Genomic DNA, 57,507 nt, shown 5'->3' on the forward strand with positions numbered 1-57,507 from the left:
CCCTAGCACAGTGGGGTCCTGGTCCATGACTTGGGCTCCTAGCTGCTACTGCAACACAAATAATAAATAGTAATAAAACACTGACTCCCCCAGCAGCAAAGAGATCTGCAGCATAAATAGCACTATGGACTCGTTCCCCATGAGAAACAGAAGGAAATGGAAGAAAATTCAAGTTGGCCTCATGGCAAAGGTGAACCAGGGCAGGAGCAAAGCAAAGTTACTGCCCAGCTTCAAAGGGAGAGTCACAAAAACTGGAGAGAAAACAAATGGAATGTTATCAAAAGCTACTTGAGAATGTCCCGTTGAAAGAGCATTAAATACCCACCCCCAAAGCAGTGAAATATGCTGGGAAAATTCTCTTCAATTGCTAAGAAAAGGGAAAATGAGTCATTCCTCTAAAACGAGCATGTGTGTGCTCACGTATGTGAGAGAAGGGGTGTGCGCAGGCAGCTTATTTCTTATGAGATCACCAAAATTTCTGATCTTGGTTTCTTGAGCAGCACCACCATCCCTCAGCCCCCACACCTTCTCTCCGGTACCTCATCGGTCCTGAAACACACACACACACACATCATCCTATGGAACAGGGTCAGTCAGAAGCACTTGAAGGGCAGGGGGGTCATCCCATCTCAAATCCGCATTCTGTCCTTTTAAAAGCATCAGTAGGAGAGAGCATTGGTCAGCAGTACCCCGACTGGAGCTCCCCCGCCAGGCCGGAGGAGAAGTGTAACAGGGCAGGGGAAGAGAAAGACAGAAAGAGATGGGTTTGGTACAAGGACAGAGAAGGTGACTCAGAGAGAGAAGGAGCGTGCAGGATTTTACAACTGCTGCAGTGGGGAAGGTCTCTGCTCCAGTGAGCCAGACAGACAACTTGGCAGCTGCAGTGCTGAGGGCAGTCCCAGGCTGTGGGGCATGGTCACTTTAAGGTGTCGTCGGCATTTTTGAACATGAGGATGGCGTTGTAGATCTTGAGTGCTGGGCCTAGTTTGACGCTCATAATCTTGACGATGTCGGCCTGTGTCAGCAGAAGGAACGCCTCCCCGTCAATCATCTGCAGGAGAGATGTGGGTGGGTCCAGCATGTACACCATGCTCACGGGAAATCTGGATTCCAGAGCTGCCCATCCCCACTCCCACCCCTCAGGGCTGTGTGCTCAAACAAGAAGCATGCCCTTCAAAGCCCTTCATGCCCTTCAAAGGTGGCTCTTGGGATGGACTAGCTAGGGATGTTACAAGCACGGGACATATGATCTTGCCTCTTCTCAGTGAAAAGCCCAGCCTCCTCCCCAGCCACATCACACTAGGAGGCTGGTAAGTGGCAATGGAAAATGGTGCCACAGAAGGTAAAAATGCAGCCATCTACTAGACAGGGTGGGGTGCTTCTAGCAACCGAAGCATCCAGAGTCAACCGGCCCCAGCAGCTCTGCACAAGTGTCTGAGTAATTCTCTCTGCCAACGAGTCTGGGTCAGACGTGCTCCGTGTGTGGGTCAAAATCTTTGCAACCACTGGAGCTGCAAACACAGCCTGGGATGTGGGACTCCAGCTGGGCACGTAATCCCCAGTAACAGAGATCCAGCAACAGGAACTGAGGGAGGGGGTGGTGGACCTGGGACTAAGCAGACCCATCGGCCTTTTGGGAGAAGGCTGCAGCACTGCCTACAGAGCAGCTCTGCTTCTGCTCCCCCACAGACCCCTTGGAGCTCTCCTACCCCAAGACCCCATTCACAGGGGACTAGACTTGCCCCATACGTGGAGTGTCACCAGATCTATCTATTGACTATATCTGAATAGATCCATGAGGTGCCTTATGTGCACGATAGTCAGACAGACGTCTGAGGTCACTATCAGTGGGTTCTGCTGTAATCGGCCGCTGGTGCTATCCCAAACAAATGCTCTTAAGGACTGTTGCTTTAATAGCAACAGGGCAGAGTCCCAAAGGCTGGTGGCAGGAAACCATGTAGGCAGCCTGTTCTCCCACCCCCCTCCAACTGCAAATGGGCTTCCTTTGTTCCCCTCACCGACGCACTGAGCCCCATTCCCCTTACCTCATCTTTGAAGAGTTTGGCTTGGTCCTCGCAACCTGTTAGCGTCTGAACAAAGCTAAAGACCTTCGGAAGAGACAAGGAGGGAAACACAGAACCAGGGAATTAGCTTGCCTGAAATTCCACCAGCAGAGCTCCCTTTTCAGGGTCTAAGAGGACATGCCACAGAGCTAGGAGTCTCCAGAATTCTGCATGCCCTGCTCCAGCCAAGATCTGCTGCTTTCTGTATAACCCATGGGTCGAACGGGATGCAAAGAACCTTTTATTCTAGCATACTTGAGTGGAGATGCCTGCTGTCCACAGAAAAGCAACACAGGACAGCAGGTACCTCACAAATACACTCACGAAACAATGGGCCCTGGAGCATTTGGGGCCAAGGCCTTAGATCTCTGACAACAGAGCGCAATGCGAGGCAGCATGGCGAGAGTGTCCGAGAGTGGCTGGGTGGAGGAGTACGGCAGTGTTTATCAAAAGCAGCAGGCGTTAATAAGGAGCTCAGATAGAACTGTGTGTAGGAAGGGGTTGGGATTGACTCTTGGCTCTTTCTCTGCTGATTTGAGGTTTATGTTTCGACTTTAAGTTGTCACTTACCAAAAAGAAAAAGAAAAAAAGAAAAAAACAAACTGATTTATTGGAAAATGTGTAATAAAATAAATAAGTAAATAGCTGGCTGCTGGCCATGTCCTTGCACAGCCTCAAGCGACAGGTTCTAGCCAAGCTGAAAACTGCTCATCACATGAGAAGAGCGGTACCTCTCAATCAGACCAGTGGCTGGGATGAGTGGGGGCAGCGAGACTGAGTCTGTGAGATGAGTGGTTCACAGGGAGCAGAGAGCTGGGAGGAATCGGAGGCTGCGGAACCTGTACAACTCCCACTGGCAACCCTCCCTGATTCCCTCCTGGGGGAAAAGGACACCCTCGCCGTCTCCTAACCCTGACACGAACCACAGCGCGTGAGCATGCCAGGGAGGGCCTGTGCACACAATGAGCCATGTGCACTGGGGGATCTGCACATCTGCCTTTGGAAATCTGACCCTATATTTCTTTCATGTTGTTCTACATTTTTCTCTGCTTTATCAGTCCTCCCTGAAACCCCCTCACCTCATCAATGGTCCACTTGGCCACAGTAGCTGCTGTGATGCCAGCCACCCCTGGCAGGAGTTTGCAGTGTTGCTCCCAACAGAGGGACAGGGAGCGGTCAGGGTGAGCAGATAAGGCCGACATGAAGAGGGACTGGTGCATATTGTCCGAGGAAATAGCTGGCAAAGAAATTCAAAATGTTACACAAGGTGGAGGGCCAAGGAAATCCAGCCTCATCCTGAAGGTCCTACAATGCCTGAAAGAAGTGCTGAGGAGGCATCGGGGCTGAAGGCAGAAGCTGGAGGGGTTTCAGGTATCAGATAAGAACAGTTTGTGCTGTGCTAACTATTGCTAAACAGACGGCATTCTTCTCCGATACAGCAGAACCTCAACCGTGTCAGAATAAAGAGATATGATCAAGATTTCTATTGTGATGGTGTCTTTTTTATTAGAGAGACAAAGTGGATCAGATAATATCTTTTATTGGGCCAACTTCTGTTGGTGAAAGAAACAAATTTTTGAGCTTACACAGAGCTCTTCTTCAGGTCTGGGAAAGGTACTCCAGGCCTGAAGAAGAGCTCTGTGTAAGCTCAAAAATTTGTTTCTTTCACCAACAGAAGTTGGTCCAATAAAAGATATTACCTGACCCACTTTGTCTTTCTAATATCCTGAGACCAGTATGGCTACAGTAGCACTGGAAATCTATCATGACATGATTGAGGTTACGCTGTATCAGAGAGAAAAAACTCTATTTAGCAATAGTTAATGCAGAACAAACTGCTCTTATTCAACTTGATCATGTCCCTCTATTACAAGAGGTACATATATTTTACAAGTACATATGTAAGGACAATTTATCTCTCTCTCTCTCTCTCCTTACTTGGGTTACCATTAGTTAAACTGAGAAGAATTTAAAGATCTGATTTACCTTTTGCATTTTACTTACAGTAGATTTGGGCTGTGACACTAGACTGGTCAGTTTCACTTTCTGTTTATAGCTGGTGTCACTTTCTGCTTTTCCTGCACTAGACCCTGGCTGTTGTGTTGTAGGTTCCCAGCATGAGGCAGGGGTATGTTTACATTCAAAAAGTTGGTTTCGTGAACTTTTTTTTTGTTAATTATGAAAACCCTTCTGTTCAACAGTCCGTTTTGCAAACACCCACCCACCAACTTTCATTTCAAACCAAAGCTGAATTTCATGCCGAACTCTGTCCCTTTAAGTTTTTACCAAGGTTGGTCTCTTCCCTCACTAAACGAGTTTACTAAGGACTTTCCTGAGTTCAGTGATCTCATTTGTTTCACTCATTCAGAATTCTGGAGGAGGGCTCTAGGCATGGCCATTGTCAGATCAGCTCTTGCTGTAAAAGCTGCTATTGTCCCCTAGTGGCCACTCAGCAGCTCATTCTGCTCACAGTGATAATGCACAAAGGGATGGCATGGAATTAGCTTGCAGGTTGTGGCATGAAAGATTAAAAAAACATTCCACTACATTTGGATATATTGGTCAGATGCTGAAATATCGGCAAACCCTCTGGTGGTAAGAGGGGGGACTGCAGGGCAGAAAGAGGGAAAGAAAAGAGCTGGACTGGGAATATATTCAAAGATGCCAGTAAGCATTCATGTCAGCCAACTACAGTGAAGGGGCACTGCTACAAGGTGCGGGGTTGCATTTTACAATCAGTATACATGCAGAAGGAGCCACATTCTTCATTGGTAGAAATCAGGGTAGCCCCACTGAAGTCATGGACAGCTATGTCCATTTACATCACCTGCGGACCTGGCCCCACATCCTGATCTTCACTTTGGTCTCTATTTCCAATCCCAGGGCCGTCCAGCCAAGGCACACCAGCCATTCCAAGGCCACCCCCACGGGTTCAGCACAGGATCCTTCCCAGTCTCTCCTGCTGACTTGGAATGAACATACTGCCTGGGCAAGTGCCTGGTTGGCAGCCCTGCAGAGCGAAGCTTTCTGCATCCACAGAACAGGGATAGCAGGAGCAGCCCCAGTGGCAGCGTCTCCAGACTGCTTTGCCAATGTGCCTTGCTCAGTCCCGCCGCCTGGGCTCTAGCCATGAGGGTGGCTCATTCTTTGGCCTCTCAGCTGAGACTGCCAACAGAGCTGGATTTTTTGTTGGTGGTGATGCAACCTGCCCACCAGGAAATGGACCAGTGCTCACCAACTCATTGCACAGAGGCCACCAAAGAGCCTTCAGTGTTGAGGCTTGCTGCTGACCTGGGCCAATCTGGTGATATTGGGGTCAAAATCTTTCTAACCCCTTCCCAAGCCCTGAGGCCACCCTGACCCTCCCCACTCCATGAAAAGACAGCAGCATGGGGAAAAGCTGCTTACTTTGGAAGTCTTCCTGCTGGATCTTCCGATACTTTGGAGGTCGCCCTCTAGAAAGATGAGAGAGGATTTATTTGCAAGCTGTCTGCTTTACCATTTCAGAGGTGCTGCAGGAACCAGCGTGTGTTCATTAACTGAACCACCTGTCGGCACAGCGAGGACAGCACCGTCAAATGACCGACCACAGTACAAATCCCTTAGCAGGTATCGAACCAAGGACTTCTAAGGCTATGTCTACACTTGTGATTATAACGGTTATATGTGCATTGTTGTGCCATAACCCGCTATTGTCCACATCTGAAGCAGGTTCCTGAAGGACAGTGTAGTGCAGGAAAGCTAACACGAATGGGGAGTCTGGGTATGTACATGACAGTGCTGTGGCATGGCCCCAGACCTGTTCTACAGCCCAGTGTGCACATGGACAAGGGGTGTGTACCAGGTCCACCAGCCCCATTCCCACCATGGATTGATACCTTTGCTGCTTCACCCTTTCCCAAATCTAAAGATCCCTAACTCCGTTGCCAGCGGTAGTAGCAACCTGCGCTGAGCTCTTAAGATGAGTTCTCCCTCAAATTGTATTAATTAGCACCGGCAACCATGGCTTATGCTCCAAGAGCTGCAATATGGTCTGCAGAGCACACGCGGGTGCTGATCAATGTGTGGTCAGAGTACACCGCCCTCCACGACTTCACCCGGATCAGCAGGAACACACACCTCTACTGGAAGGTTTCACGGAGGCGGCATTCACCAAACTCCATCCCAGTGCCAGGAGCACATGAAGCCCCTCAGGCTCCTGTACTGAAGGGTGAAGGACTCCAACAATTGCTCCAGGAGAGGCCCTAACACATGACTCTGCTATGATGAGCTGGCCCGGGTGCTCTCCGGGTCTGTGAGAAGTGAGCCTGAACTGAATCATGACCCCTCCTCAGCTTTGCTGGCCTCAGACAATGGGAAGCTGATGAGGGGCAAGGCAATGAGGCAGCAGGGACCACGGGGGAAGTCCCGGAGACCTGGAGGAACAGGAGTGTGGGATTCTGCACCTTGACCCCTGAGCAGCCTGAGGGGGACCCCGAGCCATGAAAGGAACCAGAATCTGAGACTGGTAAATTACAATAAATCCCCAGGTTTCAGAGTAACAGCCGTGTTAGTCTGTATTCGCAAAAAGAAAAGGAGTGCTTGTGGCACCTTAGAGACTAACAAATTTATTTGAGCATAAGCTTTCGTGAGCTACAGCTCACTTCATTGGATGCATACTGTGGAAACTGCAGAAGACATTATATACACAGAGACCATGAAACAATACCTCCTCCCACCCCACTCTCCTGCTGGTAATAGCTATCCAACTATACTCTCAGCCCAGCAGAAGCAGCTGTCCTATCTCGGGGCCTCTCCTTCTGCCCCTCCACCCCCACGAACATGATACAGTTCTGTGGTGACCTAGAATCCTATTTTCGACGTCTCCGACTCAAGGAATATTTCCAAAATACCTCTGAACAACATACTAATCCACAGAGGCCTCCCTACCAACATTACAAAAAGAAGGATTCTAGGTGGACTCCTCCTGAAGGTCGAAACAGCAGACTGGACTTCTACATAGAATGCTTCCGCCGACATGCACGGGCTGAAATTGTGGAAAAGCAGCATCACTTGCCCCATAACCTCAGCTGTGCAGAACACAATGCCATCCACAGCCTCAGAAACAACTCTGACATCATAATCAAAAAGGCTGACAAAGGAGGTGCTGTTGTCATCATGATAGGTCGGAATATGAGCAAGAGGCTGCTCGGCAGCTCTCCAGCACCACTTTCTACAAGCCATTACCCTCTGATCCCACTGAGAGTTACCAAAAGCAACTACAGCATTTGCTCAAGAAACTTCCTGAAAAAGCACAAGATCAAATCCGCACAGACACACCCCTGGAACCCCGACCTGGGATATTCTACCCAAGATCCATAAACCTGGAAATCCTGGGCACCCCATCATCTCAGGCATTGGCACCCTGACAGCAGGATTGTCTGGCTATGTAGACTCCCTCCTCAGGCCCTACGCTACCAGCACTCCCAGCTACCTTCGAGACACCACTGACTTCCTGAGGAAACTACAATCCATCGGTGATCTTCCTGATAACACCATCCTGGCCACTATGGATGATGGCCTCTACACCAACATTCCACACAAAGATGGACTACAAGCCGTCAAGAACACTATCCCCGATAATGTCACGGCTAACCTGATGGCTGAACTTTGTGACTTTGTCCTTATCCATAACTATTTTACATTTGGGGACAATGTATACCTTCAGATCAGCGGCACTGCTATGGGTACCTGTATGGCCCCACAGTATGCCAACATTTTTATGGCTGATTTAGAACAATGCTTCCTCAACTCTCGTCCCCTAACGCCCCTATTCTACTTGCGCTATATTGATGACATCTTCATCATCTGGACCCATGGAAAAGAAGCCCTTGAGGAATTCCACCATGATTTCAACAATTTCCATCCCACCATCAACCTCAGCCTGGTCCAGTCCACACAAGAGATCCACTTCCTGGACACGACAGTTTATTGCTAATAAACAATGGTCACATAAACACCACCCTATACCGGAAACCTACTGACCGCTATTCCTACCTACATGCCTCCAGCTTTCACCCTGACCACACCACACGATCCATCGTCTGCAGCCAAGCTCTGCGATACAACCCCATTTGCTCCAACCCCTCAGACAGAGACAAACACCTACAAGATCTCTATCAAGCATTCTTACAACTACAATACCCACCTGCAGAAGTGAAGAAACAGATTGATAGAGCCAGAAGAGTTCCCAGAAGTCACCTACTACAGGACAGGCCTAACAAAGAAAATAACAGAATACCATTAGCCGTCACCTTCAGCCCTCAACTAAAACCCCTCCAACGCATTATTAAGGATCTACAACCTATCCTGAAGGATGACTCAACACTCTCACAAATCTTGGGAGACAGGCCAGTCCTTGCCTACAGACAGCCCCCCAACCTGAAGCAAATACTCACCAACAACCACATACCACACAACAGAACCACTAACCCAGGAACCTATCCTTGCAACAAAGCCCGTTGCCAACTCTGCCCACATATCTATTCAGGGGACACCATCACAGGGCCTAATAACATCAGCCACACTATCAGAGGCTCGTTCACCTGCACATCCACCAATGTGATATATGCCATCATGTGCCAGCAATGCCCCTCTGCCATGTACACTGGTCAAACTGGACAGTCTCTACGCAAAAGAATAAATGGACACAAATCAGATGTCAAGAATTATAACATTCATAAACCAGTCGGAGAACACTTCAATCTCTCTGGTCAAGCAATTACAGACATGAAAGTCGCTATCTTACAACAAAAAAACTTCAAATCCAGACTCCAGTGAGAAACTGCTGAATTGGAATTAATTTGCAAATTGGATAATATTAATTTAGGCTTAAACAGAGACTGGGAGTGGCTAAGTCATTATGAAAGGTAGCCTATTTCCCCTTGTTTTTTCCTAACACCCCCCCCTCAGACATTCTGGTTAAACTTGGATTTATGCTGGAAATGGCCCACCTTGATTATCATACACATTGTAAGGACAGTGGTCGGTTTGGATGAGCTATTGCCAGCAGGAGAGTGAGTTTGTGTGTGGTGGGGGGGAGGGTGAGAAAACCTGGATTTGTGCTGGAAATGGCCCACCTTGATTATCATGCACATTGTAGGGAGAGTGGTCACTTTGGATAAGCTATTACCAGCAGGAGAGTGAGTTTGTGTGTGTGGGTTTTGGGGTGGGGGGGTGAGAAAACCTGGATTTGTGCTGGAAATGGCCCACCTTGATTATCATACACATTGTAAAGAGAGTGGTCACTTTGGATAGGCTATTACCAGCAGGAGAGTGAGTTTGGGGGGTGGGGGGCGGAGGGTGAGAAAACCTGGATTTGTGCTGGAAATGGCCCAACTTGATTGTCATACACATTGTAAGGAGAGTGATCACTTTAGATAAGCTATTACCAGCAGGAGAGCGGGGTGGGAGGAGGTATTGTTTCATGGTCTCTGTGTATATAATAAAAAGAAAAGGAGTACTTGTGGCTTGATGCATACTGTGGATACATCCGATGAAGTGAGCTGTAGCTCACGAAAGCTCATGCTCAAATAAATTGGTTAGTCTCTAAGGTGCCACAAGTACTCCTTTTCTTTTTGCGAATACAGACTAACACGGCTGTTACTCTGAAACCTGTGTATATAATGTCTTCATCGGATGCATACTGTGGAAACTGCAGAAGTGAGCTGTAGCTCACGAAAGCTCATGCTCAGATAAATTGGTTAGTCTCTAAGGTGCCACAAGTACTCCTTTTCTTTTTGCGAATAAATCCCCACGCTCCCTGGAAATATCCCCTCTTGCTCCAGAAACACATGCCTGAAGGCGGCCCCTCATCTGTCCTGCTGCACCCCATATGGCTCCTGAACGAGGCAGAGCTGCAAATCAATGATTTTACTGAAATGCCATGAACCAGTTAAAGCATGTAGTGGGAGCTATAACAGATTATTAACAAGCAGTCACTGTGCCCCGTGTCTGTGCATTTCTCAGTCAGCACTCTGAACAGCGATAGTCCCTGGGCCACGTGGACTGAGGGGGAAGGGAACAGAACAGTTTTATGACATTTATGATTGCTCAAAGACCTCCAAAACACCCCTCCCTCTCTCTTTCCTTCTTGCAAATGGGTGTCGTGCAGAAGGGGGTGGGGTGGTTGGTGGCTTGGGTGGTGGCCCGCCTAGGTCCAGGAAGGGAAAAGGAACCATTTTTCTGACCGAGGAAAGTCAAAGCGGTCCATTCTCCCTGTGTCCATTGCAAATATTTATTACTGTCCCCAGGTCTCTCCTCATGCAAAAAGAAAAGGAGTACTTGTGGCACCTTAGCGACTAACCAATTTATTTAGTCTCTAAGGTGCCACAAGTACTCCTTTTCTTTTTGCGAATACAGACTAACACGGCTGTTACTCTAACTCCTCATGCAAAGTCTCTCTGAAGTAGCCAGGAGAAGCACGAGTGGGTGAAGCATCTGCTCTTGTGGTTCCACAAACACAGCGTCCTATCCCTCAGCAGTGGAGAGGCAACTGGCATGCAGTGTTAATCCAAAAGTTTAGGGAAGAATATACACTTGCGACTGTTTCCCTGCGCCTTTCAATGGTGTTTGCTGGACACAGGGGCCGGACTTGCTGGCAAGGTGAGAAGGTTAGGGGTTGGATGGATGTTTTCTGTGGTTCTCTGTTCCTCTTCCATGGGAGCTCAATCTGCTAGCTGAGAATGCAGTCAGTCAATTGCCTCCCAGGCCTTTAAGCATAATTCAGAAAAATTCTGGTGTAGCAGAAATTCAAGGTGGTTCTTCAGATTTAGTGGCAGGACAAATGTGCTTGGTCCACCTTCGGAGCTCACCAGACTCCTCCACTCAGCATTATGTAGAGGGGTGACCATTAACAGAAGCATCTCTCTGTCACAGATGGCCAGGTTTCCTCCACGAGACTGAAAAGCCCCTTCTCTCTTTTCCATTCCAGTGTCTTGAATGCTGCTAAATTCTCCAGATGATGGCCAGCCATTAAAGAGGAAAAGAGGTAACTAGGAATGTAACCCCTGAAAGGAACCGAACCCCACCCCAACCAGCCCATTGTTGCACTGTCAATTTGAACAACAGTACTGCAGGTAATCTTAACATTTCTGCCCTCAGCTCCTTCCTCGTGGGCTGCAAACGCTGTCTGACGGAAGGAGGCTGTGACAGTAGCGTTCCTGGGATCCTTACAAGTATCAATATTGTGGCCTTCGGCAGCAGAGCTACAATATGTGGGGGGATTCTGGAGGCTCCTTCAAAAGGAGAAATGAAATGGGACGCTGTCCTTGTCTTTGATGTGCCAGGACATTCTATAGGGAGCCCGTTCCAGCAGGAGGAGCAGAGGCAGGGAGAGAAGGACCCTGGAGGACCTGCTCATTGGCACTGACAGAAGGTGTCAGCAGCACTTCGAGTTCTTTGTGCAAGGGAGGAGCAGGCTCTTAGGCGGGAGGAGGCACAGACAAATCAGTTCACGGAGGGGGAGCAATGCCCAGGGAGAATGGGACCACGCACTCATACAGCCACGGGTACAACTGGTGGGGGAAAGCTTTTGGGGCCTGCCACCCTGGCTGCTGCTCCTCTCAGGAACAGGCAGCACTCCTCCTCCATCTGCCACCCAGGCTGCTGCTGAGGTGGTGAATCCCAGCTGCCCCTGACAGGGAGGAGTGTGCTGGACGTGGGGCACAACATCCTCCACTGACACCCAAACCCTCTCACAGGGGAACCCCGAGAGCAAGCAGGAGGGGAACCATGAGCCTGATCCAGTCCCTGTAGCCCAGCCTGCATTCAGTCCCCCAACCCCATGCAGGAGACGTCCCTGTTTGTCCCCCCACACGATATTGTGCAGCCGTTCCCTCCTTGTCAGGGGGAGGGGAAAGAGACTCCCATAGACACTGATGTTTGCCCCCTTGCAGGAGATTTTACCTATTTCTGGTTCATTTGTTACTGTTACAAACTGTTTTAACCCTACATTCGATGTATGTTTGCAAGCAAAAGTTACTGTTCACATCACTCATGTGTGCACCTTGCTTTCCGAGTATGATCAAACATGATATTTCCCACACGTTAGGGATGGGTCAGCAGGATTCACAGCACATGACTGGTGACTTCTTTAAGTGTGTGGTGCCAAAGAAATACAATGAATGCTGTCCCCGCCACTCTTTCCCCCCGCCCCCCACAGCCATGTATTTCCTAATGTTAAAACAAAAAACAACCACAACACAGTTCAAGGGCAATGACCTAAGCTGTGAAATAACTGTTGCTGTCCAAAGCACCGGAATGAAAACCAGAAAATAAATTAACAGCCATAAAAGGTGTTTTAGTTAATGATTTAATAGACAATACAAAAGGAAATGAACAGTGAAGATACATGACACTGAACAGAGCTTTTACCACCCTCCATCCCCACCCTCCAACAAATCGTCACCACTGGCAGCCATGTGTGTACTCATGCATAGCACTGGATAAGTACTGTGAGCAATGGTGTCAGAAAACATTGTGAAGAAGAAATGTGTGAAGCCCCTCCCAAAACCCATACAGAACTGTTTTCAAACGACTTTAACCATGCTTAATTACTCCCCATTAAGCACCGGGACATAGAACAAAACATTGCTCAATGATTACATTCTCTGCAGCACAAAACCACAGCCAGAGGTGTTAACCTTGAGCGCCCTCACCCAATTTTCTGCTTTCAGTTAGTCACTATCAGCTGCAGGGGATCCCAATCCACCAAGGTATGTCAAAATACCAGTATGTGGCAATGCTCTACTGAGCTTTTCCAGCAGCGCCATAGCATCACAATAGTGTCCCTCGGCCCAGTCCCAAGTCACCTTCTGGCTCTATGCTGATCCACAATGTACGAGCAAACAGCATCATGAATTTTCTTTGCCCGCCAGGAACTAGGAGCAGTGTGCACATAGGTGGGTGCCAGCTGCCTGTACAGGCTTTGTGAGCCAGATCTGTCCTGTGCCCACTTGTTCTGGAAGTATTCCCCTTTGGCCTCACATGTTATGCTAGGCACAGCACTCTACAATAATGCAAACTGTGTTGGCTTCATTGGCATCCAGACAGGTTTGCAGGCATCACCAACGAGCTTTCTGCTGCCCAAGGGTGCACTCCACCATCATTCTGCAGCTACTCAGTCTACAGTTGAATTTCCTTTTTCTTGGATTGGAAACGTTGGGGTACAGCTTCCTGAGCCACATTAGAAGCAAGTACATGAGGAATGGGGGGCAAGAAGCACATTGTTTCAGGGGAATAGAGTCCCTTCTTCTCCCCATGGTACAATTCCGATCTCCAGAGCATCCTTGTGTCGTGAACCTTTCCCGTGAGTCCAAGGTTGGTCTTCCACTAAGCCTTGGAGAATTGTGAATAGTAACCTTTATGGTTCACGTATTCACTGACCCTTTTTGGTGGTCAAAGGATTGGGATGTGTTCCATTAATGGCCCCTGCACATTTCAGAAACCTCCTCCTCTGAAATCCCACTATAATTTCAGGGACTTTGGTTATGGCAACTGCCTGTGTGTAGATTATAGTATTGCTATCTTGGCAAACCTGTAAAATCACCACCCTGACAGGTGACTTCCCAACTCCAGACTCTTTTACAACTGAACGATAGCTGGCAGGTGTCGTCAGCTTACAAAAGGGCAATAGCCACCCGGTTCTGTACTGGTATGGTTTTCTGAAAATGAGAGATCTGGCAGTGGAAGGTGGGTGTGAGCTGCTTGTACAACTCCATGAAGCTCTGCTTCTTCATTCGGAAGTTCTGCAGCCACTGGTCATCATCCCAGGTTTCCAAAACAATGTGGTCCCACCACATTGTGCTGGTTCTCCGGGACCAGAAGCAGTAGCCCACTCATGGGCATTCCATTGCTATCCTGCCATTCAATACAACTATTCTATGGGACCAAGTGGATTTTCCTTCACCCTCTCGGTCACCTATGTATCTATCTATCGTCTTCAATTTTTCTGGACACATTCTGTCCAATAGCCAGTACTGGACTACATGAACTTTTGTCAGCAGGAGCAGAACAATATCTTCATAGACTTCCTTCATTTCTTCAGTGCAGTTAGGCAGAAGGGAGAGATAACTGGGAGCTGCTGATGCCAAACGTGTGAAGGTAGCATACAGTACCAGCAAGGCAGTTTCCCAAAATGTCTCCTGTCCTTCACCCCTGCAATAGTAGTGCTATCATCGCATACTGAAAAAGGGCCATGTGGATGCCAGTATATGCCTGTGCACAGAATACACTCACGCTCGGCACAGCACATGTGGTCACTCGGCACGGGTACATGTGCTAGCGGTACCTGGACTATGATCCAGGGAGGCATGCAAATGTAGACATAGCCTAACTCCAAAGCATAGTTTTCTCCCCCCTGAGCTAAAGGACTAACTCCATTAGTCAGGAGCAGCATTACAATAGCTCCCTCAAGCCCCACCTGAGGGGAGGATCCCACAGTCCGTACAAACACACTGCGGGAGGGAGTCCCTGCCCAAAAAAGTTGCCAGTCAAAGCAGATGAAACAGACAAAGAGCAGGAGGAGAAACTGAAGCACATAGAGGTGCCCAAAGTCACCAGCAAAGCCAGGGATAGAACCCATCACTCAGCCCAGTGCCTTGTCCAGTGGGCTGTGCTGCCTCTCATAAGAGCAACATAAGAATATCAGAATGGTCATACTGGGTCAGACCATCTAGCCCAGTATTCTGTCTTTCAACAGTGGCCAATGCCAGGTGCCCCAGAGGGAATGAACAAAACAGGTAATCATCAAGTGCTCCATTCCCTGTTGCCCATTCCCAGCTTCTGGCAAACAGAGGCTAGGGATACCATCCCTGCTCATCCTGGCTAATAACCACTGATGGACCGATCCTCCATGAATGTATCTAGTTCTTTTTTGAACTCTCTTATAGTCTTGGCCTTCACAACATCCTCTGGCAAAGAGTTCCACAGGTTGACTGTGTATTGTGTGAAGAAATACTTCCTTTTATTTGTTTTAAACCTGCTGCCTATTCATTTCATTTGGTGACCCCTGGTTCGTGTGTTATGAGAAAAAGTAAATAATACTTCCTCATTTACTTTCTCCACATCAGTCATGATTTTATAGACCTCTATCATATCCCCCCTTGGTCATCTCTTTTCCAAGCTGAAAAGTCCCAGTCTTGTTAATCTCTCCTCATATGGCAGCCGTTCCATACGCCTAATCATTTTTGTTGCCCTTTTCCGAACCTTTTCCAATTCCAATATATCTTTTTAGAAATGGGGCAACCACACCTGCACGCAGTATTCAAGATGTGGGTGTACCATGGATTTACATAGAGGTAATATGATATTTTATGCCTTATTATCTATCCCTTTCTTAATGATTCCTAACATTCTGTTCGCTTTTTTGACTGCCGCTGCACATTGAGTAAATGTTTTCAGAGAACTATCCACAATGACTCCAAGATCTCTTTCTTGAGTGGTAACAGCTAATTTAGACCCCATCATTTTATATGTATAGTTGGGATTATGCTTTCCAATGTGCATTACTTTGCATTTATCAACATGGAATTTCATCTGCCATTTTGTTGCCCAATCACCCAGTTTTGAGAGATCCTTTTGTAGCTCTTCACAGTCTGCCTGGGATTTAACTATCTTGAGTAATTCTGTATCATCCGCAACTTTTGCCACCTCACTGTTTACCCCTTTTTCCAGATCATTTATGAATATGTTGAATGGGACTAGTCCCAGAACAGACCCCTGGGGGACACCACTATTTACCCCTCCATTCTGAAAACTGACCATTTATTCTCACCCTTTGTTTCCTATCTTTTAACCAGTTACCAATCCACGAGAGGACCTTCCCTCTTATCCCATGACAGTTTACTTTGCTTAAGAGCCTTTGGTGAGGGACCTTGTCAAAGGCTTTCTGAAAATCTAAGTACACTATATCCACTGTATCCCCCTTGTCCACATGCTTGTTGACCCCTTCAATGAATTCCAGTAGATTGGGGAGGCATGATTTCCCTTTACAAAAACCATGTTGACTCTTCCCCAACAAGTTGACTCTTCTCCAACAAGTTATATTCATCTATGTGTCTGAAAATTTTGTTCTTTATTATAGTTTCAACTAGTTTGTCCAATACTGAAGTCTAGCTTACTAGCCTGTTATTGCTGGGATCGCCTCTGGAGCCCTTTTTAAAAATTGGTATCACATTAGCTATCCTCCAGTCATTTGGTACAGACGCTAATTTAAATGATAGGTTACAAACAACAGTTAATAGTTCTGCAATTTCACATTTCAGTTCCTTCAGAACTCTTGGGTGAATACCATCTGGTCCTGGTGACTTATTACTGTTTAATTTATCAATTTGTTCCAAAACCTCCTCTAATGACACCTTAATCTGGGACAGTTCCTCAGATTTGTCACCTAAAAAGAATGGCTCAGGTCTGGGAATCTCCCTCACATCCTCAACTGTGAAGACGGATGCAAAGAATTCATTTAGTCTCTCTGCAATGGCCTTATCATCCTTGCGTGCTCGCTCCTTTAGCATCTCGATCGTCCAGTGGCTCCGCTGGTTGTTTAGCAGACTTCCTGCTTCTGATGTACTTAAAAACATTTTTGCTATTACTTTTTGAGTCTTCAGCTGTTCTTCAAATTCTTTTTTGGCCTTCCTAATTATATTTTTACACTTCGTTTGCCAGAGTTTATGCTCCTTTCTATTTTCCTCACTAGAATTTAACTTCCACTTTTTAAAGGTTGCCTTTTTGCCTCCCACTGCTTCTTTTACTTTGTTGTTTAGCCACAGTGGCTCTTTTTTGGTTCTCTTACTATGTATTTTTAATTTGGGGTATACATTTAAGTTGAGCCTCTATTATGGTGTCTTTAAAAGGTATCCATGCAGCTTGCAGGGATTTTACTTTTGGTGCTGTACCTTTTAATTTCTGTTTCACTAACCTCCTCATTTTTGTGTAGTTCCCCTTTCTGAAATTAAATGCTACATATTGGGTCGCTGTGGGTTTTTTCCCCACCACAGGGATGTTAAATTTAACTATATTATGGTCACTATTACTAAGCAGTCCAGCTATATTCACCACTTGGACCTGATCCTGTGCTCCACTTAGGACTAAATCAAGAATTGCCAGTCCTCTTGTGGGTTCCAGGACTAGCTGCTCCAAGAAGCAGTCATTTAAGGTGTCAAGAAACTTTATCTCTGCATCCCATCCTGAAGTGACATGTACCCAGTCAATATGGGGATAGCTGAAATCCCCCATTATTACTGAGTTTTTTGTTTTAATAGCCTCTCTAAACTCCCTGAGCATTTCACAGTTACTATCACCATCCTGGTCAAGTGTTTGGTAATATATCCCTACTGCTATATTCTTATTATTCGAGCATGGAATTATTATCCACAGAGATTCTATGGTACAGTTTGGTTCAGGCAGGTGGCCATTCTCTGTTGGCCAGCCACAGAGCAGGACAAAGTCTCACTAAACCAGGGGGTCACACAGATGCTCCTCTGTGCGAGGCTGTCTGTTCCGCTGGGCCAGGCTTCTTTTCTGCGCTCTCCCTACCTTCCGTGGTGTCGGGATTTCTTTCGCTGAGAGAAGCCGATCAGGTTCCTCTTGCGGGCCGAGGCCTCAGTGTCTGAGAGATCGGCCTTGAGCCTCCCCTGGTTCTTCTCTGCCAAGGGGCACCCTGAGAGGCAGTAGTGAGCCGTGAATCTCCCTGTCACGTGTCCGGAGCCGTCACAGCCTGGTGTTGGACACTTCCTGGAGAACAGAGGGTAAGTGGGGAGTTACACTCAGAAGAGGCACTTTAAATGGGGACCAGCCCTGGAGAGAGATGGGCAGAGCACAAGACAGGAGCCCTGCTGCTCCCCATGCTGCTCGTTAGCCCATCTCTGCCCCACCAAACAGCCTCAGCCCTGGGCACTCAGAGAGTGCTTGATGGATAAGAAGGGCAAAGTTCCCTGCACAAATCCCTCAGGACTCCAGTCACATGGGCATGCTGCTTAACTGACAGGTCCCCTGTAGCCTGCACAGGCTGAAATAACCCCCATGCCTCATTAACAGCATCACACTTCCCATGGGAATACCCTGGCACTGCACGGCACTCGCTGAGCAGGTCACAGGCACCAGGGGGTCATACCATCTCTACTCCTCCCCACTACCCAGACAACTCCTTAGGCTCCAAAGCCAGTGGAGTGAGCAGGGGCGAGGTCTCAGGGGATCAGCTAATGGGCTGGGGCTAGGGAAATCCTCAGGGGCTGGAAGATCTGAGTTCCTCATGACTTGTGGCTTTGCAGCATACCTCTCCCGCTGCTCTGGTTCTATGCTGCAGTGCAGGGGTTTGGCTGCAGTGCAGGGGCCGGGCTCCCACCATTCCTGATTCAATGGGAGCCTCTTAGAAGTCCCAGGAGAATGGGCCAGAAAACCATTTGAAAGGGCATAAGGAAGTTTATTGCTACATCTCAATAAACCTACAGTGCTTTATAGTGCTCACTGATTTCAGCTTCTGCAACAGAGGGCTAAGCTCCCCAGTAATGCCCTGCCTCATCAGCCAGGCTACAGATATGATGTGGTACCTAAAGCTGCCTGGCAGGGTGCAGGACCACGAGGCTGCCACTGGTGGGATTCCCGGTGCACACGGGGCTTTTCCAGCCCCACTAGGCTTCTCCACTGTATGTGGGCTTCCAGCAGCAGACGGGGGCAGGTCCAGCACATGGAATACACACCCCGGGGGGTTAATTTAGCACATGCTACCCCTGCTCCCTGCAGCTACGGGGTCTGTCTGCTCTTGTTTCTCTGGGCCCAGAAGGAGGAGAGAAGGGGTTGCCTTAAGCTGGGGTAGCACCAAGTGGGACGGAAGGGAGGGCTGCCAGCTGGGTGGGAGGGGTCAGGTGGATCTGTGGACTCGTGGATCTGGAGCCCAGAGGACCCATAGCCAGGTGGGGGCTTCTGAGCTCTGGGGGGCTCCACGGGGCACAGGTCTGCAGCTGCACAGAAGAGCCCCCAGTTGCTGCTCCCACGGCCCGCTGCCGGCCCAGCTGGGCTGCAGCCTCCTGCAGCAGCAGAGCAGGAGCCCTGGACTGACCCCTGGGCTGCCTGTGGGGAGCTCACCTGTGGTGAAAGCTGTACTTGGAGCCTTTGGTATGAGGGATGCTCTTGCAACCCAAGGTAGGGCAGCCCCCGTGGGCAGAAGCGGCTGGTTCCTTTGGCCCTAGAGCAAACGAGAGACAGGAGAGATGTGGTCATGGGTTCGGAGACCCACCTGCTACCTCAGGCTAGCAACGAAGCTGCCAGGTGCCAGCACTTCCCACCATAGGTGCTTGGTGAACACGCTGATTTTAAAGACTGCTGGCTCTGCAAGTTGGAGCGCTCCTCTGGAACTCCAGCCAGGGCTTTCCCTGCTTCTGGCAGCCAGCCTGCAGCTGAGACAGCTCTTAGCTCTGCAAAAGATCCCAGGCCTCACAGCCCCTAGTGGTGCTATCTGTGCAGTGCTGAGAGTACCGAACCCCCATCTGGGCCCAATCTTTCGCTCCCTCCTCTGCTGGAACTCACACCGAGCTCAGGGAGCTGTGCCCAGGGTCTGCCCCAGAGCCAACTGACAGGTTGCAGGCATGCAGGGAGCAGATCTGCTGGGTGTGGAGGTGCCAAGGGTTGTTACTGCTACTGGCGGTAAAAATAAAAACCTGCTGGGATCAGCGCAGGGACCAATACACACGGAGGGCTTGATCTTGCTTCCATTGGAGCCAACGGTCCAGATTCTGCTCTCACTGACAGTGGTGTAATGCTGGAGTAAGTCCATTGACTTCAATGGCACCACTGCAGATTCGGTCCATTGACAAAACACCCACTGCCGTCACAGGGCGGTGTGGGGCTATGAGATTTGCCGTGTGGCATGCTGGTGCCAGCTCCCATTGAGAGGGGTGCACAGTGGGTGCAGCTGGTGTCCGTTCGGATACCAGCCCCGCTCTGCTGGCATCGCGCTGGGGAGGGGGTATTCCTGCACTGCTCACGGCGTCAGTGTGCTCACTGGCCCAGGGGGCAGGGACAGCACAGGGTGGCTACAGGTTCTAGCACTTACCGGGCAGGTGATGTCAGAGCAAACACCCCCAGGGTGAGGCCTCAGGCACAGCGCCAGCAGGATGGGGCCGCGGTGACAGCACTGGCATCGGCACCGGTACTTACTGAGAGGAGGCTGCAGCGGGTGTCCAGTTCTTGAGCACCATCCCACGGGGTGGATATCTGGATGATCCGCATCGATCCAGAAATCGTAGACATGACTCCAGCCATCAAAATGGACCTGAGGAGACAAGGTGACAGGTCACTGTTTAACCATCACAGTCCCCCTCTAATGAGTATTAAACCCACGTGGACTTCTTGGCAGGGTGGGATTAAAACAGAGGCACTGGAGGGCTGTGCTCCGGGCCCCAGCTCCTGGAGTCATGTGAGAATATCAGAATATCAGCTTTCATTTCTAGCCTCTTGGATGATGAAAATGTACCCAGTGTAACAGATGTGCCCCAGAGTCTGCAGAGAGCTTGAAACAATCACTCCAAGAGGTGTGAACTGCCCCCATTCATCCTAAACTTGCTGCCACACCAAGGAGGGATGGGAGCAGGGTCACAGAGGTCCTCATGTGGTGGTGCCTTAATCTGGGTCTGCTCCTGGGAAGAGAAAAGCCCGAGATTCCCCACGGGGGTGGGGGGGGGAAGGGGGCAAGCAAGCTGGTTGGCTGGCCCACACACGCACACACATGTATTTTGCACTGAAATCTTTCTATCAGTCACTATAAGATGGGGGTGGGCAGGAGCAAGCTACAGGGGCAGTTAAGCACAGGCACCAAGCAGAAAGCAGGAAACCCACCTTTATCCGGTAATCCTCCACGTCCTCCACGCTGGCCACGCGGATGAGGGAGGGAGTCCGCCTGTCCACCGCCTCCAGCTTCATGTTGGCCAGAAAGCTGTGGGGTGGCCGCTGGGGCAGAGAGTGCAGAGGGTCAAAGGGCAGCCCACAAGCTCCTATTTCCTTCACTCTCACTCTCTGTATACCTCCCCCAAACCCTCCCTCCTTGTGGGTGGGGTCTGCCACATCCATCACGGAGCTCTGATCGCCCCCTGCTTCTCTCCAACACACTTGCCATCACAGGCTACGTCTACACTTAAAAAAACTAAAGGGCCACAGCTACAACTACATTTACCGCACGCTGTAGACAGAAAGGGGTCACCATTGCTGTAGGTATTCCACCTCCCTGAGAGGCAGTAGCTAGGTCAATGGGGGTTAGGTTGGCTTAACTACGTCACTCAGGAGCGTGGATTTTTCACATCCCAGAGAGACGTAGCTTTTCAGTGTAAGCCAGCCCACAGCCACAGACCTTCTGGTTTTAGAGGCCGCGGAGCTTAATGAGGTGAACAGAGAGGACAATGGCAATTTCCTGCAATATCTCTGGGAAATCGTACTGCATTATGTATCTGTGACAGAGGGCCATTGGTGGTTCACTACTCTGCATCAGCAACTCTCCTCAGGCCTGACATGCTTACTGCACCTAAAACGCTGTTGTCAAAACCTGTATCTAAAAGATGTCACATGAGGTACCACATACAAACTGGTAACACTGTTGTGTGGTGTATGTATGGGGTACGCACAAAGAGTCATAAATATGTGCTAAAACTAGGTTCTTAAAATGTGTTTGACAAGCACTGCATACGCCCAGTCTGCCCTAGAGAAAGGAATGTGTATTTGCCTGTCTGACCAGCCTGGTTGTCAGGCACAGACAATGAAGGTACAAATTATATCTAAAGTAAACAAAGCTATCAAGCTAACAAGTGTGGGAGAAGACACCATGGTGTCTACACCCCTGCAGGAGAGAGAAAGGTATCTGGGTTTACTTTTCAAAGAATACATTACAATGGTTTACATTACAATGGTTTACTATAATAAGGAGCGGAGAAAACCCCATAGTTATCCTTCACCAGAGGAATCAAAGACACCAAGTGCTTTGAGCGCCGTGTGTGGCTAAAGAACAGGCCAGCCATGCTGGAAGAATCACTGTGATGATAAAAACTTCTTTGAACAAAAAGACTCTAGTTGGTTAAGCCAAGATTCAATCTTAGGGGTGTGTTTTTACTTTTGTTTGTAACCCTTTCTGTCTCAATGCCTTCTACTTGGTAACACGGAAACCTCTGTCCTTGTGTTAATAAACTTGTTTTACTTTTACTGTAAGCCAACGCAGTGCTGCGATTGGAGCAAAGGGTCTGTCAACTCCAGTTACATTAATAAGCTGCTTTGTACTGTCTCTTGAAAGGAGCAGTGAACTTGACAAGGTTTTGCGAGTGTTACAGTGAGAAGGGGCTGTGCGCTGCAGAAAGACGTCTCTGAAGAACTCGGGAATTGGAGTTCACCGATTGTTTCCTGCTAGGAAAGGTTTGGACTTGCAGAGACCTGAATTGTTTGCTGGCAGGGCAGACAACCTGGTTTGGCAGGGAGCTGACACATAGCTTAGCAGCAGCAAAGCTCTCAGTTACTGAGGCTGAGAGGGTGACATAGTAGCTCACAGTTTTGAGAACCCCAGCAGGGTGTCACAGTATCATTGTGGGACAGCGATAGTCTGTAATTCCACGGAGGAGGGGGGCCACAGTCCTCCAGGAACTAACAAACAGAGGTGGGTGATTGGGCCAAATTCACTCAGGTTGTTACACTTCCAGAGAGCTGCCACCACCTGGAGAGGCTCACAAATACTGGGTCAAAGTAGAATATCCAGAGACCAACAGAGAAAGGACTTGGATAAATGCAGGCTGTTTATCCAAGACTCAGGGCCTTCTTTCTGATCCAGCGAATGAACAGGACCCTCTGTCCAAGCGGGCCCCAATCCTTCCCAGCAAGGGTTGGATGGACTTTGGCCTCCTGAGACTCCATAAGATTGATGGGTGATCTCTGGTAAGCTTTTAGCATGGATATAGGAACTTCTATTGTTTTTAATATGTTTTCTCTATAATGCTCCCACGTTAAGAATAAATGGGCTTGCTTAGAAAAAGCTGGGTGGTAACTTGTGACTGCTGGCAGTTACATTGTTCATAGCCTTTGGAGAGAAAGCAAAGCCCAAACACAGGCCTAGTTAGGCAGTCTGGCTTGCTGGGGATATCACACTGTAGGTGGGGAACCATGTGGCAATGGTTTCTGTGGCTCAGCCCACCAGGCAAACCTCACAAGGCACAGGCCCAGTTTCCAAATAAGAGATCTGGAGCGTGAATTCAAATCCAGTGTCTGCAGGGGGCCCAGGCACAGCACCCCTGCTTTAATGGCCCATGCCAGCATGGCTGAGACTCTATATGAGGGAGTGCCTATGTCAGATGCCACTTTAAAGACCCACATGGGAATGGCAGTCTCTCCAGAAGCCCAGTGCCCACTGGCTCGTGACTGCACCGGCAGAGCCAGCAGCAGGGCCAGGCCCCAGCACTCACCACTTTAAAGGCCCAAGCTGGCACTGCAGATGCTCCGGTTTCCATCAGGTATTTTTCCCAGTTGAAGCTGTCAGGATCAGGATAGTCTGGACAGGAAAACATGAACAGGTTGAGTGGCTTCTCCTCTGGGGGTGTCTCACAATTCCCTGCTCCCGCAAGGGACCAGTGCAACATTTGGTCTGCACTGGTACCGGAGCGAACTCTGGAAACTCCTGGATGTGTGTCAATTCCTTCTGCACCCCAAAGTCCACTTCTGGGAGGGGACATGTTAGTGAGTGACACCTGTGCCAGCGTCCGACAGCTTGGGCTCTCCTTTAACTCACTGACAGGCCTGACAGAACCAGCACACTGCACGTGGACTATCACAGATAAATCCAGGGCAGGGTTTTTTCAGCTCCTCCCCTTCCCCTTGCTCCAGCTGGCTGTGGCGGGAGGGTAAAACATGGTGTTTTGAGTGCCCTCTAGTGGTAGTTCTCATTATAGTACTTCTTGGTACAGGAAATGCCTGTTGGACTACACTACCCAGAATCCTTAGAAGGAGCTGGGTGTGTTCTGTGTTGGGAAAGTGAGAAATAACACATGAGGGATTGCTGGCAGCAGCCTCAAGGCCTGTCCTTATTTTAAAAAAACTCCCATGGGTAAAATCCTGAGTTCCTTATTACTGAAGCAAAACTCCCCCAGCCTTCAGCTAAGTCAGGGCGTTAGCGCGACGTCCCAAGTGTGCTTAATATACCACAGTGGGAGTTCTCTAGGGTTCAGCTCACGGAAGCCAGCGACAGCCTGGGATACGGACTCTGGCTGCGTACTCACCTTGAGGAGGAGTGAGGGGTTTCCCATGTGCCTGACACCAGCCGACTGGGTGGATGTACGGACTGCTGGGGTCGCACCTGCAGCACACACATACACGTTCATGGGGGATGCAGGTACAGTCACAACCAGGGCATGCCCATGATCGCTCCATGGCAGCGCACAGGACCTCAGGAGACAGGGCAGGTGTCCTGCCACAGGGATGGCACCAGCTGGGACAGCACAACACACTGGTGGCCAGAGCGCGGCCTAATAGCCATGTGCCAACCTAAGCATTCTACAACACAGCCTCCTCCTCAACAGAGAGGAGCAGCCCCTATGACTGCAAGTCCTGGCAGGGTCAGAGCTACAATATATGGGGCCCCAAATTTCCGAGGGGGAAATAAATGAAGCCCTGAGTTTCACAATGAGCCTGTGTGCAAGTCAGGTCTTGCTACTCCTGTGGTCCCACTGCTGGGAGAGGCAAAGGAGTGAATTATTCCCTGCCCCTTTACTACTGGAGAGGAAGACAGGGCTAGCCCGTGAAGTTTCAGAGTGAGGTGGTCCACGGGGCTAAGTAGTGTGTGGGGCTTGAGGCCAGTCCTGGACCGTTCACTCAGATCCCCGTGGAGCACAGCACACTGGCACCTATAGTCTCCACAGGTCCCACCTCCGTATTACAGACAAGGGTGGCATGGCGGAAATCTCTTTCATTGTCTGTTCTGTGGGGGCAGTTCCTAGACCCTAGAATAGGCCTCAGCTGGACAAAATTTGGGCACCGTTGGCTTGGAGCTCTGCAGAGAACCACAATCCAAACAAAATAAAAAAACCTGAGTGTTTTAAAAGGAAGGACAGCAACCTTTCCTTCTCCCACAGACAGGGCACGAACAGAGTACTCCCTTGCTAAAGGGGACATGCCTGGAACATCTTCTGGATAACAGATGAGAGGTGGGCGTAATGGCTGAACATTCCCTCTCAGTGCTTTGAAACAAAGAAATTGGTGTAATATTAAGAACATAAGAATGGCTCTACTGGGTCAGACCAATAGTCCATCTAGCCCAGTATCCTGCCTTCTGACAGCGATCAGAGCCAGATGCTTTAGAAAGAGTGAACAGAACTTGGCAATTATTGAGTGATGCATCCCCTCTCGTTCAGTCCCAGCTTCTGGCAGTCAGAGGTTTAGGGACACCCAGAACATGGGGTCATGTCTATGACCATCTTGGCTAATAGCTCTTGATGGACCTATCCTCCATGAACTTACCTAGTTCTTTTTTGAACCCTCCTATGCTTTTTCGGCCTTCACAACATCCCCCAGCAATGAGTTCCTCAGATTGACTATGCATTGTGTGAAGAAATACTTCCTTACGTTGTTTTAAACCTGCTGCCTATTAATTTCATTTGGGGACTCCGAGTTCATGTGTTAGGAGAAGGAGTAAATAACATTTACTTTTATTTACTTTCTTCACACCAGTCATGATTTTATAGGCTTCTATCATATCCCCCTCTTAGTAATCTCTTTTCTAAAATGAAAAGTCCCGGTTTTATTAATCTCTCGTCATGTGGAAGCTATTCCATACCACTAATCATTTTTGTTGCCCTTCTCTGTACCTTTTCCAATATATCTTTTTTGAGATGAGGTGACCAGAACTGCATGCAGTATTCAAGGTGTGGGCATATCATGGATTTATATAGTGGCATTAAGATATTTTCTGTCTTATTATCTATCCCTTTCCTAATGGTTCCTAACATTGTTAGCTTTTTTGACTGTTGCTGCACAGTGAGTGGATGTTTTCAGAGAACTATCCACAGTGACTCCAAGATCTCTTTCCTGAGCTGTAACAGCTGTTTTAGACCCATCATTTTATATGTATAGTTGGGATTATGTTTTCAGTGTGCACTGTTTTGCACTTACTAACATTGAATTTTATCTGCCTTTTTTGTTGCCCAGTCACCCAATTTTGTGATATCCCCTTGTAATTCTTTGCAGTCAGCTTTAGACTTCACTAATTTGGGTAATTTTGTATTGTCTGCACATTTTGCCACCTCACTGTTTACCCATTTTTTCAGATAATTTATGAATATGTTGAACAGCTCAGGTCCCAGTACTGATCTTTGGGGGAACCTGCTATTGACCTCTCTCCACTGTGAAAACTGACCATTCATGCCTACTCTTTGTTTCCTATCTTTTAACCAGTTACTGACCCATGAGAGGACCTTCCCCTCTTATCCCATGATTGCTTACTTCGCTAAAGAGCATTTGGTGTGGGACCTTATCAAAGGCTTTCTGAAAGTCCAAGTATATTATATCCACTGAATCACCCTTGCTCACACGTTTGTTGACCCCTCAAAGAATTCTAGTAGATTGCTGAGGCCTGATTTCCCTTTACAAAAGCTGTGTTGACTCTTCCCCAGCCTACTGTGTTCATCTATGTGTGAGATAATTCTGTTCTTTCCTATAGATTCAACTAATTTGCCTGTTACTGAAGTTAGGCTTATTATCCTAACATTGCCAGGATCGCCTTTTGATCCTTTTTAAAAAAACAAATCAGCATTACATTAGCTATCCTCCCATCATCTGGTACAGAGGCTGATCTAAATGATAGGTTACATACCACAGTTAGTAGTTCTGCAATTTCATATTTGAGTTCCTTCAGAACTCTTGGGTGAATACCATCTGGTCCTGGTGACTTATTAGTGTTTGATTTAATCAATTTGTTCCAAAACTTCCTCTACTGACACCTCAACCTGGGACAATGGCTCAGATTTGTTACCTAAAAGAATGGCTCAGGTATGGGACTCTCCCTCACATCCTCTGCAGTGAAGACGGATGCAAAGAATTCATTTAGCTTCTCCGCAATGGCCTTGTCTTCCTTGAGTGCTCCTTTAGCACCTTGATCGTCCAGTGGCCCCACTCTTTGTTTGGCAGAGTTCCTGCTTCTGACATACAAAAACTAACAGCAATTTTTTTAAAGTATCTTTTGTTAGTTGCCCTTCAAATTATTTTTTGGGCTTCTTAATTATATTTGTACACTTGACTTGCCAGAGTTTATGCCCTTTCTATTTTCCTAAGTAGGATGTGACTTCCAATTTTTAAAGGATGTCTTTTTGTCTCTAACTGCCTCTTCTACTCTGTTGTTTAGCCATGGTGGCACTTTTATGGTCCTCTTACTGTTTGTCTGTTTTTTAATTTGGGCATACATTTAGTTTGAGCCTCTAGTATGGTGTTTTTAAATAATTTCATGCTGCTTGCAGGCATTTCACTCATGATTATTTCTTTTAATTTTCATTTAACTAGCTTCCTCCTTTTTGTGTAGTTCCCCCTTTTCAAGTTAAATGCTACTGTGGTTGGTTTCTTTGGTATTTTGCCCCTGTCAAGGATGTTAAATGTAATTACATTACAGTCACTATTACCGAGCGGTTCAGCTACATTCACCTCTTGGACCAGAACATGTGCACCACTTAGGACTAAATCAAGAATTGCCTCTCCCCTTGTGGGTTCCAGGACTAGCTGCTCCAAGAAGCAGTCATTTATGGTGCCTAGAAATTTTCTCTCTGCATCCCATCCTGAGGGGACATGTATCCAATCAATATGAGATAGTTGACATCCCCCATTATTATTGGGTTTTCTGCTTTTGTAGCCTCTCTAATCTCCCTGAGCATTTCAGTCACAGTGCAGTGGTCAGTGATTTCTACTGCTATACTCATGAATTTCTATACATAGAGATTCTATGGGACCATTTGAATCATTTAAGATTTTTACTGTATTGAACTCTGTGCTTTCTTTCACATACAGTGGCACTCCCCCACCAGCGCAACTGACTCTGTCATTCCTATATATTTTGCACATTCTTATGCATTCTGAACCCTGGTATTACTGTGTCGCACAGATATTCATCATTCCATCAAGTTTCTGTGATGATGCTGCTCTCCAGGTGACAGGACGGGGGTGTGGTGAGAGGGTCAGAGATTGCTGGTTATGATGTTGGACTTCGAGATTCTGCATTTGTAGCAGAGTTTAACTGTGCAGAATTAATCCACAATGGGCCTGAGCTCAGCTGCAAACTTTGGCTCAAGGTCTGAACTTTCTCAAAGTTCAGGTGGGCTCAGAACCAGGGTTTGGTTCAGGCCTGTCTTTAGAGTTATTTTAATAAGACATAGAATCATGGACTAGAAGGGACTGCGGTGGGGAACGATAACACTTAGGCCTGCTTGGTCCCTTTAGGGTTTGACATTTCCTCATGCTTGCAGGAAGAAGTTCACTTCCTCGGGACAGTACCAGACAATTGGCCAAGTGCATTATCCACATCCTGGGAAACATCCAGGATCAGTCACTGCAGGAGGCAGCACAGTGAGGCAGTGCTGGAAGGTCATGCCCGTGTTCTTACCAGTAGTCATAAGTATCATCCCAGTTGTCAAAGTGCACCAGAAAACGATTGTCCACCACGTCCGTCACCGTGGCAACGCATATCAAGGAAGGGTTCATGCGGTCCACAGCTTCTAGTTTCGTGCCCACCTGGAATCCCGTGGGAACGGTGTTCTGGGGAAAGGAGAGAAACAGGGTAGGTGTGTCTGGGCACCAATCGGTTTGCTCTTACGGCTATGTCCCCAGCCCTTCCCCACCATGCCCTGAGCAGCTGCTGGCCGACACCATATGGAACGCTTGAGCAGTAACACTGTGCCCTTCATCTGAGGGGCTCAAAGTGCTTTTAACATTAGTGAATTTAGCCTCACAGCTCCCCTGGGAAGCAGGCACAGGTAAGGAACCTGAGGCATGGGGAATTTACGTGACGTGGCTTAGGTACCAAGGCAAGTTGCTCACAGATCTGGGAAGATACAGATGAATCAAGATTGCCAGGCCCCTGCTAGATGCTGCAGTCCCAGACAAGAACAGCTTCCCTAAGAATTAGGGTCTGTAATAAGTCACTTGTTTCCACTATTGCTTTCCAATCTCTAGCAACAATCTTTATTACTAGGGGTTGACATGAGGAAAGACAGTGGCAGTATTCTCATCCTAAACCTCCGACACCTGCACTCCCCTCCCAACTTGTTCACAATTCCTGCACTCCCCTCTCATCACGCCCACCTGGTCCAGTCTTCTCAGATATAACATTTACATAAAACACAGTGTCATAAATACTGCACTGACAAAGCTGAATGAGAAATTGTTGCGATAATCACACATCATTTGTTGGTATTGATTTTATCAGAGAGACAACGATGGATTATTATTATTTATTCTTTAAGAGCTGATAAGGCCTTTTTTTTTTTCCCCTCGAAAATTTTTGAAAACGTCAGCAAAAAGGATATTTTATTCAGGGTTCTTTGTACAAATATTCCAGGTATCACCCACCCCCCTCCCCTTTCTCTCCCTGTTCCATTCCATTTTGCTTCTGAAAAAAGGAGAGAACATGGAAGAAAGAGAGAGAAAGGAAGGATACAGGTGAAAAACTGACCTTTTATTGGTTTAAAAAAAAAAAATCTAGAAATTTTTTTAAAAAAAGAAAAAAGCTTTCCTGGAAATATTTTTAAACAAATATTTTTGACCAGCTCTGTCTGTGGTTATATCTACATTTATGGCGGCAGGTAGAGTATGGGCACTGCACGTCCGGCTAGCGCGGGCATAAGTAGCAGTGTAGGCAGTGACGGACGGATTAGGTGAGTAGAGTGGAGTAAGCACGCTACATGCCTGAACCCCCTGGTATAAACCCTACACAGTTCTCCACACACCCAGGCAGTGCCTCCCATGTCTATCCTGCTGCCTCCACCCTGCCAGAGCCTTTCCCCACTGCTGGAGCCTTTCACTGCGGCGTGTGTCATGCCTGTACTCCACATCGCACCTTAAGTGTAGACACAGGCTGTATTAGAGATGGGTCCGAACAAACCTCCCTTATCTGAACAACCCCCAACATTGGTGATGCGGTGACACAGCCACTAATTTACACTGTTCTTTGTGTGCACGGTGCATGAACAGGTCGGTCCTGTTCTCTGTGGGTCACCCCCATTTCAGAAGCAGCCTTACTATTGGGATTGGAAAGGGATCGGGGGCAAGCAGCCAAAGCAAAATTGGTGGGGAGATCCCCTTTGGGGGGAAATGCATGTGAACGTAGAGGAGTTTGCTTGGAAGGATCTGCCACTCACATTGTTTGGGGTCACAAAGAGGTGCCTGGGAGCAGCCTGAGCCTTCGTTATCCTCAGATAGTTCATCCAGCTGAACTCCTCCTCCTTGTAACCTAAACACCCTCAGGAAAAGAAAAGACAGAAGCAAATGTACAGAGAGAGCAGCAGCTCCTCCACAGGCCAGCGGGACCTGCAAGGACAGGCGTGGTACCTCTATGCTGTACTTCAAAGCACTGCCTAGGCGTCAGACGGGGGAGCCAACATCCACCCACTGCCTCCTGCCCAGCATCTACCCTTCCACCACCCTGCAGCCCTCATCACTCCCGAATGGGTGCACATGGCAGCAGGGCCGTCCCTAGCTGTTCTGGGGCCCTACGCAGCCCCCCTGTGGGGGGCGGCTGGCTTGGGGGGTAAGGGGGAACCACCCCCCAGCACTCACCGGCGGCGCGGACTGGGGCCGGGTCACTGCACTTCCCGCCACCGTGAGTGCAGACCCAACCCTGCTGCAGAACTATGGGGAGTGGGGGTGGGGCTGGGGCGGAGCAGGGGCCTGGAGAAGAGCCAGGCAGGGGCTGGAGCTGCGTGGTTGGCATATGGGTAAGGACGGCCCTGCATGGCGGCGTAGTGGTTGTGGCACAGGCAGAATGGGGAATGCTGCAGTACCGCTACTAGCCACAGGGGCCAAGGGCGACAAGCACTCTTCACTCCCGTTGGTCTGTGTGCTTGGCCCCTCACTGGGTCAGGCCCTACACATCTGCTTTTCAGTGCTGCCCACCATGCTCCTGGCTGGGACCATGACACCCGGGACTAAAAGTCTCAACATCTGAGCAGGATTTGAACCCAGACCTCCAGAGGCGACAGACACCTACATTAACATACTGTGCCATGCAGTGCCATGCCCTCCCACAGAGGAGAATCTGACTCCTCCCCCTGTAGCACCACTGTCTCCTCTTCTCCCTACAGGTCTCCATCCTCGGTTTGAGCTCTGAGGAAGACATAACCAGCCTTCTCCTGCTCTCAGAGGTCCCACAGGCTCCCACGCATCCTGACAGCCAGCACACAAGGGGAAGCCTCATCTGGAGCAGCGTCCACAGTCCTGAGGTCACCGACCTCTTACCTTTGGGGGGCTGCAGTTTGTGCCCCGTCTCCTCAGACCAGCCAGCAGGATGAATGTTGGGGGAGTCGGCGTTCAGCCAGAAATCATGGCATTCAGAGTAGCCGTCAAAGTGCAGACGCATCCGATAACCACACACCTGCAGGGAGGAGGGGAAGGGAACTGAAGGATGAGAGCGCCCCCAGTTGCACTGCCCCGGGTGTGCTCTAACTCCCTTCAAGCAACATGTGCCTAAGACGTCTGTCTGGCAGCCCACGCGCAAGCCCCATCACTTACCTCTTTGCTAGCTTGCTGAGAAGGCTGGAGAGCCATATTGACATGCTGGTGTCAGGAATCAGGAAATGCATTTGAAGTCTGGGAGATCTGTGCGTTTAACATAGGAACAGGGCAGGCACTGAGCCACTGGCCCCAGTACTTCTACTCTCAGCAACAGCGACAGAAAGATTCCGACTTTACCGCCAGCCTTTCTTGTCGGGGCACAGGGTGAAACGGTGACGCAGTCAGCACTGGTGTGGATCCAGGGTTATAAAGATCTCACAGTGGCAAATTCCCCCCTCTCCTTCTCCCAAGCGTTTTACAAGAGGTTGTTGCCCTGGCAAAAATATGCCAGCAGCAAGAAATAAACAAAACAGCTGCTTTGTGGAATTTCTCACCTTGAAGAAGGATTGAGTAAACTTCAGCTGCTGGCCCATGAGTGCTGTAGGTCATGGACTGTGCACCTGACACAAATGCAGTACAGATGGAAGGGTCTGGCCTGACAGCCTAGAGACTGAAGGCCTCTGTTTATCCACAGAATGGGTGCAGATCGGACAGTGGAAGAACAAGCTCCTACTCACTGCCCCACCAACGTGGCTCAGACTGTCCAAGAGTGATTAAATCAAGGGACCATAGGGTACTTCCGTCTCCATGGTCTACTCCTGGGTTCCTCTGACGACCGTGCTAATATGGCCGCCAACCGAGATGGTGATTCTGCGACGTGGCCACCCATCCTCTACCAACCCGACTGACACCCCCAACTCACTTGAGCTACACCACCAAACCACCAGTGCATTTCACAACCAGCAGCTTGGCCAGGCGATGGTCTGGGTGACTGCCAGCCAGCTCTGGGTTTGAACAGATGGCCTAACTGTGTGACCCACGAGTGGTCTGCTGAGCCAGAGAGCACAGCATTTCCTTCTCTCCTGGAAACCCCGCCCACAACACGGCTGTGAGCACACGTGGGGAAAGGGCAGCGGAGGAGCTGCGAAAGGCGGGCAGGAGCTGTCGGCCTGTAGCTGTGGCTGCACAGGAGGACATGGAATGGCAATGTCATGCTGAAGACCATCAGAGGAGGGAGGTTCTGGAAGAGCCTCCCAGTAGGAGGAATGGGGGCAAACCACGCAACTAGTGTCAAGTTGGAGCTCGATATGTTTATCGTCAAGATCATATGACCAGGTTCCCTGCAATAGCAGGAGACTGGACTTGACGAGCCAGGAGGTCCCTATCAGTCCCATGTCTTACCTCAGCCACAGTCAGGATGAAGTACATCGAAGGGTGCTGGGGATCAATCCCCTCCAGCTTCATCCCCACCTTGAAGCCGTTCTTGTGCTGGGCGACTGACTGGTACTGAAAACAAGAGAGAAATAGACATGCTCCAATCACCCATCACAGCCCATTGGGAGACGGAGTCCTGGGGTTAACCAATGGGGTTTTTTTGTTTTTTAAAGCTATTCTCTTTTTTCTGTGGTTTTATTTCTCTCATTGCCGACAGGACAGGAAACACAACAATACAGCTTGCCATGCATGCTCCCCTGAGCACTCCCTATTGCCCAGCCTGGAGATGAGCCTCCCCTAAGTATAGGGGTGTTTGCAACTGGAGCTATGGGCTCATCTCTTGCCCAGACAAGGGCAGGAAAGAGCGGTTCGTAGAGTGAATTAGACTCACGTTTTCCCAGCCAGCGGGCAGATGGTGAAGGTCGGGGTGGGGCAGAATCAAGGGGAAGGAGGAGAAGGGCATTGCCAGGGCCATCACTCTTTAGGGCATTTGCTGAGCAAACAGACTTTGAGTGGGGGGCAAAGGTCACAAAGAGGAGGGCTAGAGCAAAGCTGGAGAGCGGCAGAGGATTGGGCATTGCTCAAAGCTAGGAAAACAGGAACGAGATGGAGAGGGGACAAGAAGAGACAAAAGAAAAGCCAGGAGAAGAGGAGGCATCAGGAAAGAAAATCCCAACTCACGCCCTGGAACAGATTTAAAGGGGCAGCAATGGCTTTCTGCTCCTCCAGGTAGGACGCCCAGGACCAGCCTTCTTTCTTCTCCTCGCTGGAACCTGAGCTCGGCAAAAACGCACACACATGCCAGTCAGAGACGCGGCTGAAGATCTGGTTAGTTTGCATAGGAACCGACCCTTGAGATGGTCCAGGCAAGGGGAAAGGCAGACCAGCTCCCCCCACCTCACCCCAGAGTGCATCGCGCAGGTTCCTTCACCAGCCTCCAACCACTTTCACCTGCGTTCGGAGACGGGGGAAGGCAGAGGTGGGCCTGCCCAGTGAATGACGCACCTTGACGAAAAGGGCTGTATCCTGCTCTCAGTGACCTTCTCCCATCCCCAGTGACGGCAGGCACCGCCCTCCAGGCGTAACACTGGGCCAAAGCCCTGTCTGTCCATCTGTTCAGCTGGAGGCGGGAGATGGAAAGCCATCTCCCATGCAGACCAGACCCAGGCCAGTCTTCTTTCTATCCCTTTACATGGTGCCACTGCCTATAGTGAGGGGCCCAGAGTCAGGCAATAAGTCCCATTCCTTTTAATCCAACCAAAGGTTCAGGAACAGCTATAAAAACAACAAGAGGGAGTCCCCAAAGCAGCCAGAGACAGGCCAGCTCCATTGGCTCAGGGGCTAACCAATTCGCAAGGCTGAGTGTGAGCTGCTGCATTTGTACTGGCATGTGCCTATCTGAGATGTTTATCTGGCTCCGGTCACAATTTTTAACCCATTAAAGACCCCTGGGAGGAAGGCAAGTGCTACTAGACCCATTGCACAGAGGGGGAACCAAGGCACAGAGAAACTAAGTGACTTGCCCAAGGTCATAGGAAGTCTATGGTAAAGCAGAGATTGAACCCAGGTCTACCTAACCACTGACCCAGCACCCCAGCATCCTCTCTTCACTTGGGGAGCTCTCTGGTGGGAAAGGGACTATAGGAACCCAAATCTTAATGCTATCAGTAGATGTATTCAGAGACTAGACACGGGACTAGGCGGGTCTGAACCAATCTGGCAGTTCCTATGGCTAATCATCCATGCAATACAAGGTAACATCATTTCATCAGGGGGCCTCCGGTGGCATCATGAGCTACAGGAGTGCCCCCCCGCCGGGATGTTGTCATCTGGATGGTGAGCAGGTCACTGCAGCTGTCTTTTACCCACCTGTAGCTGCTGCTGCCTGGGAAGCAGTGACTAGAGACTGCTCTGCCACACCCCTTACCATGCTGGTTCATGCTCCACTCTTCGCTCTCCGTGTTGCTGATGGTGGGGTCTCCCCCCGAGTTCTTTCTCTCTTCCTGCTTCTCCTCCTAATCATGAGAGGACAGAGAACTGATGTCAGTCACTCACCAGCCTTGTAATGTCTCAGACCTTCTTTGATTATGACAGTGCTCAAGAATTTTTGAGTACCCAAATCCAACAAATGGACAGCCGAAAAGATCTGGCTTGTGAGTAGACCGAAGCAGTTGGAGCGGGATTTGGGAGTGGATTTGAAAGGACCTCACTAAAGATGGATTTATTGTGGGCAGTGCCATCTTATTTTTTCAGCCAGTTGGTGCTTTAGGCCCCAGAACACAGCATCTGGGTCACAGAGGCAAATGCGCTCTGTCTTTTAAGGGTAGTTTCTTGGTGTTTCATGCTCATGAGGCCAGGGTTCTCACGGAGCTCAGGGCTGGGGGTTGAAGTGTTCAGCATCCACAATCGTGGCTTGGTTTTCAAGAGTGCTCAGCACCCAACGTCCACCCAGGCGCAGAGTCCTCTGAAAATCTGGCCCAAGACGTCCACAGTACTCGAGGGTCGGTCCCTTTGAATGTCTATTTCTTCCTCTCTCTTTCCGCTCTTTGGAGTTAAGTTGTCAGTTTCTGATTAATACTTGGACGTATAATTGATATAACACTGACAATTATAAATAAAAAAAGGGGACACAAACACACACACACACACACAATGGCAGGGCACCCTAGCCTCTCCACTGACAAGTATTTGTGTGTGATCTTGTCCCCTCTGTGCCGTCCCTCTCCCCTACCATTTGCTCTGATTCATACTCCTCCTCCTCCGAAGGGCTCTGGTAATCCTTTCTTTTCCGTTTTTTCACCGGCTTGAGGATTTCGGTGGCATTAGTGCTGCCGGCAGAGTTCTCCACTATGACAGACCTGCAGGGGAGAAGGGATTGTAAGGCCCATCAGCAGAGAAGAGCCACGCTGCACATTGGGATGTCAGCAAACTTGGTTTGAAGGGGCCTGGCAGGGAGGGAGGTTGTGTGGCCAACACCAGTCTGAGAAGCAACCAATTCCTCCTCCAGTGCCAAAACACACACGTACACACAGGCACAAACATATACGCATGCACACACATACACACACGCACACGGTTCCTCATGATTAAAATGAGCAATCTGCCAAGAACATGTGTCTTCATGAGGTCAAAATTAAGAGATAAGCCTGAACCAAAATCCTGCATCCAAGTATCCTCGAACTTTGGGGTGTCTGAAATCCAAATCTGAATCCAGATCCAAATAGACTGATCTTTGTAACGGTGTGGACCAAATGCCTTGATCCAAGTAACCCAGAATGACGGGGCACTGGAGATCCAGATCTACATGTGGTGGCCTGCCCTCATCTGTGAGCTGGGAAATCAGATGAGGGAAAACGTGTCCTGCGGGGACCAAGGTGAGGACGCCTTTCCCTGGGGAAGCTTCTCATAGTGCCAGGCTCAGCCCACTCCTGCACTGAGACCATAAACAATCTGAGTGAAAGCTTGGCCCCACTGAAATCAATAGCAAAACTCGCCCTGACTTCAACAAGCTCAGGGGCATCCTGCGCGTTTGCTTATAGAATAACCTGCCCACAGGAACAAGAGAGGGGTCTCCCAGCCCACGGAGAGACACCCCATATCCCCTTCTCTTCTAGAGAACAAAGGCTGGTCTGAGAAAGACAGGGTTTGGCTCAGAGCATTTCTCCCTAAAGGTGCAGGTTCTTCTTCCCCAACCCGAAGTGGCGTCTCCTTTACCTTTCCTTGAACTGCCGATGACAGTGTTCGCTGCAGAATCCCCTGCCCTCCCGGGCCCCCTCCGACACATGTCTCCGGCCGCAGGTATCGCAGTGACACATACCCTCTGCTGTCGGCAGCTTGGGCTGCTCGGACACGTCTGCGTCAGGAGACAGTGAAAGGGAAGTGAACTCCAACGGGAGAGAGCCGCCGGGGAAGGAGAACAGTACAGATCAGAAGACACCTGCCTCCCACGCAGTTCGAGGGTGGGCGTGGCACCACACACATGCCCTGGGAGGCTGAAGCTCTCTTGCAGACCTACCCTGGGGCAGGATTGAGGGAGGCACTTTGGAAGCAGGCCCTGTGGTCAGCAGGTTCCCAGAGCCAGTGTGCAGCTGATTGCTGGGCTGGGCTTGGACAGGATGGACCGTCTCACTCCTTAGCAAGAAGATAACGCGGTACAGAGAGGGAGAAAGCCCCATGGAATCTCTGCCTGAAAATGATGCATTGGTTCCAGCCGGCCACTGGGGTTTTGGGACAGGGCAACAGGTCTGTTGGGCTACTGGCCCTCCAGAAGACACCAACGACAAGCGGATAAAGGAGCCTTCTGGATTTCCCATGAGGGAAAGCCAAACACCCGTCTATAGGGGCAGAAGTGGGGATCTTTCTGGAGGAGTTGGGAAGACAGAGCTCTGGAGCCCACTGTGACTTAGCTCACCCCCACCCTCCCTTTAGGGTCTGAGATGACTTCAGAGGAGAGCCACCAGCAGAAACCCACCCTCCCCATTGCCCAGTGTGACAGAGATATTAACATCACCACTGACACAAATACCGCTTCCCCATGTTTAAAGACATCAGAGCCAAAGAGAGCCAGTGTAAGCAAGTGGGACTCCCTCAAAAGCTCCCCAGCCCTGGGCCCACCCACCAAGCCACAGGTAAGAGGAAGTGCTGTCTCTTCCCAGCACTCTCCAAGTCATGGTGCCTAGCAGGGCGCCTAGAGCCAAAATCGTGCCAAGCTAGCATCCTTACCCTGAGCAGCAGCTGGATTGTCCCTGCTGGTGGGCGCCACCTCCAACTCCCCATCTCTCTCCGCATGACCCTCCTTTAGAGGCTCCACAGGGGGGATCTTATCCGCACTCACCACTTTCAGCGTCCCATATTCATTTATCCGAAACTGGGTTATTAATGCGCACACACAAGAGAGAAGAAAGATAAAAGCATAATCCACTGGGGAGTGTGCCACAGGTCCCCCTTTGGGCCCACCCACAAGGGACGGGAGTCTGGGACAGCCCCAGCTAGGAAGCCTTAGCTTAAGTTGTAGCAGCTTGTGATTTTTAGATGTGAAGGTTCCTAGTTCAAACCCCAGTGTGTCAGCCAAGATGGCGGCCATCACAAAAACATAAGGCATGAAGGACTAATGGACTCAGACATAACATTGGTGACCCATCTCTCCCATGAAGGTCAACCCTTCCCCTGGTGCTGGACATGCCAGGTCAGCCCTACCAGGTGAGAGAGAGGCAAAGAACAGGATGGGGGTATGGGAGCTGTGGGGTCTCCACCCAGCCCTTTCACTGACCTGCTATTCAACCTCAGGGAAAGCTTTTCACTGCCATGGAGACAGCAGGGTTTGGCCTGGTGGCTGACACAGCAGGGAGGGGCAGAGTGCTGTCCGGAGGCTGGGACGGCCCGGAGGAGGCTGGCTGAGGTAGTGGAGGGGACGGGGTACACCGGTTACTGTAACAGTCTAGTCACCGCAGCTGTGTGTTGTGCGTGGATCACTAGCACTGAGCTACCGAGCCAGCCCCAGTAGGTGCTTAGCATAAACACCAGCCAAACCACCTCTAAAGATAGTCCTGATAGGACATACTTAGGCCAACATTTCAGTGGTGGGTGCCATGGTTTGGCCTGCAAAAGCGTACACGCACTGGGGCCACAGCTGTGCTCTGAAAGGCCACTGGACCATACAGAGCCAGTGACGTCTGCTCCTTCAGCGTGTGCAGTTACCTGTTTGTGGGCACACCTGCAGCATCCTCCATCCAAAGGCTGGCCAGGGATTTAAAGGGTCCCCTCTCATTCTCAGCTAATGAGGAACAGGCTCAGAAGATAAAACCCTAAGGATGAACCTGGAGGGCAGGAGCCCAAGGAGATGCTCTTATTGCCCTCCTAGAAAAGCAGCTGCATAACCTGCCAGTTCATAATTCTCCATGGGTGCGCCCAGCTGGGGTTAAGGGTGCTAGCGTACAGAGGTCTGGCTTCCCCGCACTTACCCTTAAGTTGCTGCCAGGCAGAGTGGCCACCCCATCTTTCCACTCCAGCACCCGTACAGTATTGCAGGTCTGCACCCCGCTGATCTGGGGGATGACGGTCGCTGTGATCGGCTCGTTCCCTGCCCCCCTCTCCAGTCTCTCGGCGCCTGCGCTTCTCTGCGGCTCCCGGGGAAATCGCTGGATCTCTAAGGTGCTGGCGGGGAGGTTGATGGTGGTGGCATTTGCTGGAGAAGGGTGAAAAGGTAAAGAGGGACAAACACTTGATATACATGCAGCAGGCGCGGGGCAAGACAGCAGCCAAATACAGCACAAGGGGGTGAGGGATGCCAGGCACACGGTCTGCGCTCACTCTGTTCGCACACCCGACTCTTAGGTTTGTACCAGGGGTTTCCTTGAAAGGTGTCAATCCGCTGGGTCTGACCTGCCTTACAGCAACAGCTACTCATTCTGTGTCCTGCAGAATCAAGCCCCAATTCTGAGCTCAACACATCTCAACAGGGGGAAGGGAGCTGCATGCCACCTCTGCAGCCCCCCATTGGATTCTGGAGGGACACAGGGCAGGAGCTGCAATGGGAGAAGAGCAGAGGGGAAGACTGAGGGCCAGGTGGAAGAAGGGAAGCGAGGGGCTGAGCACTGAAGTGTTCATTGGGTTCCAGTTAGGAATAACTACAGGAATAACAGGGCCTGATTCTCCTTTACACTCATGCCCACTCTGGACCTTAATGCGGGTGCCAGTTACAGCTACACCTGTAAGGCCAGCACAGTGTAAAGGGCCCCAGTGCAAATGAGAATCAGGCCCAGGACATTTTAAACTTCATCTACACCAGTTAGAACCAGCTGGATGAGCACTGGGTCTCTGTCCCTTCCAGCCCTCTGAGTCTGCTCAGCACCCCCCTAAGGGCCAAGCTGCAGCTGCGCTCCCGGAAGGGTGTCTGACTCCCTGGGCTAGGGAGCACACTGGGCACAGGCCTGCGCCTGAACTGCTGCAGAGCCGCAATGGTTGGGAACAGCAAATTACATCCCAAGCTAATGACAAAACAGCAGCTGCTCCACACAAAGATGCGGTCACAGCAACCCAGGTTTTGGTTCCTTCATGGCAGGACTGCTGCAATGGAAGCCGCCCAGATTCCCTGATCTGCCCCAGCTGCTCTGCATTGCTCAGATGGTGGAAAGCGACCGTATTCAGGCTGGAGGCGGCCAGTGGAGAATCCCTCCTGCGCAGGGTAACACGTGCAGGTGTAAAGCTGGCAGAAGTGATGCAGCCATCTCCAGCAAAAGGGGATGGAGGTAGCGTGCTGCGGGCCACAGAATCATAGAAATGTAGGACCGAAGGGACCTGGAAAGGTCATCTAGTCCAGGCCCCTGCACTGAGGCAGAACTAAGTATTATCTAGACCATCCGTGACAGGTGCTTGTCTAACCTGCTCTTAAAAACCTCCAATGACAGCGATTCCACAATCTCCCTTGGCAATTTGTTCTACTGCTTAACTACCCTGAAAGTCAGGAAGTTTTCCTAATGTCTAACCTAAATCTCCTTTCCTGCAATTTAAGCCCATTATTTCTTGTGCTGTCCTCAGTGGATAAAGAGCACAATTTATCACCCTTTTCTTTATAACAACTTTTTACATACTCGAAGACTGTTATCATGTCTCCCCTCAGTCTTCCTTCCTCCAGAATAAAGAAACCCCATTTTTTCATGGGAGGTCATGTTTTCTAGACCTTTAATCATTTTTGTTGCTCTCCTATAGGCTTTTTTTTCAATTTGTCTACCTTTTTCCTTAAGTGTGTCATCCAGAACTGGACACCAGTGCTGAGTAGAGTGGAAAAATTACTTCTAGTATCTTACTTCCAACACTCTTGATAATACATCCCAGAATAATGTTTGCTTTCTTTGCAACAGTGTTATACTGTTGACTCATATTTAGCTTTTTTCTTTCTTACATCATTTTGTATAAGTGCAACTGATTGTTCTTTCCTATGTGGAGTACCTTGCATTTGTCCTTATTGAATTTCATCGTATTTATTTCAGACCATTTCTCCAGTTTGTCAAGATCATTTTGAATTCTAATTCTGTCTTTCAACGTGCCTGCAGCTTGGTATGATCCACAAACTTTATAAGTGTACTCCCTATGCCATTATCCAAATAATTTATGAAAATATTGAACAGAACTGGACCCAGAACAGATCCTGGAGGGACCTCACTCAATATGGACTGTGAACCATTGATATCTACTCTCTGAGTATGGTTTTCCAACCAGTTGTGGACCCACCTTATAGCAGGTTTGTCTAGGCCAGGGGTGGGCAAACTTTTTGGCCCGAGGGCCACATCGGGGTGTGAAATTGTATGGAGGGCCAGGTAGAGAAGGCTGTGCCCCCGAAACAGCCTGGCCCCCACCCCCTATCCACCCGCTCCCACTTTCCACCCCCCGACTGCCCCCCTCAGAACCCCTGACCCATCCAACTCTCCCTGCTCCTTGTCCCCTGACCGCCCCCTCCCGGGACCCCCCACTCCAAACCACCACCCCCCCGGGATCCCACCCCGTATCCAACCCACCATGCTCCCTGTCCCTTGACTGCCCCGACCCCTATCCACACCCCCACCCCCTGACAGCCCCCCCGGGACTCCCATGCCTATCCAATCCCCCCTGCTCCCTGTCCCCTGAGTGCCCCCCAGCCCCTATCCACCCCGCTGCCCCCCGACAGGCCCCCCTGGACTCTCACACCCTATCCAATCCCTCTGTTCCCCGACCGCCCCGTCCCAGAACCTCCGCCTCATCCAACCGCTCCCTGTCCCTGACTGCCCCCCGGGACCTCCTACCCAACCCCCTCACTGCCACGCACATGCGCACGCCACCACCACACCATGCCGCTCAGAGCGGCCGGAGCTCGCAGCCCTGCTGCCCGCACGGCCGCGGGGGAGGGGGGACAGCAGGGGAGGGGCTAGCCTCCCCAGCCAGGAGCTCAAGGGCCAGGCGAGAGGGTCCCTCGGGCCGGATGTGGCCTGCGGGCCGTAGTTTGCCCACCTCTGGTCTAGGCTATGTTTCCCTAGTCTGTTTATGAGAAGATCATGTGAGAGACAGTATCAAAAGCCTTACTAAAGACAAGATATATCACATCTACAGCTTCTCCTCTATCCACAAGGCTTGTTACCCTGTCAAAGAAGGATGTTATGTTGGTTTGTCATGATTTGTTCTTGACAAATCTATGTTGACTGTTAGTTATTATCTCCTTATTATCTTCCAGGTACTTACAAATTGATTGTTTGATTCTTTGCTCCATTATCTTACTGGGTATTGAAGTTAAGCTGACTGGTCTATAATTCCTTGGGTTGTCCTTATTCCCCTCTTTACAGATAGGAATATATTTGCCCTTTTCCAGTCCTCTGGGATCTCTCCCATCCTCCACGAGTTCTCAAAGATAACTGCGAATGGCTCAGAGATCTCTTCAGCCAGTTCCTTAAGCATTCCAGGATGTATTTTGTCAGGCCCTGCCGACTTGAAGACATCTAACTTGTCCAAGTAATTCTTAACTTGATCTTTCCCTATTTTAACGCCAGATCCTACCCCGATGTTCATCGTGCAATCACAGCTAACCGTTTTGGTGAAAAACAAACAAAAAAGGCATCGAACGCTTTGGCCATTGCGGTATTTTCTGTCATCGCCTTTCCCTCCCTCATTGAGTAATGGGCCTACTGCATCCTTGGTCTTCCTCTTATTTCTCAGATGTTTGTAAAATATATTTGTATGGTAGAGCAGAGCTCTCCTGCATCTCTCCTTCACTGGGGTGAGTTAGAGCAAGCCTTCAGCTGCTCTAATGTCCACCAGGGCTTCCAGGCAGCTCTTCCCTGCCCCTCCATTTTGTGCAGGCAAAGCTTGGGCTGCAAATTCAGCCCAGCAACTGAAGTTGGCCCCGAATGTAATGGCCCAGCTGCTAAGTCGAAGCCCCACTGCTCTGCACCCCGTCCTGGCTCCTGGTCCTCACCTTCAAACCCCTCAACAGGCTCCATGCCAGCTTCCTACTGGAAACCCTTGCCCGGTCTTTCTGCTCCACTCCAAACTACTGCAAATCAGGCATCGGGCTACTACCTACGCCCAGGATGTACATTGACAAGGATGAGGCAAGCAGCCGATCGTACTGACTGGCTGGTGGGTGTTAGCAGCACGTGGGAACCATGCTGGATCATCCCCCTCAAGGTGCTAGTTAACATCCACTTTACCCTTGGGAACTGTGCTGGGAACCACTTTGATGCAGGAGTTCTGGGAGAACCACCAGCTCTCCAACGGCCAGGAACATCTCCAAGGAGGCACAAGTCACCCCGTTGGCCAGGAGACAGAGAAAACCTAAGGAAGTACCTCAAAACCCTTCCTAGCAGGGATCTCGCTCAGGGCTTATGTTGCACAACTGGGTACAGGAAGGAGGGAGATGTGGGGGAGGAAGTGAAAGAAAGATGGGATGGGAGTGAGAGTTAAAGGGGAGGGAGAGAGCGTGCGAACGGGCTGTGGGGAAGGATACGGCCTAGATAACTGGGCTGTAGAGTTATGTGCACCCATATCCAAGGGCTCTGATCCCCCCCGGGGTAGCCCTGACAGTGAACCCCAGTTGCTGTTACCCTGCCAGCACCCTAAGATGAGGGGACAGGCATGCCCTCAGCTTCCCTGGCTTGCGGTGTATCCATTGGATGGATCAACACAAGATCTTAAACAAGACTAACACTTACAGCACAAGCATGCCCAAAACGCCATCCCAGCCCCAAGCCCTGCTGCGTGTCCCATGGGGGAGAATCTGCTATGCAAATATTTCCTACAGTTTACAAGCCTATTATTGTAAGTTGCCTTCCCCTTCCATGGCTGGTCTACATAGAATTTAACAGCCTACTGCTGCTGTCTAATGGAGGTGCTCTCGAGGCTCAAGTGGTAAGAGATCCATCCCAGAGGAGCAGGAGGTAGTGACTCCATGAATGGAGGAAACATCCCAAGCTATTTGGAGAAAGGAAGGATAGTTCCATAGTTACGGCACTAGTCTAGGTCTTGGGAGACCTGAGTTCAAGTCCCAACTCCGCCACAGACTTCCTGAGTGGCTTTGGGCACGTCACTTAGTCTCTCTGTGCCACAGCTGCCTTTCTGTGAAATGGGGGATAATGGTACTGCCCTGCCTCACAGGAGCGCTGTGAGGATGAACACATTCACGATCATGAGGCACTCCAATACTGTGGTGATGGAGGCTGTCTAAAGTACCACTGATAAATACTCAACTGCCGGTGCCTGGAACACATACCTGGGATGATGAAGGCAGTCGCAGGCAGGTGTGCGTTCTGCACTGTGTTCTCGTTGGCGACAAGATGGACGCTGACCTCCCCGGCGGCATTCCCTTTGGTGCTTCTCATGACCTCCATTTCCGCTCTGCCATCCATCACCCCCTCTGGGCAGGTGTCATAAACCTGGAATCCAACCAGCAGGCGTGGAGGCCAGTTAGAGCCTGGGTGGTACGACCTCAAGGAGTTGGAACACGAGTCCCAGCAGGAGTCAGTCGGACAAACAGCGTGAGAACACTAACTATGGGTGGCTCATAGCACCACCAGTCCCACTCTCCCCCAGCAGGTGCTCACACGATAGACAACAGCATGAAAGTCATGGCTTTCCCTCAACCATTGCTCAGTACATGGTACCCAAGGCCCTGCTGTCAGACCAGGAGAGGACACGGCTTTTCCTGGCATTAGGGACAATTCTTTTTAAACAGCTTGATTCTTTTAATTGAATGGTTAGAAAGACTGAGCTTTGCTACGGTGCCGGACTTAAACCGAGCTCTACAAAGGGTCCCTCGTCCTGGGCTACATTTCCTCTAAGCTGCATAGATGCGTAGCAGGCTATCAAGGGCCGCGCAGATGGGGAGAGGTGCCTCTCCCCCGGCCCCAGCCCCGGAGCTGCCGCGGCCGGGGAGAGGCATCTCTCCCCTGGGCCTGGGCCTGGCCCTGGACCTGGCCCTGGCCCGCTGCAGTGAGAGAGGGCTGGGGGGAGTCCTCTCTCCCCACTGTAGCCCTGGGACAGCCAGCACCCCAAACCCCTCATCCCCGGCCCCAACCCAGAGCCCACACCCCCAGCCGGAGCCTAACCCTCTGCCCCAACCCTGAACCCCGCCCCCACACTCCGAACCCCTCGATCCCACCCCTGCCACACATCACCTCCATATTGGTGCACATAACAAAATTCATTCCGCACATGGATGTAAAAAATTAGAGGGAACATTGGTCCTGGGAGAGAGGCCTGTATGTCAGTGACACTATCAAGTTTCTGAGTGGTCCAGCAAGATCAGACTTACTTAGTTTAAGAATTTCAGAGAGGATGACAGATAGGGAGGGTGATATTAGCCAAAGGCTGCATGCCAGTCAGATCTCATCTACAAAATGGAAATAATAATAGGCCAGGAGTACGGGGAGGGTAAACTAATTAGTGTAATTAAAGAATGTTCCTATTCAAATGAAAGTTGCAATGGAAACGCGAAGATAAAATAATAAAGAGCAGGAACAGTGGAAGGGAACAGAGATCTGCAACAGGTCATAATCTAGAAAGCACGGATTCCGCAGAGCAGAAGTGTGTGTGAAACAGATAAGGGTCGGGGCAACATTTTATCAACTTGACGCTCTGTTAACTAAGGCCTTGTCTACCTTACAAACGGTTTGCCAGTATAGCTATACTGGTGTAGTAATACCAGCAAACAAAAAAACCTAGTGTCGATAACGCTTGTACCAGCAAAAGAATTATTTTGCTTGTATAGCTTAAACCAGTTCCCTGAATGGGTGAGGTAACACAGCATCAACACTGGCACTGTACCGGTAAAACATATGGCATACGTCATTCGGGGAGGTGGTTTTCAGCCACCGAGAGGAAGGGTTTTATTGACAGGACTCAAACCTGAGTGTGGACACATGCAGAGATATGCCAGAATAAGGCATGTTTACTGGTAAAGCTTTCTAGCACAGAGCAGACCTGAAAAAGCTAGTCCAGCAAAAGGATTTTTCTGCCAGTATAACCATGTCTATCTACCAAGGGAGTATCCTGGCATGGCTATATAAATTAGGGGGGTGATTTTTTCCAACACCGCCATGCCAGAGAAATTTGCTAGTATAAACCAGGCCTAAGAACGGAAAAGATAGCCACTGTCAGGGCATCCAACGGATAACGATGACCTGGAAATTGTGCTGATGTTAGGGAACATCAATTCAGGGACGGGGCACCTGAGAAAGCGAAGACAGGACAAGGCTACCTGTTTTCACACTTGGTTATGGGGGTTGCTTCATATTCCCTTAGAATGCTCGTCAGGTCACAGCTGTTCAGAGCTGGACTCAGGAGGACGTTTGCACTACGTAACAATTACAACTTCATTGAACCTACCACATCGTGAACATCTTCCTCTTTGGAAAGGACTCCTTTCCATCTTTCAGTAGAGGATGCTCTTTATAGTAACAAACTGTATACACAGACATAAATAGATATATTTATCTTATTACATGGAACTCTCACACCGACTTTCTTCCTATAGTGGATTTGAACAATCTCAGTTAACAATATAGTCTTGCCACTCCGAGCCAACTTTACTATAGGAGCTCTGGGTTCAGATCCCGGCACTTACACCATGTTACATCTAAAAAATATGCTATTGAGCTCAAACAGAAGGTGGGGGCTTAATGTAAAAATAATTCAGTGAGGCTCTCTGGACTATGCCATGCAGGAAGTCAGGCCAGATGATCACAGTATCTTCCGGCCTTTAAAAAAAAGAAAAAAAAAATCGATGAACAGCTGGATTCTGGAACCTTTTTGCAGAGTATAACAACAACTTCACTAACATAAAAGCTTCTGAACAATAGTGCATAGTCTTGTGTGCCAGCAGGTGGTTTTTGTATGTTAACTAGCTGTGTATCTTTTATATGCAACAGCAACGCACCTGGTTCTTTGCAGAACAAGTGGCGCTTGCAGCAAGGTAATTCAGCCAGGTGTTGGCAAATTAGTGCCACTGCAGGGCTTGGGATTTTATTTTATCTCGTTTCCCAAGGTTTGAAGATGTATTTGTGATAGCTGCAAGAAGAATGTAAAAGATAAGACTGGACGGTGCACTCTTTTATCCCTTTAAACTGAAGATTTGCTCTAGGAGTGAGGAAGGAGAATATCCAGCTACAAGGATGCAGCTCAGTTCCTGGATCAAAACACACAGTCCCCACTCAATGGAAGATAAAGACTCTAAAGATGCTCCTGGGGGAAATATTTAATGGACACTATCAAGCACCAGGGGCCAGATTTTACAAAAACTCCTAAGTGAGGTAGGCACCCAACTCCCATTGAATGTCAATGGGAATTAGGCACCTACCTGCTTAGGAGCTTTTGTAAACCCCACTAGGCACCTATCTGCGTCATCAGGCAACTTTGTGAATCTGTCCCCAGATCAGCTACTTAGGTTTTGTGAATGAAATGGGTTTTACAAAACCTAATTCAGGTCCACTATTTTTAATGGCTGTGAAAGGTATGAGGTTTCTTTATTACTATTATTGAAACAATTGCCCAGAAGGAGAGTCACGTCACCAAACCACAACAACATCTTATGCTAGGGCAGGAGAAGTCCAAGAGAAAAGGACTACAAACAGAAAGCAAAATAGACCAGTCTAGTTTCAGTATCCAAGCTGAGATACCCAGGCTGGAGGAGTGCAATTCATCTCACCCTGGTGCAGAGGGCCAGCATGTACATACAAAATCAATTTTAAAAAAAAAAGTAATATTATCATAAGAAATATCTTACAAAACCCTGACGGGCTGCACTGGGACTGAAGCAATGCATGGACATTGGCTGGCCCACTGCAGGGGTTGTATTTCGCCCTCAACCAACAGTATTCATTTTGATTAGGAACTCTCCTAGTTAATATTTTTCCCTTTTAAACTCCTTATAATAAATTTAGATTTAGATTTTATTTCCCCCCAAAAAATCATTAAAATAGAGTTCAAGTCGAAACAGTCCATTGTGCTTCCTGTTACGACAGCAAAGTTATTAATAAAAGATATGAAAGTCAGGACATGTGGAGTGAAAGTTCTGCAAACAACCATCCCAACGGTCACCTTCACCTTCCCCTGCCCCGCCCCCCTTCCCCCACGCACCACTCACCTAACAGGGACACAGATCTACAGAAAACGTGCAGCTAAATCTTGAGATTACAAAAAGTTCAGGTGACACTCAACACCTTCCTAGATTTGGGGGGGTGGGGTGTAAAATCCAGCAGGACAGGACAGGATAGGCTGGGAGACAAAGTCACTTCACACCTAAGAGAGGGTCATTACAGCCAAATTTGTAAAACTGGGGTTCAGTGTTGCCAACTCTCACAATTTTACCACAAGACTAACAATAATTGCTGGTTTTTGTAACTCCCCAGCTAATGGAGTCACGTGAATATACAGCAGAACCTCAGAGTTATGAACTGACCAGTTATTAACCACACACCTCATTTGGAACCGAAAGCAGGCAGTCAGGCAGCAGCAAAGACCAAAAAAAAAGCAAACACCGTACAGTGCTGTGTTAAACATAAACTACTAAAAAAATCAAGGGAAAGCAGAGTTTTTCTTCTGCATAGTAAAGCTTCAAAGCTGTATTAAGTCAATGTTCAGTTGCAAACTGAACAAACATAACATTTTGTTAAGAGATACAAACAACCTCTGCTCCCTAGGTGTTCATAACGCTGAGGTTGTACTGTATGACAATCTCAGCTTTCATTGCAAAAGAAAAGTTTCCAACTGTGGTGGAGAAAAGCCGGAAAATCATGGATCCTAAAGGCTCAAAATCCCCTATATTTACTTATTTTTAAATGTCTCCTGATTTCTGAATGCTTGCTAAAGTCCTAGCAATGTAGCCTTATCATTAGCCGCATCTCTTCATTTCTCTCATTTGACTGCAAATGAGTTCTTCACACCCACATCACCATGTGGGCCATGAGGGTAAAGGTACATCTCAGGCCTGTTTCCAATGCATGGGAAGCAGACAGGTTGCTCAGGCTGAGTGTGTTTTGGTGCTGTATAAATGGTGCGTTCTGTCACAAATGGCCTGGAAAGGTGGACGGTAGAGCTGTTATGAGACCAATGAGAAATGGTACTTGGATCCAACTGTATCATATGAGAAGGGAGGATTTGTGGTCTCTACTGGAAATGGACAGGAGGTTATGCCAGGGCTGCAAGTGATCGCCGGGACAACTCTCCACCTTAGCTGTCAATTTGCATTTTCATACCTGCGTCAAGTGGAGCTAGAAACTTACTTATAGGACATGAAAGCTAATATTAGCACTGATGTGCAGTGGGTGACCATCCAAATTCATCAGCTGAGGCCCCGCTTCAGCAAGGTATTTAATTACCTGCCTCACACAGTGTTGCCAACTCTTGTGATTTTATTGCAAGTCTCACGCTACTTGGGGATTTTCTTAGAGACCCGGCTCCTGGAGCCAGGTGACTCCGTGAGGATCTCAGCTCTTTTTTTTTAAAGGGAGTTTCTGGCCTCATGGTTGTAGAGAAAATGTGACTCCTAAACACTCAGAACCTAAAAGGCAAATATAAAGAACCCAGCTTTCCTTTTTTCTTTTTTTTAATAATCTCATGATGGGGGGGGGGGCCTGAATCATGATTTTTGAACACTTGGGGTCGATAAGACCACTTTAAAAATGATTTCAATAGGGTGACTCATGCTTAAAGTTAGACACCTAGAAGTCACTTGCTGGTTCAAGGACTAAGCGTGCACTTGGCAGAGTTGGTTTTGTTCAGCGTTTCATAGCAAATAGCTCTATAATAATCCACACAATCTTCCCCCTCCACCCAAGAATAACTGAAGCACCCACATTGGGGCTGAAATCACAGAATCATAGGACTGGAAGGGACCTCGAGAGGTCATCTAGTTCAGTCCCCTGCAGTCATGGCAGGACTAAGTATTTTCTAGAGCAGTGCTTCTCAAGCTATCTGATGTGGGGGGACCAGCAATTTTTTTCCCCAATGTGCGCACAGACCAGCAGCTGATGGCTTGCAGACCGGCACTGGTCCGCGGACCACCACTTTGAGTAGCACTGATCTAGACCATCCCTAACAGGTGTTTGACAGGCCTCACTGGCTTCAGCAGAGCCAGGATTTCACACTGCATGTGTCCAAACCAAGCCATATTAGATAAAACATGCCTCCAAATCAGCCAGAAGATGTTTCCAAAACCAAAAGAGCTCTCCCATCTTCATCTCAAATTCACGGTCCCCAGCTGACTTACTTTTGGGTAACAATTTAAATAAACTTTTCTAGAGCCTCAGACCAACGGGCATTTCTCCAAATCACCTTTAAAATAGCCCACTGAAGCCAGTTGTTTTCAATTACACACACTCAGCCCCCTGCAGTGCTAACCCGGCAGCAGGAAGTACCTGCAAAAGTGGAAATGACTCTAAACCAGTGGTTCTCAAACTATTGTACTGGTGACCCCTTTCACATAGCAAGCCTTTGAGTGCGACCCCCCCTTATAAATTAAAAACACTTGTTTATATATTCAACACCATTATAAATGCTGGATGCAAAGCAGGGTTTGGGATGGAGGCTGTCAGCTCGCAACCCACCATGTAATAACTTCACGACTCCCTGAGGGGTCCTGACCCCCAGTTTGAGAATCCCTGCTCTAAACAAATGCAAAAGTGATTTTCTTGAGTTTTACTCTCTAAACTGAAATAAATGCAGGAAGTAAACAAACAATTACAAATAAATTAGGATTTCAAAATTCTTCCCCATATAATAACATAAGGACTGGAATTATTAGCGCCATTGGTCAAGGTATTGTTTACAAACACACGATTTTCATAGGGACCGTGACTTTGAATCTCAAAAACGAACAAATTTCTCATGGCAGATGTCTGTTTGTTTGTTTCAGGTGGAAAGTGGCATTCTGAGGAAGGTGGCAGGGCAAGTGGGAACAGCAAGAGGCTTACAGAGGAAAGCAAATGACCCATTCCCCCCAAAACACTTACTTGAGTATAATGCTCACTGCTGTTACTCCAATACTCTGCATGGTATGAAGCCAACAGGACGGTCTGTTCCTGCGAGCAGCTGTGCAATCAGGCCTTTAGCGAACCCATCATGTGTATTAGTCAGGGCTAGTGACTCCAGAGGAACTACTTGTGGGTGGCTGGATTGGAGGGATTGCGGGGGGAATCCTGCTTTCACTGAAGCCAGTGGCAAAACAAACTTAAATGGGTGCAAGATTGGGCTCTAAACCCTTGATTATTATAGAAGTTCCACTTTGATTCAGAACCATTAACCTTGACGCGTTGTTGTGACTAAGCTCATTGAGCTGAGGGGATGTGGCATAGTATAGGCCAGTGCTTCTCAAACTAGAGCCACCGCTTGTTCAGGGAAAGCCCCTGGCGGGCCGGTTTACCTGCCACATCCGCAGGTTCGGCCAATCGCGGCTCCCACTGGCTGCGGTTCACCACTCTAGGCCAATGGGGGCTGCGGGAAGGGCGGCCAGCATGTCCCTTGGCCTGCGCTGCTTCCCACAGCCCCCATTGGCCTGAAGCGGCGAACCACAGCCAGTGGGAGCCACGATCGGCCGAACCTGCGGACGCTGCAGGTAAACAAACCAGCCTGGCCCGCCAGGGGCTTTCCCTGAACAAGCGGCAGCCCTAGTTTGAGAACCACTGGTGTAGGCTATTATTTAGCACTGTATTTCTCTGAGCTTTGCACTAGAAGATGCACAGAAAATGGAAGGTCTTTTGTTTTTGTTTTTAAACTGTCCACATCATTGCTAAAGCTTTCCACAGAACATGGATTCTTTGTTTCTGATGATCCTATATACAGCACATGCAGTGAGTACATGAAATCCAGCTCTTCAGATCACAGAGGTGGCATTTGCTCTCCCCTCGGGTCAGCCGTGGATTTGCTGACCCACATAACCCCCAGGCAGAGTAGAGCTCCCACAATTTGTACTGTTTGTCCTCCAAACGTTGTGGAAAAGCACAGACAATCTGACAGACACACAGAAAGACAAACCAGCAAGGACCACCAGAACAACAATTAACACTACACCTCTGAAACCATGGCCTAATGTAAGCTGCAGATACTCCTATCTTGACCACTCAAGAGACCAAGAAAATATGGTTGGTGAAATGAGGAAACTTGCTAAGGAACCAGCACTGGGCCTAATGTCACCATGAGAGTGAGTGAAAGATGGGGGGGGGAAATGTCCATGAAAGTTTTCACCCCCAAAGGTTTCCACTTTTCATTTAAAAAAAAAGCTGAAATTAATTTTCCACTGAGCATTAGCTACTCCAGCGCCTTGGGCCATAGTTAGTTGCAGGGTTCTCCCAGTAAACATCTGTATTGTTGATACACGGACTGGCCCAAATTCTGTCATAATTCACACACCCCCAGCCACAGTGAAGTCCGGGGGAAACTTGCAATGTACAAATATCCTTGAAATGTCTTGTTGCTTAGAGCCTTGGGGAGGACGCATAGAAATAGCCCACCTAGGATAATAGCAGGTACAGAAGTGTTTTGGGGAGGTGCTAGAAGCAGGCACTTTGCTGAGGAGAGATGCTACTTATGACCCAGCCTGAGACCAAAAATTAATTTCCAATAGGCTTTAATAGTCAATCATCAGGAATAAAGCTCTGCAGAAAGCGTGAACTCTTTGTATAGCTACCCCAGTGTCACAGGCATGCCTGCACCCATTGTGCCCCCTGCTGGCCAAGAAGGGCATTGCAGGTACACCTTACCCTAATTTTCTCCTCATAGGTGGGCCCCCTCAACCTCCTCCATACAGGTGGGAGCTGGTGACATGGCTTAGCCCCAGCTAAAACGTAATCCCTTCCAGCATAACGAGAGTCCTGTTCAGCCCTCTGGGCTCCCTTTATGCCTCGCTGCCCTGGGACAGAGTGTTGCACCCCTCCAGGCTACTTCCGTCATCCACTTCCTCTGCGTCTTCCAGGCCCTGCTTCTGGGCATGCCCCAGGCACCCACCTTGCTCCCTGGGGTTCCTCCAGCTAACCTCTCTGCCCTCTGGTGAGACCCAGGTGTTTATCCGGCTGCCACCTAACCCCAGTTCGTCCTGCCCCCTTAGGCCAGGAGGCAGCTAATTATGGATAATTGAACAGGGCTGGCTAGCCCCAGGTCTCCTCGCCCTTGAAGGCACAGGCTGCCTGGTCCCACACAGCTATTGCCAACCCCATGCTTTCAAAAAAAAAATAAATCAAGAATCTGGCCCCCCAAAAATGATGAGATTGGCTTAAAAATGATGAGGTTTCTTTTCATTTGCCTCTTGCTTCCTGAGGCTTTAGGATGCTCTTTGGTGACATTTTACTCCACAACCATGAGGGCTGGAACCCTCCATTGTTTTAAATGGAAGCTGAGATTCTCACATAATCAGTTGCCTCCAGGAGCTGGGGCTTTATGAAAAGAACCAAACAGCATGAGATTCATGATAAAATTGCCAGGATTGGCAACACATGATTGATGAGATAGAGCAGGTTTGTTGATGGTCCACTGTAACTTCCACTGTTTTCTGCACTGCCATGGCCAGATTGCTGAAGAACAGGGTCCACGCACAAAAATGCACAAGCAGTTGCAGATCCTGAAGCTTCGTATCCGAGCTGGCAGCTTAGACCTTGAGACACCCCTTTCCACACACAGATGCCCAATGGCAATAATTGCATGGTCACGTGTAATCATGCAAGTGCAGGTGGATCTCTGGCTTCTCTCTGCCTTATCAAATCTGGCCCTGTGTTTCACAAGTGTGGAATTTACTCCCTCTTTGGATCAGACATGGATTTGCTAATCTTGGGGCTCCCACCAAACCCCCTCTGTTTTCCCCAGACTTTTAGGGAAGGAGAGGGCTGGAGTCCGTTGGGTTTATTTCTGTCATCCTCGTTATATTTACATCTCAAAGTGGGACACAAAGTCCTTTATTGTACTGGATTGTGATGTGCATTGTATATTTTAATTTATCTAATGGGTGCCAGAGGACAGGACCCTGTGGGAGACAGACAGGCAGAAAGACGGCTACCTTCAGCACTAGCTTCAGAAGTGCCACCTAACAAAACAAATGCATGAAAGTAACAAAACAAACAAAACCAGTAAATTCTGAGTCAGAAACATTTCTTACCCTGTGGACTAATCTAGCACGACACCTCTGGATGGGACTTTGGCATCATGGCTTGAACTCAGACTTGTAGCTCTATAGACACAAACTTCTGTACCGTCTGAGCTAAAAGACCCGGCTATGCTAGCTGTAGCAGACTCAATGTGGGTCAGTCAGTTACTAGCACGGGTTACTTCTACATACTCATGAGCTGTGCAAACTGTGGGTTAAGTTTTTAGTGTAACTGATGTAATATTCCAGTGGGTCACCTATCAGCCGACTGATCTGGGATGTCCTATGGGGGTGCACCCCAGCTTCTTATTAACATCAACAACTCTGCTTTTTATTTTTTAATTGATCTCACCTCTGCCAAGGTGCTCACTGTTTGGGGGAATTCTAAAATCCCAGTGCAGGCTGCAGGACACAGATGGGGTTTGGCTCAGGTGTTTTTCTGACAACAAGCTCATCCACTTGCAATAAGTCACTTTAGGGACTGGTCTAAGAGAGCTGGTTGTAGGGAAGCTCACCGCTACTGCAGTTCCGGCATCTCCTAGCAGGGGTTGCTGCATGGAGCAGGGCAGGAGCATTGTGGGTAAGCTCACAGCTACTCCAGCTCCAGCCTCTGCCAGCAGGAGGCGCTGTAGCACACAGCACAGGTGACAGTCATTCTGCAGGGTATTTTGTACATTCCACTGACTTTAACATGGAATTAAAACATACACCTACTCCCTGGGTAGATGCATCAAAGAGGATGGGAAACACCGTCCACAAATATTCCAAAAAATGTTCACATTTTCCTGGGGTCACCCATAATTTTCTATTAAACAGCTGAGAAATAAATCCAAATTCTGCCCTAAAATCACAGCCCCTCTTCCTGCAGCCTGGGCTATGCCTTCGTAGTCACTACGTGGAAGCTGAAGGCTGAATGGGTTTCCTGGATTCCGCGTGGCACTTTTTGTGTCACTCGGGCTGGGCAGTGACACAGCGTTCAAGCACCGTACAGTGGGGTTTCACACAAGACTTGAAAACCCCCCGTAAAGAGGAAAATTGCAAAGCTGTACAGCAGCACTGGACACTCTTTGGCCACTCCAGCCTCAGCACATCCCCGAGGAATCTCTACAAGGGCACAGGATACAGGGACGCTCCCGTCCTGGCCTCTCCCAGCAGCAATGACGGAAGGGAACAATGCAGGAAGGCAGAGTGTATTGGTTCTCCAGTTCCAGCATCTTCCCGCAGGAGTCACTATTTCGAATAAGGCAGGAGCATCTACTGACTGTCTGCTCCTGTAGTCCAAAACCCCCACAACAGAAGTCACCACAGGGAATGGGGGAGAAGCAAGGAGCCCACAATTTCACCGACACCCCCCCCCAGCCTCTCCCAGCAGGAGTCACTGTGAGGAACAGTTTGGATACCTGGCAGACTTACATTCCCCATATAACCACAGGAGGAAACGGTGCAGGAGCACTCCCATGACAAACAATACACCCTGACATATGCTTTTTTTTTTTAATTCACTTGTATCATATCCCCCCATGCTTGGTGTAATGGTTTGTGCAGGAAAAAATGCCTTTATTACACATAAATGTCAATCATAAAATGGTCCAAAGCAAGCTCTATACTCCACCTTCTGATTTGCTAGGGGCTCCATGTCTGATATTTTATAATAATAGTTGTGTGATCCAGTGTGAAGCACATCTCTGACTCTTGTTCTAAGCTAGGCTCACTCCTTCAGAAGGAAGGGCCCTCCATTTATTCACAGCAAGTCCTAACCCACCAGTATCCTCAGTACAGAACACAGACATATTTCCCCCCTTGCCTTTCACAGATATATAGCCTGCCAGGCACAGCATTTCCAAGGATGCTAGCACACCAGCCTTTCACCCCGCCCCTCTCCTTCCAGCCGCTGAGAATCAAAATGTGAGCAAGTGCAACAATCTTTTTACACACTGAACCTGTCCCTCCATATTAACGGCACTTAGATAAAATACCAAGTTGGGGGGGGACGGGACACACCAAAAATGTTATGAATCCTCTGTAACAACAGGGGAGAAAAATTCCAAGTCTACCTGTCCAGAACTGACCTTTCCCACCTCTTTAAAGAGATTATAGTAACACACCTCCCTCCCAAAAAACAACCTTGGGACCCTTATTGAAGGACCTACACATGCTGCTGCTTATCTAATACCTGGATGCAGCCACATGCCACCTGATTTGCAGAGTTGTTCCTAGAGAATCTCCACTTCAAGAATCTTCATCAAAAATAAATAAAGGAGGGGTGTCATTCTTTGCCCCCTCCCCCGTTGCTCAGCCTGCCACTCTCAGCCTTGCTTGCATTTGCCCCCACGTCTCGGCTCTTGGGCTCGTAGCAGGGTTGCCCATCAGCCCTTCATTCCGAAAAGCCTTTAATATTTTTAAACATCAAAATGGCGGAATTCCCTCTCTCTTTTAAAAAAACATTCTCTTGCACAAACAGAAATTCCTCTAATTTGGGGAGTGGAAATTGCACGAAGGAGAAAGTTTGCAAAAATGACCCATTTTCTCCCCTCGGAGCTCATCGCAAAGCTTCCCCTGTCCTCTCTCCCTCTCCCTCCTACCTCGCTTTCTTCCAAACTCTTCAACTCATTCGCCTATTTTGGGGGGAGGGAAGGGGGTTTAAAAAAAGAAACCCTCCCTCAGTTTAAACATGGAATAGAAAAAGCATCCCGAGGTTGCAAGCACTTGCATTGTCCCTGCCAACCCCCCTTTGCCTCCTGATTTCCTCCGCTCTTCACTTGTTCTATTGCTCTGACCATTGCAGAAGGAAAAGTAAAATAAAAATCTAGAGAATTTGGTTCCCAAAAGATACAGTACAAAAAAAATAAACCAAAAGGCTGGTGAGCGGAGCTAGTTGCAAAGGCAGGCAAGTGCAATTTTCGAAGCAATGCGTTGCATGCAAACCGGGCGCACAGGTGGGCAGAGCACGGCGCAGACCCTTTCCGGGGTGCATTTTGATGATTTAAAGAGGTTTATAAATTACTTTCTTATCTGATTCCTTACCTACAATAATCAGCCTGTGGTCACTGAATGCTGAGCCTGCGGGAACCGGGGCTGCTACGCGCCTGCGCACACGGGGGGGCGGGGCCGCCTGCCCTGCAGAAATGCACTGGCTAAGAAATTGACAAGCAAAGCATATTTAATATACAGCGAGCGAGCGAGCGAGCGCGGGGTGGGCTGGGGGAAGGGAGACGTGTGTTATCCACGCTGCAATCCCCGCTTTATATAAATATATAATTAAACCAGCGATTAACCCCTCCGAGGCTGCCGTGCTGCAGGGTTTCCGCTGCCAGGGGGGCTGCTGCTCCTCCGCACATCCAT

General features: G+C 49.1%; 1 protein-coding gene across 1 annotated transcript; it reads right to left on the reverse strand.

Moving 5' to 3' along the window:
* Positions 1-916: 916 nt before the first annotated feature.
* On the reverse strand, positions 917-44,446 carry L3MBTL1 (L3MBTL histone methyl-lysine binding protein 1). The gene is made up of 21 exons (XM_077832081.1): positions 44,311-44,446; positions 39,038-39,261; positions 37,800-37,944; positions 36,792-36,930; positions 35,809-35,935; positions 35,005-35,092; positions 33,759-33,850; positions 33,045-33,149; positions 31,548-31,683; positions 30,452-30,552; positions 28,699-28,850; positions 24,338-24,414; positions 23,528-23,613; positions 20,934-21,044; positions 20,256-20,370; positions 19,185-19,284; positions 17,637-17,834; positions 5,472-5,518; positions 3,143-3,300; positions 2,046-2,108; positions 917-1,051 (listed from the first exon to the last, which is right to left on the reverse strand). Exons 1-21 carry the CDS (start codon positions 44,444-44,446, stop codon positions 917-919), a joined length of 2,535 nt encoding a protein of 844 aa, XP_077688207.1.
* Positions 44,447-57,507: the final 13,061 nt, after the last annotated feature.

Source organism: Eretmochelys imbricata, chromosome 13 (assembly GCF_965152235.1).
Source record: "Eretmochelys imbricata isolate rEreImb1 chromosome 13, rEreImb1.hap1, whole genome shotgun sequence".
In the NCBI taxonomy this organism is placed as follows: Eukaryota; Metazoa; Chordata; order Testudines; family Cheloniidae; genus Eretmochelys; species Eretmochelys imbricata.

Excerpts from the sequence above, each read along its gene's own strand:
- L3MBTL1 (XM_077832081.1), bottom strand. The coding sequence starts at position 44,446 with ATGGATGGCAGAGCGGAAATGGAGGTCATGAGAAGCACCAAAGGGAAT. Across the intron at positions 36,931-37,799 it reads CAATCCAGCTGCTGCTCAGG|ACGTGTCCGAGCAGCCCAAG; the intron begins GTAAGGATGCTA and ends CTCCTGACGCAG. Across the intron at positions 33,150-33,758 it reads CTTTAAATCTGTTCCAGGGC|TACCAGTCAGTCGCCCAGCA; the intron begins GTGAGTTGGGAT and ends TCTTGTTTTCAG.